We start from the raw sequence: 62476 nt of genomic DNA, 5'->3' as shown, positions 1-62476 counted from the left end.
ATTTATTTGTTACATTATTTCTACCTCTTAGAGTGCCTTTCTCCTTCATAGCTATACATCCAAACCTGCTGAAATGCAACCTCCTCCAGAAAAGAAGTTATCTCCAATTTTCTTTGTTGTAAGTCATGTCTACTTAATCTGAGCATCCCTAGTTATTTTTATTTGTGCCTTATATAATAATGTATATGTTTGTGATTTTTCAGTTTTCTTGGAAGGATTATGTCTAATTCTTCATTTCATCTACCAAGGAAATGATAATAGCCAGTGGCTAAGATGTATTGAGAACTCCTTTAATCCTCACAGTTAACTGAGGATGTTGATACTTCCATTTTCCTCATTTTGTAAATGAGAAAACAGGGAACAGAGAGGTCAAGAAAGCTTCCCAAGCACTCAGCTCTTAACTGGTCAAGTTGAAAAATGGGGACTTCAGGTGTAAATCCATTTTTCATATATATGCCTTCCATTATTGCATGTTATTAGCATAGGAAGTACCTAATAAATACTTATTAATGGAGTAAATGGACAAAGAAAGAAAGAGGGAAAGGAAGGAAGGAGAAGGAAGAAAGAAGAAGAAGAAGAAGAAGAAGAAGAAGAAGAAGAAGAAGAAGAAGAAGAAGAAGAAGAAGAAGAAAGAAAAGAAAGAAAGAAAAAAAGAAAGAAAGAAAGAAAGAAAGAAAGAAAGAAAGAAAGAAAGAAAGAAAGAAAGAATTAAAGCATAAGCATTCTCTTCCAAGCATAGGACTTCACCTTCTCTTTCAGGTGGTGCCACTCAGTGAGCATTTGTTGAATTAATGACTGAGTAATCCGCCCTAGAACAGATGTCTGGGGACTGCTGAGTCTAGAAAGCTCTCAAAGGGGAGTCATTCACTCATTCTTTCAGCACTTACTCATCATTCATTCATTCTTTCAAGGTTTATTAAAAGGCTACTATGTGCTAGGTAGATGGTGTAGGAATAAAAAATAAATCAGCCATGAGTCCTGGTCTTTGAGTGCTTACATTTTGATACCATGAGAATCTGCTAGTGTTTTTCTTTTTTTTTTTTTTCTTTTTTTTTTTTTATTTATGATAGGCACACAGTGAGAGAGAGAGAGAGGCAGAGACACAGGCAGAGGGAGAAGCAGGCTCCATGCACCGGGAGCCTGACGTGGGATTTGATCCTGGGTCTCCAGGATTACACCCTGGGCCAAAGGCAGGCGCTAAACCGCTGCGCCACCCAGGGATCCCTGCTAGTGTTTTTCAAGTCTAAGAACAGACATTGGCAGAGTAAAGAGGACTGAAGCTCAGGGGATGACCAACATAAACTTCAGAGGCGACTGCTAAGGACAAGTCTGGTGCCAACCATGAAGAAGCCTTCCCTTAAAGAGGAAATACAGCTGAAGATCATGAAGAATAACTGGATGACTCACCTATCAAAATAGGAAGCTCTGTCTGGTAAAGAAGATGGTGGCATTGAGGTGGGAGAAACCACAAAGATCCTGCTCAAACAATCACCACAGTAGGCTTCACCCTTGCTACTTGGGCTTTACCATGTGTAGAGTGGAGGACCTACTTGTTCAGTAGCCAGGGCTGGATCGAGGTGGTGCAGCACTGTGGTAGGGGATTCCAGGCTCTGGGAGGCACTGCCTCACCCTGAACAAAGGCTCCCTCATATAGAAGCTCTGCAAACTTAGGCATGTATAAAAATGGAGATAATAGATATCCCACTTTCATGAAGCTGTAAAATACATAGAGCAATGCCTGGCTCATAGAGAATACTCACAAAACATTTGCTACTTTTACTGTGCTTCTATCACTGACTCTAATTGTTTGTATATTTGAACTGAAAAATCCTCAGTGAATTTTAGAAAGAAGAGAAGATGCTCACATTTCACTTGGGTATGAAGTAAGAGTATAAATCATACATCTTACATCTTATGAAAGCTTTATTCATCAGATGACAGTTCTTCCATCAGTCCAGGGGCTGGCTTCTCTGAACTGCCATATTATGGTCCCCCACAGCAGAACTCCAAATGGAGCATGATGCTTCACATTTGTGTACTTTAACACAAGACTTTAAGAAGAGCACAGAGTGATTCTGCTAAAGCCAAGTAGTTACATTTTCTTTTACTTTACCAGACCAGGGCTCCTATCAGAATCTGATTTCCATCTTTGGTATATAAATGTTACTCTAACCTAGAAAGATCTTTCTTTATAAAGGCAAATATTGACTTAATCCACGTATTTCTTCCTATTTAAAAAAATAAAAAATATTTTTAAAATATATGCATTAAAAGTATTTATTTAAGCAAAGAATTTATAAACAAGTGCTGGATTTTGATTTACTACAAAAAAGTTCTGATTTTAAATTTTGCAGTTAGTTTTTTTTTTTCAGCGATTAGTCCCATCATACACACACACAAAAAACAATCTCTCATTTTACATAGGCTTTGATCCGTAAAACAATGGCTCTCCTACTGGCAACTCTTAAATAGTCAAGATTAATTTCAAAGACATAAATTCGAAAGTAGCAAAACAACACTTAACTTCTTGGAAGTGCTGTCAAAGAAAAGACAAGATTTTCATACTATATATTTTTTTACGTTGATAATAAAGTAGATTTCCTTTTTTGTTAATTCAATATTCCTGTTGCAAAGAATAAGAATCATACACTAGACAACTCAGAGGCTATCACTTAAAAGATTTTCAGACAGTCTCTTAATAGAAACATGTCTTAGTACAACAGTTTTAAAAATTATGACTAATGAATAAATATGTTCAAAATGTTATTTTTAATTAATTAATTAATTTATTTATTTATGCTTACATATCAAACATTGTAACTTACCAGGGAATGCCATGGTCTTCCTTTGCCATGTTTTCTAAGAGATGCATTTAATAGGAAGAACATACCAGGAAATGGGGGAGATACTTCCCAAACTGACTGATGAGATATGTAAGTTGAACAGTCAAGAAATTCCACACCAATATCTCAAGTTCATTCCACACCAGTGGCCGCCATCTGAGATATTTGAGGCTTGTCAGTGGATGGGGCACAGGAGTGGGTTTGAGATAAGCTATAGGAAGGTGGCAACTGTCGTGAACATGGCACTAGCTTTGGAACCAGGAAGACTGGGCCCCAAATCTTGACTCTGCCACACTTGGTCCTGTGCCTTCTGAGCCTCAGTTTATTCACCTGAGAAACCATCATATCAACATCAACCTCACAGAGTCGTTGGAAGCATTAGAATATTAGTAGATGCTCAGTAATGGGCAGTTCTTATGAGGGGGGATAATTTTGGTATATTTACATACAGATGTAATTAGGTGGAGTTTGCAGTGTATTTATGTGTAGTGTATGGATATTTTAAAAGGCATGTTAGCAATCCTTACTCCACGAGGTTGCCACATGGATTGCAGAAAGGCTGGCACATTCTCCTGTTCCACAGAACTTTCTGTGATTCCAAAGTACACTGGAGACACCATCACTCTCTGAGCATACTCAACATAGTATCATCAAAAATGAAGAGTTGAGCAGTTGATTAGTAGTAGAGAGACCTGTGATTTAGTCCTGGCTCCATCTCAAAAGAGCTCTGTGACCTTGGGTCAGTTGCCTTCTCTCTCTGGGCCTCAGTTTCCTAGTATGAAGAAATCACTTCTAGTTCTAAAACTGTATTAGGTACTGGAATCTCTGATTTTCTGACTGAGGCAGAGGTTCAAGAAGAAGAAAACTGTAGAAATGACTAAGGTAGTGGGAGAGATTGATTATTCATCTCATGTCTGAAAAAGTGATATTGACCAATTTTTACATGTTCCTTAAAAGCTAAAATTAAAGTAGATCAGATCATGTTCCTTTCTTTGTGACTAAGGATGACAGGGAAATGTTACAAAGGTTTCTCTAAACCTAGCAATAGATGCACACGACATGCAGCATACAATTTTGTCTGTGCACAGTCCTAACCAAGCCTTCAGTAGGTGTTGGGATTTGGGGTGCAGTCACCACTGGGGTCACCAGTCACACACAGCCCCAAATATCTTTGATAAGTGTTATTTTGCTGTGGTGAATCTTTTCTACAAGATTCAATTGAACCAATAAACAAATCCAAGTTTAAATGGTCCAGTTTCTAAGTCTAACCAACCATGGAACGGGCCACATTGGGAGGCAGAGAGCTCCTAGCCTGGAGCTCTCTAAGAAGGAGTCCAATGGACACTTTGTTAGGTGTGTTATGTCAGGGACTCAGTTATGGAGTGATCTATAAAGACCTTCTGAGCTCCAAAATTTTATGGTTTTTCTGGTTCTATCAACTCTTACCAGGCCAATTCTGGGAATGCATGTGATGGGTTTTACCTTCATGCTTATATTAAAAAAAAGAGAGAGAGAGGGAAAGGAGTTGTTCAAACCTATTGAGGAAGAGAAGGCTGTACATGAGTCAATTGAGTGTTTTAGTGCTAAAGACACCAATATTCCAGGATTCTGAGCCATCGGGTTCTGGGTAATGAATTTTTATTAAATTTGGATGGCAGCACTGTGCAAAAAAGTTCAGCGGAGGTGACAGACATGCCCAAACCTGGACCTGGCAAACAGGAGGCGGCAGGATCACCTTGCCCGCAGTTGTTACAGTACCTGACAACTACCTGCCTGCTGGCTTCTCCCTGGATCCGCTGAGAATTTCCAGACCCGCCTTGGTTTGTACCCAGCTCAGTGCCCATGGCTCAAGGATTATTCTATAATTTAATCTCATCCTTCTCCTTTTGGCAAGCTGCCTGCTCCAACTCAGAAGTTAAAAGGTTGCACTTCCTTAAAATGCAGTATTTCCCAACCGAACCTGCATCAATCAACCGATTAGTATAATTACACATGCACTGCTTAAGGCTAAACACTGGCTAATGATCGCTGGCTTTGTCTTATACCAGGCTGGTCTTTCTTGATCCAGCTGAGAACTGACCGCTTGAAAGGAGGTGCATGGGAAGATCGGAAAAGCAACTGAGAGAACACCGTGTCAAATTGTCATAGTCCTACGAGGGTCAGCCTTTGCAGCCACTGTCCAGATCTGGTAAGTTGGTGGAGTCTCAGGTTGAACTGTGGGGTGTGAATAGTGACTCAAGATTTTAAAAAATGGCATAGTAAAGGAGCTACCGAAGAGGTTTCCTGCCCTAACTCTCTTTTTAGGCTTTTTAGAAGGTCCTGTTACCCACCTACCCACCCCTCAATCTTACTGGTTCCCTCTGCTTGCTGTAGGTTTGTGTTGATTTGCTGGCCGGGGTAAGGAGTAGTGCGGTCCAACATTGGTAGGCATAGGAGCTGTGGATCTGAAGGGTTCAGAATCTTTTCGAGACTCACCCTAGCTCCAGGCAGAAGAACCCAAGGCCAGGGAGATAGACCCATCCCTAGAAGGATTGTACCTGAAAGGCCAGGTCCATGCTTGCTGTTGCAGGGCAGGGTGTTAAGGCCTGGCTCACTCCAGCATTCTCTCTAAAGAACCACAAATGGGTGGTAACACCCTTAGTTGGAAAGTAGGGCTCATGTTTCTGCTCCTGTCTGCTCCTGTCTGGGATTGCTTAGACCTTCTTTGTTTGAAGAGAACTATTTGGCTCTAAACTAAAATATAAGTCTCAGTAACCATGCTCCTTCCATAGAGTCCAGTCCTCTCTCTCTCTCTCTCTCTCTTTCTCTCTGCCCTCTTTCTTCTCCCTTCACCTCTGCCTTCCTTTTTGGTTGTTTAGATTATGGTACATTTCAAGCAAAGGACTTATATGTTTAATCAACATTTTGCCGGAGAAGCCCACACAGAAGGGTTTTGAATCTGTTAGTGAAAGAAGGGAAGTGATACCAGCCCTTGGTGAGTGGTGACATCACTGAAGACTGTGTTCTGTTCCTTATAGTGCGGCTGGGATTTTTCATTCCAAGAAGAGAATTAAATAATAGAGCTTTCCAGGAAAAGAGTGATATTTATTTATTTATTTATTTATTTATTTATTTATTTATTTATCTATCTATCTTTTCCAACTTCTTTATCCAATCCATTCAGAAATATAAGCATTTGATACCTGGAGACTGATTTCATTTTGTGGAGAAGACTATCGAAAACTAACATTAAAACTACAATCAATGAGAATAATAATATCCAAACATTTTTATATCCACTGTGTTGATTCTATGAATGAACAGCAGGGTTTGAAAGGACAAGTATGGACAATATCCTAGTTTTTCATGGAGAAAATCAGGACCAGAAAGAGAAATGCCTTGCCCAGGTTCATATACATGATAGATAGAAACCCCCAAACAGAGCCATTTTTCACTTGAGGCTGAGCATGTTTTTTCATACATCTTGCTGCCTCTTCTCACACAATAATCTTTCAAGATTAAGCCTTTAGGCTTGAGAGTTGGGTCTATGGAGTTACCAAAAGAACTAAGAAAGTGAAGCTTTGAAAAGATTATATTCTCATCCTTATTTCTCTGCATAGTGTCTGAGTATCAAGGCAAAGGATTATTTGTTAAGACAGCTTTGAAAATTCACTGGCCCATGATTACTTGACTAATGCCAGTAATAAAATCCTGTATATCAAAACCATACACTTTTTGGCTCATTACTTGTTTTAGCTGAGTGGCCAGCTATGGGTGAGTTTACTGGTAGGAAGGTTTTCTGGAAGCAATGATTGGTTATAAAGTTTCTGTTGAGATACAGGTAGCAACTTTAGTCAAGTACATATCTGTTACTAGTGAGAGGGTAAGAGATAGAACAGACATCAGCCAGGTGGCTCCGCCCCAAATATTTGTCTGGCAGAGTCTAAACTGATCACCACTTGGATCACTTCTGGAATACTGGGAGAAGAAATAATGATTGTTGATCAGAGCTGGGTCTTAGGAAGTCCAGGATCTTGAATAAAACTAGCCAATTTAGTGTTTTCCAGTTCCTACCAAATAAGAATGAGATTTAAAGGCCCTTTCTCCCCTCTCTCCTCCTCTCTCACTCATTATCAGCATCGCAAAATCAAACCCGGGTGAGATCTCAGAGAGATCAAGGTAGGTGGAAGGCATACTCAGCTGGGAATGCAAAGTCTCTGCTTCTCTCCAGGCTCTGTGTGGTCTCAGAAGTATGAACGATTTGACTTTATGGGTTTTAGTATCTCCATTTATCCAATGGAGAGTTGAACTGCATAGTCTTTGATACTTCCAGGCCTGGCATTCTTTGATTTTTCCCTAGAATCTCAGATTCTGGTCTAAACCTGCTTGACCAAGAATGCCAAAAGATGCCCAAGCTTCTTGTCTTTGATTTGCCTCTCTCTTACCAAGATTACCAGGATGAAATGAGCAGGGGAGTGGCCTCTCTTCCTCCATTGTAGTTAGAGGTCTCACTATGATCACTCAGCATCCCTGCCCAATCCCACCCCACCCCACCCTAGGCCTTCCCTCTGCCAATGACCTTAAGCTATGGCAAATGAAACACCCAGACACAACAGGAAACCCCTGATAGGGACGGCTTTTATTTTAGAGAGGAGAAATGGGAGATGGGGAGTGTAAGACCCAGTTAGTCACAGATGGGCCTGGACTCCAGCCCAGATGCCCCAACATCCCAGTTGAGTGCCTGTTCCACCATAGTGCTGCCATGCTGGATATATGTATGTATGTGTGTGTGTGTGTGTGTGTGTGTGTGTGTATACACACATACATTTTTTTTAAGCTCTCATTTGGATAATATCTTCTGTTCAGGACTCTCAGAGTCCAGAGGAGCAAGTTTACTAACTTAAACCCGGTGATTATCTACTCTCAGTTCCTATTCTATGTCCATTCTCTTTCTTCCACCTTGTCTCTTTCTCATAATTAGCTTTATGATTGTAAAGGGTTTTTTTAGAGAAAAAAGCTGTTAGGTATAGTAAGAAATTAGCATATTAACAAATAATTTCTGATTTGAATATCAGTGTAATGTACAAGATTAGAAAGCAAATAAATGAAAGTAAAAATAAAGCTTCTTGTGATCCCATCACTTAGAAATATCCACTGGGAACATTTTGGTGAGTTTCCTTCCAGTCCTTTTTTTAATATATATATACATATGCATATATATTTACTTTCAATATTTTGTCATTGGTATTTTAAATGGGTTTTAGGACTTGTCGTCACTACATACCTTTGGTCTTTTATCAGTTGTGTAAGTTCTAATTCGTATAATTCCATATCATTGTGGTGGCTCTCCTTCCTTAATTGAATGCTGATCGATACAGAATATATTGCTAAAACTCCTAAAACCCGTCAGATGTGGATTTTGGAACTTACTTCCCTACCTGGACATACTCCAACAAAGAACTTTGAGGCATTGGGCAGTATGTTTCCAAACAGCTCCAGGGTTTTTTTTTAAAGTCACCCATTGTCTATTACATTTAACATTTATTGAACATCTGCTATACATGTCCAACATTGTGGTAAGTGATTTACATGTATTACGTTACTTAATCCTAACTCCCTGGGGGTAAGTATATCCTGGTTTCCATTTTATAGATGAGGAAACTGGGGCTTAAGGGAGCTACAAAACCCAAAGTTGCAGAGCTAACAAGTGGTAGAGTCGTGCTTCAAACCTAGGCAGTTTGGTTCTAGAGTCCATGCTCTGGGCTCAAAGTTAAGTTACTCACTAACATACCAAGCTGGAGATGCCTCACCTGTTGGTAGGAGGGCAGGGTCTTGGGGGGCAGTCATTTGAACTGTGGGTATACATGACCTTGTGAAATGATCCCTGCTGATGAAGGCAGAAGATGTGCTGGAGTGAGTGCAAAACTAGGAGTCAAACAGACATGGGCTCTAAGCCTACTCTTCCAACATATCAGCCATGTGACCCTGGATATGTCATGGTCCTGTCTGAGCATCAGTGTTCTCTATAAAAGGGAGATAAGAGTAACAGTCTTAAAGGTTGTGGTGAGAATGAAGAATGACAACATGTAAAACCACCTGGCATGTTTCCAGGCATATAGCAAATGCTAATAGAATTTACTTGAATCTGAATCTGAGCAGAAGGTTTCAAGTTGAGACCTGGTTTTTAGTCTTGGATTAAATACCCTTGGTGTGTGTTTTTTAGCAATGATCCTGGGGCCTTTCTAGGCCCAAGTTCCTCATCTTTCTAAGAGGTGGTTGGACTAAAGATCTCCATGACCCTATCTAGAAGCTGGGCCTCTAGAAGTTGGTTTTTAGCAAAAGGAGTGTGGCAGATGGTATCTTCCCTTCTCCTATCAGTCTGAAACAAGGCCAAGGTTCCTTGAGTCCAATATGTTTCTCCTTGGCCCCTCTGCCCTGTGGTTGTTCTTGACTAGAGCCATGCACTTGGAGCTTTCTGAAATGTCTGAGGTCTGATGAAATTCACAAATATTTCTTAGAAAGAAGGGGTGAGGTTGTGACTGTGGGACACATTAGCCCTTCTAGGGATGGAGGGTCACAGCTTTATAGTTCTTTCAACGATGAAGGAAAATAGCTCCTTGACTTGCTCCTAAGAATGCTGTTGGGAAATCACAAAGCCAGATGATTCATTGGGTCTCTTGTACTAGATCATTTTATGATTCAGTTGGAAGACAACCCCTTGAATTTTAACTGAAGGGCTCCAAAAAGCTAAGCCCTGTGAGGAGTAGAGATACAGGGGTCTCACTCTAAAGATATCTCTCATATGCTTCCATCAAGGAAACATCAACCAAGACCTGAAGAGCATAGACATGTCTTGTTAGGATCCCACAGAAAGGATAATTAAGGTTTTTTTCCTATTTCCCTGACCATGTCTTATTCGCCTTGGCCAGCACCTCCTCCTCTCCCAAACCACTGAGGAGTGTCTCAAGGCTCAGCTATTGGACTTCTTGTTCTGTGTTCACTTCCCTGGGGACTTTATTCAGTTTCACAGTTTTAATAAAATCTCAACACTGACAACTCCTGGATTTCTATCTCTAGCTTAGATTTCTCTCTGGGACACCAGACTCAGAAATCTAGCTCCCACTCAGGCACCACTTTCTGACTGTCTATTTGGCTGCTCTAACTGAGCCATCCAAATTAGAGTTCCTGATGTGCCCCAAACTCCTTCAAATCTGCTCCACCTGCAGTCTTTCCTTTTTGGGTAAATAACAATTCCATCTGTTATAGTTGCTCAGACCAAAGAAAATGAAGCCGGGCTTGATTCCTGTTTCTCCACAACCCACATCCAGACTACCAGCAACATTATTGGCTCTGCCTTAAAAATTATATACAGAATACTCCTCACCATTTCCTAGTCCAAGCCACCATCATCTCCCTCCAGGATTATTATAACAAATCCTTAAATAGTCGCTATGCTCCTACCTTGCCTATCTGAGCAGAGTGGCTAGAGGGATTCTGTGAAAATAAACTTTGGATCTTGTCCAGGCTGTCAATGGTTTTCCATCTCATCCAGAGGAATAGAAAATGCTTTCAGCGCCCAATGGAGTTTATATAACATACTCTCCTTTCCTCGCTCTCTTACTGCTCTGCCCTCCTTCACTCTGCTCTAGTGCCATTTGCAGGAGTGCCAGCCTCCAGGTGTACAGCCCTCTTGCTAGTCCTCAAACAATGGGCATGCTCTAGCTCGAGGCCTTGATGCTTACAGTACCCTCGTCTGCTACCAAGAGGTAGCAGACATCCAAATGGTTCCCTTCTTCATTTCTTCTCAGTCTTCTGTGTCACCTGCCTAATGGTGCCTTCCCTAACACCCTATCTCATACTGCACCCTGCCCCAACACATGTCCTGCTGCTCTTCCTTACTTTTTCCCTTTTTAGCATTTATTATCATCAGAACGATTATATATTTGCTCTCGAGTGCATTGTCTGTTTCTCCCTGCTAAAAGGAAACTCCAAAGGGTGGGAGCACTGCACAGTGCCTGGCATTCAGTAAATAATAGTTAAAGAAATGGGTGGGGTGGTTGGCCAAAGGCTTTATGGAGGAACCTGAGTTTGAATGACCCTCTGAATCACAGGAAGATCGGAGGACCAGAGGCTGACAACAAGGTGCTCAGGAGAAAGAGACATTTGGTCAGAGGCCAAGTGGTGTCCCACAGGATAAATAGGGCCAGACTAACTGCCTTATTCTTTATCAGCCTATATCTACCTGGTTTTATTTCTTCCAGAGCACCTAGTGTCTGTCTTTAGGTATGTAGAAAAATCCCATGGCTGCCTGGTATAATAGAAAGTTCATGGATGGAATTCAGAGTCGTAGACCTAAATCTAGAAGTGTGACCTTAGACTAGCCACTTGACCTTTCTCAATCTCTGTTTGCTCATCTGTCAAAGAAGGAAAACAACACTGGCTTGTGTTCTTGTGGCAGGGAGGGGGTCTGTTGTAAAGATCAAATGAGATAACGGATGGAAAATGATTCACACTTTGAAAGCTGGACCATGTAGTAGGGATTAGTGAAATACATGAGCATGTCACTGAAATAGTCACTCAGACTCACATATAGATATCTACCTCAGTGACAAGGAAAGAAGTAAAGGGAGTTCCAAATTGGTGACTAATTCAAGAAATACTTCGTTTGGGTTTTTGAATACGGAAGAGACATGGGAGGAGGGATTGGAAGATGTACCTTCCTGAGGACATGGCTTGTGTCCAAATAAGATGCTATTTGTTCCCTATGCACCAGGCCCTGGAGATTATATCTCTTTTCATCCTTACATACATGTGTGAGTTGGGTATTATTGCCACCTTCTTTAGAGATAAGAAAGCTGAGGTTCAGAGAAGTTAAGTAACTTGCCCAGGGTCACACAGGTATTTGGTATCAGAGTCCAAATAAATCAGCTTTGTTTTAAGAGATTCTGTGTTCTTTCGATAAACTGCCTTTGCAGGGACTTAGATGCTATGAACTGAACAGCTGACAGTGTTGCCTCAGTGGCCTCAATTTGGGCAAGTAAATAACACACAAGTTTAAAACATCAGGGGCCCCCACAGAAAGCAGACTCTAAGCTATTAAACATAATTCAAAAAGTGAAAAGGAAAGTCCATGTGCCAAGTGTGAATCTAAACTCTTTTCTAGGCCACTGTCTTGTGCTGTGAATGGTTTCTCATGGCAGTGCATGGCAACCATTCAGAAGAAACCAAGATTTGGAGGTAAGCTTTCAGTAAAAGCATAAGAATGATACAGGGGAAACAATGCCCACTGGTCTTCCTAAGCATCAGAAATTTTTTTTTCCTACAAAAAGCAGCAGCATAAGAAATGACATGACTAGCATCCCAGTCCAGATTTTATTTATTTGTTTGCTTGTTTATTGGAGTATAGTTAACACACCATGTGACATTCCAAACATACAACGTTTCAGGTGTAAGACACAGTGATTGGACAAGTCTAGTTATTATTATGCTCACCAAGAGTGTAGCTACCGCTTGCCACCATACAAGACTATCACAGTACCTTTGACTGAATTCCCTATGCTGTACTCTTTCATCCCTGTGATTTATTCATTTTATAGTGGAAGCTTGTACCTCCCATTCCCCTGCACCCACTTTGCCCATCTCCCCATCCTCCTCCCTTCCAGCAACCATCAGTTTGTTCTCCATATTAATAGGTCTATTTCTGCTTTTTGTTTGTTTGCTTATTCATTTGTTTTGATTTTAGATTTCACATATAAGTGAAATCATATGGTATTTAATTTTCTCTGTCTGACTTATTTCACTTAACATAATACCCTCTAGGTCCTTTCATGTTGTCACAATAGCAAGATCTCATTCATTTTCATGGCTGAGTAATATTCATATATATATATATATGAAAAAAATATATATCTTCTTTATCCATTCATCTCTCAGTGAATACTTGAGTTCTTTCCATATCTTGACTATTGTACATAAAGCTGCAATAAATATAAAAGGGCTTATATCTTTTTGAATTAGTGTTTTTATTTTCTTTGGGCAAATACCCAGTAGTGGAATTACTGTATCATTTGGTAGTTCTATTTTTTTTTAATTTTTATAAGTTCAATATAATCAACATACAGTGTTATATTAGTTTCAAGTGTGCAATAGAATGATTCAACAGTTCTCTACATTACTCAGTAATCATCACAATAAGTGTACTCTTAATTCCCTTCCCCTATTTCCCCCATCCTCCCACCCAACTCCCCTCTGGTAACCATCAGTTTTTTCTCTGTATTTAAGTGTCTGTTTTTCTGTTTGTCTCTTTGTTGTTTATTTGTTTTGCTTCTTAAACTCCACATATGCATGAGATCATATGGTATTTGTCTTTCTCTGATTGACTTATTTCTCCTAGCATGATATCCTCTGGATCCATCCATGTTGTTGCAAATGGCAAGATTTCATTCTTTTTATGGCTGAGTAATCTATCTCTCTATCTATCTGTATAGATTACTAATTTGGGGGGGGATCTCCATACCATTTTCCACAGTGGCTGCACCAGTTTGCATTCTCACCGACAGGGCAAGAAGATTCCTTTATCTCCACATCCTTGCCAATACCTGTTATTTTTTTATCTTGTTGAATCTAGCCATTCTGACAGGTGTGATTTCACTGTAGTTTTAATTTGCATTTCCCTGATGATGTAGAGCATCTTTTCATGTGTCTGTGGCCATCTGTATGTCTTCTTTGGAAAGATGTCTATTCAGATCCTCTACCCATTATTTAATTGGATTGTTTGGTTTTTTGGTGTTGAGTTGTGTAAGTTCTTTACATATTTTGAATATTAATCCTGTATCAGATATATCATTTGCAAACATCTTCTCCCCTTCAGTAGGTTGGCTTTTTATTTTGTTGATGGTTTCCTTCACTATTCTAAAGCTTTTTATTTTGCTGTAGTCCCTGCAGTTTATTTTGCTTTTGTTCTCCCTGCCTGAGGAGACATCCAGAAAAATGAAGCTAAGGCTGATGTCAAAGAAATTGCTGCCAGTGTTTTTTTTTTTTTTTCCTAGGAGTTTTAGGGTTTCCTTTTCACACTTAAGTCTTCAATCCATTTTGAGTTTATTTTTGGTTATGGTGTGAGAAAGTGGTCTGGTTTCATTCTTTTGCATGGAGCTGTCCAGTTTTCCAAGCACCATTTGTTAAAGAGACTCTTCCCCACTGTGTATTCTTGCCTCCTGTATTGTAGATTAACTGACTGTATAAGCATGGGTTTATTTCTCCCAGTCTAGATTTTAACTGGTGACACTTGTGCAGCAACACATCTGTCATCTGCCACATAATGGGACTTAACCAATGTTCAGTGAATATACACAGGTATCTCTGTATGTATGCATAATACACATGGTAACAGGTATGGTTTTGGTAACTATGTATGTAAATTTGTTTGGATTAGTGGTGGCTATACAGATGGATGGATACTGGTTCCACAAGTTGGAGAAATGCCAAAAAAATAATAAAAATAAAACAGAAAAACCTATAACATGCTGACAGAATATTTGCTTTAAACATTTATGTACCTGGGACGCCTGGGTAGCTCAGTGGTTGAGCATCTGCCTTTGGCTCAGGGCATGATCCTGGATTCCCAGGATCGAGTCCCAGATCGGGCTTCTTGCATGGAGCCTGCTTCTCCTTCCCTCTGCCTCTCTTTCTGTGTCTCTCATGAATAAATAAATAAAATCTTTAAAAAATATAAAAAATAAAATAATAAAATAAACATTTATGTACCAGAAAATGTATTGATCACGTACTGGATGCTAGTGGGAGCAAATGAGAGGCGTATCTCTCCACTGGCCTCAGACAGTCATAAGAAAAGTAAACAGATGATTTTAAATACGTGATTTTTGTAAGAACTACTTGGATTTGGAGGCAAAGGAGAGCCATTTTCCCCTTGGTGTAACACACCAATATATTGTTAGGGGTGAAAGAGGCCTAGGTCATCCTGCGCACTTAGCCATTTTAGATTGCAAGACAGCTTCCTAAAGGAGGTTACACGGTGATTCTTAAACATATTTTTTTTTAAATAAAAATATAAACAAACCCTTTCTCTAGCCACACTGTTCTCGGTAGGTGCTACACAGAAAAATGGGTCTTTGCAAGGAAGCAGAGAGTTTGATGGGATGGTGTAAGGCCAACAGCATGGGCTTTAGATTTGACTTAATCAGGATTTGAATCCCTCTCATCTACGAATTAACTCTTTGATCTCAGAAGGCTATTTCCATTTGGAACCTAGGGCTCTTGTCTTAGGAGATGAAGACACCTGTCTGTGTCTCCCATCAGTATGAAATAAGGTTACCTTGTAGGGGGCTCAGCAGAGTAGCTGGTTCACAGAAGATCTCAGTATCTCCTTTCTCCCCACACTGGCAAACACTCCATCAGCCTCGAACTTCCTCAACACCCTTGAGCAAGGCACTTACTGCCTTCTTCCTTTCCCTCATCTACCATATTCGGTGTTGGGCCAGATGATCTCTAAGGTTTTGTTCAATGATACAGTCTAGTTCTCTTTTTTACCATAGGGCTGGGCTAGCTGGACAGTACATCAAACAGCCTACTTTCTACACATTTTATATTAATGAGCCATTGACTATGCTTCATGGCATTTAATCCTCAAAAGGATACCTTGCGGTAGCTTTTTACAAATGAGCAAACCAGGGCAAGAGGCATCGAGAGAAATCATACTAGGCCTCCGGTTTGGCATCCAGCTCGCAGCAAGACTCTTTTGAAAGGGTTGACAACAGTGTTAAAAAACAAAGCCCTTTATTATAACCCCATCCTTGAAAATCAAGTGGAAACTTCCCAATTTTCACTCCATCCATTCCTCCTCTTGCACCGAAAGCTTTAGTCATCTTATCTCTCCTTTTCACTGTCCCTTTTAAATTGTCCCTGTTGCCATTCTAGGCTAAGATCGTGACCCTCCAAGAGCCTTAAACAAATCCAGAAGGCAACAGGACTGAACACAGAGTCTTCCATATCTGGTTCTCGGACTGAACATGCACAAACAAAGCAGATGCCCTAGAATTCAGCCTTTGTGCCTGAGGCTGTGGCAAAGGCTGTGATTTTTAACCATCACTTGCTTGATTGTCTTTCTCTGGCATTTGACATACTTGTCACTAGATCCCTGGTAAAGCTGATCTCCTTCTCTAGCCACTGATTTATCCTCCCCCCAGAGGGGCTAGAATTATGCCCTACACAGCAAGTGTGCACTGAGCTGGTGATGCAGCCAGTGCAGTCCCGATTACATCGAGCCTTGCAGCAATTGCACCGAATTGCTGGCCAGACTGGAGTGTCTGGTCAGCCTTATTCCCCACCTTTCCCTCATAGATTCACAAAGTCCAGTTTCAACCAATTCCTAATAATGCAATTAAATTTTTGGAAACCATGCAGAGTTTCATATTTAAATGTTGAGTTTCAGCATACAGGAGAGGTTGGCCAAAAACAGGAGTGACTGAAGATTTTGGCAAAGAGATTAATTGGGATTTTCCATTCTCAGTAAAGCTGCATGTGTTAATGCACAGGTAATACTCTGTCCTCAGGGGTTCCCAGGGACCAAAGACTAGGCAAAGCATGAAACTGAAAACCAACATGCCTCATAGGAAATCAGTAGTGTTCTCAAAAAAAAAAAAAAAAAAGTCAAGTAGAGGCAGACTTGAACTATTTCCTCTTTTGAAATGTAACAACACCTTCCTCTCAGGGCTGTTGTGGGGCCAAAATTAGAACATACATGAACACGCTAACACAGGACCTCGCTCAGAGTAGGAGCAATGAATGTACTTACTTGCTAATACTTCAATCTGGGAAAAGACACTTGTCTGTAGTTAAATGACCAGGTTTTGAACCTCAAGCTATAGCTACCAGCCCAGCTGGTGCCTTCTCATTCTGGGTCCCAATTTACTCATCTTTCTAATTAGAATAACAATCATGGCTTCACAGGGTCATGACGAGAAGCACATTAAGGAATGGCTGAAAAAGTTCCTTGCAAACTAGACAGCTTTCTAGATAAAATAAAGTACTGTTAAGTGTACACCTAATCTCTGTGCCATTCTTTCAACTCTTCTCTGTCTGGAATATGCTCCTTCCCCACACACCCTCTAATACTAATTTGCTCCTCTCTTCCTTATTGAAAAAGAAGATGCAGTCATCCCAAATGGATGCTCTAAGGCTTAGATTTCCTCAATATAAAATTGCACAGGTAGGTCCATTTGGGATGGCTGCACCTTCTTTTTCAGTAAGTAGGGAACCAGGAGAAAAGGTTCTATGTTGACTAAAGGAAGAGAGGAGTAAATTAGTAATGAGAGTGAGGTGGATTATATGCAGCAGGTGAGACTATAACACCATGAGAGACATCTAGAGAGCTCTATAGATTTCTTAGTCTCCACCATTTTGATGTCAAATGCTGACAAAACATTGTAAAAGAAACAAATGAAAGTGCTGGTCCAGAAAGAAGACCTAATCTCTCACCAACTCTGCTTCCACCAATAGATTCACTACACTGGCTCCTGGTTTGCTCTCAGTTGAGAAATTAGTTTGGACTAGAGTATCTCTCAGGATAATTTCACAATTACTGTTTTTTTTATTCTATTTTTTGAATGCCTGGCCTGATATGAAAACCAATTCTTTCTCCTAGCTTCAAATACTTTGTCTATTTTGATGATTCCCAAATTTATATCTCCAAGCCAGACCTATCTTTTGGGTTCAGGTCTTGCATATCCAACTCCCTACTTTGACACCAGAGACATCTCAGACATACCATGTTCAAAACCAAGTTCTTGATTCCCGGAAACTGCTCCCCACAAACTTCTACTTTGCAGTGTTTCTAACTCAGTAAGTGGAAACACCTCCACTCAATTGCCTAAATCAGAAGCTTGAGATTCATTCTTAATACTCCTCTCTCCTTTACCCCCTACTCCTGATCAATCCAATCTTTCTTTCGATCTTGTCAATTCTACCTTGAAAGGATGCCTCAAATCTTTGCACACCATCCTACTTACACTGCCATATCCTTTCTTCCCTTACCAGCCTCTTAAAGAATCTACTCTTGCCCCTTTCTAATTCACCTTCCATATGATAGCTGGGGTGCTTTTCTTAAAATATATGAGATTATGTCATCACTCTGCCTAAAAATCTGAATGATTTCTTAATATATTTAGAATAAACTCTAAATTCCTGTCCATGGTATACAAAGGCCTCCATGATCTAGCTCCTGATTCTCCCTCCAAATTCATCTTATTCTTTTTTTAGAGATTATATTTACTTATTTGACAGAGAGAGAGAAAGAGAGAGCGCAAGCAAGCACAAACAGGGAGAGTGGCAGAGGGAGAGGGAGAGGCAGACTCCTCTCTGAGCAGGAAGCCCAATGCAGGGCTCAATCCCAATACCCTGGGATCATGACCTGAGCTGAAGGCAGAAGCTTAACCAACTGAGCCATCCAGGTGCCCCCCTCCAAATTCATCTTCTACCAGTCTCTCTGCTTGTGCCATGCTGGCCTCTTTCAGGTCTCTGATCACACCATGGGTTCACAGAGTTGTTTGACCTCAGTTCCCTCTGCCCAATACACTTTACCCCTCCCTCTTGGCCTGTCTAGCCCATCCTCCTTTTTTGTATTTCAGCTTAAAGCTTACTTTAATAGAGAAGCTTATACACTAAGTAAATGATGTCCTTCCCCCACCTTACAGTACTTTACTTATTTTCTGCATCTCAGTTCTCATAATTTATAATAAATGCTCCTGTGTGGATTTATTTGTGTAGTACTTGTCTCCTCAACTGGACTATGGGCTCCTCCAAAGACAAGTCTGAAATTGTTCTTTGTATATGCAAAGTCTACCCCAGTGCTTACCACACAGTAGGTGCTGAATTTATAATTTTTGTGGTTGCATATTGATCAGACCTGAAAATATCAACAATGCTTATCCCATTCCAAAAAAAATCTAACCAAATAAGTGATAAAATAATGAAAAACAGTCAACTATGTCCTATTTGTCCAAACTTTTTAGTTCCTAACCCCTAGAATCTTCCAGCACTCCTCCATTGTCTTACTAAAACTTCCCAGTTTTTAGAGTTGAGAAGGGAAGTATCTTGCTGTTTATCCCTTTGCTTAATCTCCCTCCCGCCACCCCAGACACATTTAGCTTTGTTCAGGAATGTGGCTTCCACAGGTATGGTTGGGTGAGAGGTGTTAAGAACAGGAGGGGTGGAAAGGGAAAAAAAAGGAACCATATGGGGGAGGTGGCTGCCCTTGCACAGCTTGGACATCGTCCCAGCTCACCCACGTTGGAGTTTTTTTTTAATGCCATATACATCCAGTATTCTCTTCTTCCCACCTCTAGGAATCCAAAAATAAATGAGCTGTTGATCAAGGGCTTGGTGCTGGCAAAACTGGCAAGTATGGGCAGACAGACTCCCAATTCTGAAAGTTTTCTCTTGCCACTACCACCTGCTGCCCTCAGCCCCTATTGAGGTTGTTGAGCACCTATTTCTACTAAGTCCACTGGGAATTTTGTACCGTATAGGTCCCTATTGTTATAGATTGCAGGAAGCAGGATCTGGGCTTTTGAGTAGTTTTTGACTTTAACAAAGGTATGCTGCTTCATCTGGTGAATTCCTGCTTCATTCTGTTATTAGAGCGAAGGCCTTACTTCTCTCCAGCACCCATGCTCATATTTTCTCTCCTCCTCCCTATCAAGAACAACTTGCTCTATATCCCTTTCTATTCACCTCAACACCCATAGATCCACTCCGCATTTGTTGCAGGGACAGGAGGGATAGATGTATGGATTCTCTTAGGAATCCAGGGCTGGTGTTGGGCCAGGGCTCTTCCTGTCACTCACATCGGACCTTAGGTAGAAAGTTACCCAACCTTCTTGTTGTAGTAACCTGTCCATAGACTCAATTGCTCGAAAAATTTATAGAAATCCATCCTGTTGATCCTAGAAAACAGCCCTGATAAATTTGGACTTTGTTTATACCTTTTGCTAAGACTGAAGTTAAAACAAATGATTTTTTTCCATTTGGGTGCAGGGGAGGGGCAGGGAGGGGCTAAGGTAGAAGGAGGAGGAAGAAAGAGGAAGAAGGTACCAAAAAGGAGGATCTAATACTGGATTTCAGTTCCCACTACTGGGAAAAGGTTCATTTCCAATTCTGCATTTCAAGAACAAAAAGACTTTCTGATTATCTTTTTTATTCTCTTTGGATCAGTATGAATCCTTAGCAGTTAATTTATGTCTTCCTGTACTTAAAAGGTTAAAATATTTTGGGAAGTGAAATTAATATATTTAAGGATGGTTACCAAGTCAAGACAGGGCACTTTAAATCACTGTTCCCCAGATATAATCTGAGTCACAGCATCTGTTAGGGAATAACCTGAAGGCTTTGCTTAACTCTGATAGTTCACTCATCAGTCTGTGTCTGTTCATTCAACATTCAACAACTACTTTGAACTGTGCCTTATAATATCCAAAGTACTTCCCCTCTCTGCCATTGTCCTGGATTCTCATGAGAACCCTGTGAGGTAGTCCTTTAACAGAAATTACCATTTTAGAGAACAAGAAACCGAGACCCACAGAAGTTACTCAGTTATGGAACTTTAACTGGAACCCAAATCATCAGATTTCACATTAAATTCTCTTTCAGTTCTACCTAACTTTAATTTAACCAATATTCCCTACATGAGCAATGTGTTGGACACAAGTCTCACAAAACAAAAATGAAATACTCTTAGCCTTGAGGAGCTTCTAGCCTACTGAAGAAAGATGGAGATCAAGGCAGGGGTGTGGGGTGGAGGTAGGTGCTTGGGTCCTTGGAGTCTGCTGTAGAAAACTGTTGTAGGAGACAAGACTAGAAAAGGTTTGAGGGACTTAAGCACTTGATTTCTTGATTTGCCATCACCATCAAGTCTTCTTAATACACCTTCCCAAAATATGGCTTTTATTAATGTCAGAATTAATCTTTTTTGGTCTCACTTTCTTTTGAACATTTTGCTGGCATTGTGGTGCCAGCATCTCCAAAGAGTAAGGTTGTTCTTGGCAACCTAATGTTTATACAGTGAAAGCTACTGGACTAATTGTAAGATTGCCATAATCTTGTCTGGTGGTGTCATGGTATTACTGCATGGTATCCAGTCCATCCTTGCCTGGCCACAGAGAGGAAATGGTTACAACTGTTGGCAGATAGGCCTAATCCTAGGTGTGCTGGATGTTGATGACTACAGTGCTATGGAAAACTGTTCTGGATGTGGGACTGGTACCTGGAGATGTCATCTGCCTGTTTATCACCCAAAGGTCTGGAGTGCCCAGAGTGTTGAGGTGAACTTGGGCTTATAGTTAAGTAGGCATCAATGCCTATTAAGTGTGCAATTCCTACTAGAAATGATGTTGAGTTCCAACATCCGGGCTGCAGATGTTACTTAAGACTGTGTGTTCTAGAAGAGCACGATGCTGGGTGATCTGATTGTTCATGGTGGAGCCTGTCTGGTACAAGAAGATACAAAAATCAGGTCCAGGCCAAGCTCTCGCCTGCAGACTGAGTTAAGTTGCTGTTTAGAGCAGTGAAGATAGCTGAGGCTCTGTGTGTGCCCAAGCTCATGTGGATCTTCCTGCATTGGGTATTGGGTATTACTCGATGGCACATTGAAATGGCTGGGTTATAACTTGTTCTAATCAATAGTGGGTGAAAAATTCAGAGACTGAACCTGTCCCAGGTCCCAGGGGGATGTCAATACCTCACACTGATGTCAGAGTGGGGAGGTTAGGACATGGCATTTGAGAAGAAGCCACAGAGTTTTGTTTGGCTCAGAATCAGGAAACTTGGGGCTCAGTCCTGGCTCCCAGACTATCTTTTGCATGACCTAAAGCAAGTTATAGCACTTTTCTGAGTCTCTGTTTCCTCAGTAGATTGTGTGCCCTTCTGGGGTCAGGGTCCCACACTGTATTTATATCTGTTTCCCCATCATCTAGCACAGTGTCTCCTTCACAAAGGACTGTCAGTGAACGTTCATGTTGTTTGAATGAACAAATGAGTGTGTGAAAAGGGTGAGCTGAGTGTGAGGAATGGCATTAGTGATTTCAGGGAAGAGGGGCTTATCAGAAGGATGGACCTTACCCTCACCCCCTAGATTCTGATGCCTACCCCCAGGCCCTTTCCAAAAACCAGTGATTCAAATAATAGTATACTCTCCCAAAGTCCCTGATAGCCTGTGATTCCCTGAGGGGGAAAAAAATGAATAGTTCATTTAAAAAGGTTTTTTTTTTTGCCTTATCATTCGCTAGCCAAACATGTTATCAGAATAAAAAATAAATGTCCGATAGCCCCCAAAGTATCCCAAAGGCAGTCTATCTACCAGAAAAGTTCTTGGGTGGCCTCACAGAGACAGCAAAGTAACAAGAAACCCTTTGACATTTGCAAATGCTGTGAAACACCAACAAACAAGATAAGCACACTAAGACCCAGGGGGCGGGAGATAGATCAAAGATTTACAGATCTACCTAATCTCATTTGGGTCAATGTGTTCAACAAGGGTGATGTTTGTTGTTGTGGAGACAAGCGTCTCCCAGAGTAAAAGGTCTTCTCTAGAGTGAGTGGGCTGCTCTCACTTTTGCTATAGGTCCTAAAGATGTGGGCAGCATTAACTTGAGACCAAACATTCAGAACTGTGAACTAGTCAACTAACTGTATTTTAAAAGACTTCATTTAGGACTTTTCAGTGTCTTAGGTGTGTACTTGTGAGATAGGTAGGTAGGTAGGTAGATAGACAGGTATCAAACTAATATATAAGCATTATATAATTTGGAATATAAGGGGGGAAAAAGGGAGGAAAAAAGTATCCATAATCCTATCACCCTAAGACAGCCACAAAAGTTTTCATTTATTGTGTACTCTTGTTTATATCCAGTCTATTTTCTATGAAGAATATTTTTAAACATGGTTATGTATAAGCCATACACACACACACACACACACACCCTACTTCTTTGCACTTTATCTGTTACCATAAGTATTTTCTAATTCCAATTTTTAAAAATTAGCCAGATTATACTTCATCATTCTCCATCCAGCCCCATTTCCCTCAAATCAGTTAGGACATGGAGGTTGTGCAATTTTTTTTGTTGTTAGATATAACACTTAGATACCTATATTCATTCAGAGATTTTCCTCCTGTATATTTGAACGTATGCACCTCAAAGATGGGTTCCTAGAAATAGAATTACTGACTCAAAGGGCTGACTATTTGTGATTTTTGAGATATGTGACCAAATGGATCGCTGAAAGAGTCATGCTAACAAAAATGTAACAAGACAGGATTTAATCTCACTGCATTTCACTAAGAATTATTTCAATGTCGGCCTCCATGGTGAACATAAGTATTGGTCCAAAGATTTTATAACCACTTGGCAGAGAGGTTGATCGATGTGGGAAAAGACAGAGAAAAAAAAGGAAGAGACACTTAAAACTCAAGTACAGCATAGAAACTAGACACCATTGGTAACTGAAAAACTGGTTAGAAATCAATGAGGCATTCCTGAAGTAATGTACGTCAATGTAGTAGCAGCCTTCAGCTTACTAAAGTGGGTACAGCAGCTAAATAAGTGATTCAGTGATTCAAGTGATTCATCCTGGACTAGTTGGCAGGAATCAACTCTACCACTAATTTTTGGGGTGGTCTTTGCAAAACATTTCCCTCTCTGGACTTAACTGTAGAACTAATAGATTGAAGGCTGAGGAGAGTTTATAGTGTCAGATCCAGATGATGGAAGGCAAATTCACAGAGGCATGGGGTCCAGTCAGCTGCTTTTATCTAGACACACAGAGTTAGAACTCTGATGATATCCCTAGTTCTATCAGAGCTGTATAACGAAATAGCAGACATTCAGGGAAGCTCTTGGGGCTCCCCCAACCTCAGTTATGAATCCTCAAGTTCTGCATGTCCCATATGGACTGATGGCAAAGATTTTTCAGGGCCTTGTATCCATAAAGAATCTCTGCAGAAAAATGTTGAATAAGTGGACCAATGAGGTGGCTTGAGTCATCTGCCACTATAATGCCATTTGGCCTTTGATGACTCTCTAGCGGTCTCCAGACAGTTCTCTAGCCAGATGAGGACTTACAGAAATTAGCTAAATTGCTTCCAATTTAGTAAACTAAAAGAATAAAGTTAGGTTCCCTCATTTTCCAGACTCTGTTTTGGGGGCAGGACCTCTCAGATATCAAGAGAAGCCTGGGTCACTTTTTGGAGGCTTCTAGTATGGAGGAAAGAAATGGAGAAGAGAGAAAGAGATTATGTGTGTGTGTGTGTGTGTGTGTGTGTGTGTGTGTGTGTGTAGGTCTTTAACCTTAAAAAATGAGAAGATAGTACAGAGAACAATCCTGTACGCAGTTTCCCCCATTAGTAACATTTCACCTTAGTATGGGACATTGTAACAACTGATGAAACAACACTGACACAACATTATTAACTAAAGTCCATCATATATTCATATTTGTTTAGATTTACTTTCTTTTTTGGCTAAATACTACTTTACATTAAGTTATCATGTCTTCTTGAGTTATTCTTGGCTGTGGCAGCTCATCAGACTTTCCTTGTTTTTGATAACCTTGACGGTTTTGAGTAATTCTGGTCAAGCATTTTGTAGGATGCCCCTCTACTAGGGTGTGTCTAATGTTTTTCTCAGAAACAGACTGAGGTATGGGAGGAAGACTACAGAGGTAAAGAATGATTTCACCACCTTATATCAAAGGTACATACAATCAACATGGTTTATCATCATTTGTTTGTTTGTTTCTTTGTTTTTGGTTTATCATTGTTGATGTTGACCTTGATATTGTGGCTGATGTAGTGTTAGTCTGGTTTCTCCATGTAAAATTACCTCCCCCACTCCCCTTCCCATACCATACTCTTTAGAAAGAAGTGACTATGCCCAGCTCACATTTAAGGAGAAGAGAATTATACTCTCCCTCCTTCAGGGGAGAGTGGCTACATAGATTATTTGGAATTCTTCTGCATGAGAAATTTGTCTCTTCTCTTCCATTTATTAATTTTTCCCATAATTTATTTTTATCTGTGTAAACTTGTTGCCGTTTATTTTATACTTTTGGTTATAATCTAATATTAGTCTATATTGTTGCTCAAATTTGTAGCTTTGACCATTGGGAGCTCTTCAGGTAGCCCTAGTATCTCTGAAATATCCCCCCCGGTCGATGTAGGGATCTTTTGTGTATTTGTTTGGTTTCTTTTCTTCTTCTTCTCCTCCTCCTCCTTCTTCTTTTTAGCAAATCCTTCTTTTACGGTATAATCTGGGCACTAGGTGTGTTCATTGCTACTATGGTATCGTTGCTTCTAGGCCAAATATATTTAAAACTTCACATTTTAAATACCAACATACACACAATTACAATAAAATTGCATGATTCATAAGATAATTCTAGATTCAGAAACTATGAAATCATAGCACTGTGGGAGAGTGTGAGGGCTTCTACATTAGGTCCTACGGTGGGTACTGCACACAAAGCTTGTGTGTGAAGGTCTTGTTTCCATCCTGTCCGTGTACCATTAAGACTGAAGCAGAACCTCAGTGGAGAGCAAATCAAAAGTCCAAATTTGAAGTCTTCTCTGAATATAAGGCCACAGCAAATGGCTCTTTTGCAGGGCTGCCCATCCTATCTCCTCTTTCCATGATAAGCTATGGAAAAAACAAACAGTGGATTTAGAACCAGGGTATCAGAATTCTAGATCTGACTCTGTTAGGGATTCAGAGGATGTGGAAAATGCCTTGTCTGGGCCTCAGTTCTCAATGCTATAACATCCGTAGCGTTGGATTGGATTGTTGCTAAGGACCCCTCGGTTCTAGCACATTATAGTCCAGTAGTTTTACACTGAGAGTGTAATTGACTCCACGTCTGCTGGTACGTGGGCAGCAATATCCCAGAGGGTCTAAGCCAAAGGAGAAATGGTGGTGGTAGGGAGGTCTCTGCTAATAAATAGGAGCTGTTTTATTACTTCCTGAGGATGCTGAGGTCTGTTAAAGACCTTATTTCATCTAGATAATCAGGTCTGAGAAACTTTAGACCTTTTGCTTTAAAAGAATGAAGATCAAAAAAAGTATAGGAAATACTGATTGAAAGTATCTCTTTTATTGCCTTTAAGTTTGTTCTGGAAGATCTAGGCTTTTCTTCTTTTGTTTTTAAGGGCAAACTCCTCATCTGTTATTTCCTCTAACTTCAAATAATTACCTTTAAGGCAGTGATGGCTGAACTACCTCTGAGTTTCTTACTAGGAATCTCTCTCTAGGTTTTTTTTTTTTTTTTTCCTTCCTTCGTGTGTGTGTGTGTGTGTGTGTGTGTGTGTGTGTGTGAATGTTATGACATATTTTTCACATCCACATGGGGCCCAGTGGCTTAAAGACTGCCTGCCCAGTTTACAAGTGTCATCTCCTTCCTATCATTGACTGGGACAGTTTCCAAAAACAAACAGAAGGAAGAAAAAAAAAAAAAAAAGAAGAACAATAGTGCTGAAAAGACACTTGGGAACTGTCACAACTGATTATGAATGCTAGAGATCCAAGGTACAAGGTCTTAGAACCTGTCTCCTCCAACTCAACGTTAAAAATCTTCAATTGGTTTTTGGACCTACTCAGCATAACCCCAGACTTTGGTCTACAATTGGTTAAAAATTGATAGAGGTGAGGATTCTGGGACTGCCTTCTTTATTTAGTTTAAATTTTAACCCCTTCCCCCATCCCAGGTACACATACAGATTCAGCTCCTGTCCATCCCTCCCATCTTAAAGTTATGTAAAATATGTATTTGGATATAAAAGTATAGAATTTAGGACAGATAAACATCATGTAAATCATCGGGGTTATTTCTTCACACGGCGGAGGAAACTGAGTCCTGACAAGTGGTTTTGCTCCAGGTTCCAAAAGGGAGTTCCAGGCAGAACTGTAATTAGAAGCCAAGGGTTTTTTGGCAACAAATCCAGGTTTGGGTTTTTTTTTTTTTTTCTTCCTACCTCACACCATGCCCCTGCAGAGTTACATGTTTGTGTGTGTGTTTGTGTGTGCGTGTGTACATGTTACATAGACACTGACATGTAGCAAACATGCGCGGAGCATCTGTAGTCTGACCTCAGGGAACAGTGTAATGACTCGAATTTCAGGCAGCTGAAAGGTTTCTGCGGGTGGAGGTTGAAATAAACAAGAAAAGCCACTGTGGAGATGTGAATGGAAAAGTACCAGGCCCCAAGCACTCCCTCCCTCCGCACATTCTTCCGCTCTCCGGCTCTGCCTGCCATCCAGCCGGCTTCAGATAGGCTTCTGCATGGTCAGGTGTACAGAGGGCGGTGTGGAGAAGAAGAGAGAAAAAAAAAAAAAAAATGCAGGCACAACAAGCAAATCAAGTTTTTCCACTTCTAGCCTTAGGTAGTAAAGACAGCTAAGTACCGGGAGGCAGCCGCAGGGAGGGTGGGCCAGCTACCCAGAGTTTACAAACACTCCAGTGCTTTCCTCTCTTCATCCCTTCCTGGTCCAGCTGCTACTTTCCTTCATGCTAGAGTTTCATAGGAAGTGAAAACCCTGCTGTTCAAAACAGTGATCCAATGCAATAAACAAATGATTAGGTGCCCCCCTCATCACTTCTCTATTTTAAGCTCCTGATATTTGTTTCCATTTAAAAAAAAAAAAAAGTGAGAAAAGTGTGGAAAATCAGTGTTTGGGGCGGGGAGGGGGTACTCTGAGCTAGGCTGAAAAGGTTTCTAAAGAAAAAAAAAAGTCTCAGAATAAAACAGGCTGAAAGCAGGCAGCATATGGATCAAAATTAAACGTTGACACTTCTTTTTCAGAAGGTAGTAGCTGGAAATCATCTTCTGGTTTTTCTTTTACGGTCTCAAAACTTTCTGCTCGATTCCTCTAAAATATACCAAGAAAACTCTTTTCTTTCTCCAAGGATGATACAGGGAGCTTGTTTACAAAAACTCTAAGTGAAGGATTTGAGAGAAAAGGAATAAGTAAAATTGTAGACAGCAGGTAGACAGCATCTCCCACACCCATCAGAAGCTGTGTCGAGGAACGCAGCACAGGTGACAAACCTAAGCAAACCCAAATGTCCATCAAAACTCAGTAGTGACATTATGACTTGGGAGTTCGTTCTGAGAACGAATTTACAGTTTCCGAGGAACCCAAAGCAGCCTTGCTTTCCCCAATTCTGCCGGGAAACAGGACACCCTCCTCCAAAGCCAGGTAGTCAGATGGCCTTCATTCTCTGAAATGACGCTGGACCATCAAATGCAGATCCATTTTGTTGTGTCCAGGGTCACACAGGCCTCTGGTGAGGGCCAGCCTGTCCTCTTGATGAGGGAAGCCTGGGGGTGTTGAGTGATTGATCTGCAAGGTTCCTTCCCAGTCTAAAATCCGTAATCCTGAGAAGTGATGACTTAAAAGATCTACCAACTTTCAGGGGTTCCTGACAGGTAAAACTGACTTCCCGTTTGGAGCCCCCTTAAAAAGAGGGCAAGACGGTATTTATTCCAAGGATAGCTTCCTTTTCAGCTATGATTGAATTTTGGGGAACTGGATGCAAAATCCGTTCCTTTCCTTAAATAGATGTAATATTAGGACCAGGCTATTTTATTCGTAACAAAGCTTATATTTACCCCACAGCTGCGATCAGGAACCTATTACTATGCCCAGTCCACTGGGCAAAGGGGCTGGCCTGGTCTTCCACTCTGAGTATTAATAGCCAGTGACAATTAAATCATAGGACTGGTTGACACACAGTCCCTCCAAGTCTACAGGAATCGCTCATAAGACCCCAGACATGGAATCTCTCTTTAGAGCTTCTTAAGGATGATTTAAAAGAATTTGAATATATTCAAGTCAATCCTTCCTTTAATCCTATAACATAGCACTGCTGGAGTGAGGGAGCCCACACAGTGATGCCAACTGGCTACTGATGGGGAGAGATCAAGAATGAGAGAAAGAAGGACAATCTGGAAGAAATGCAACTGGCATAAAATTTGACAGTTACGCTCCTAGGATTTGAAAAGAGATTGAGAGGTGGGTGCACAATTTTCCTCACTGTTCATTCAGTAGAGAGAAGGGGATCTACCTAAAGTAAGTCTCTATCTTCACAATATTTTCAATATTGTTTTTCTTTTAACGGTGTCCTTCTGATTAATTTCTTTCAATGTAAACACTGATTTGGCAAAACAAAAACAAAAACAAAACCAACGGGTCGGTCGTAGAAATGTGGGACTCTGGCACTTGGGCCCAGAAATAATGTGCTGAGAAGGTCTGAGGTCCCCGGTGGTGGGGTTAATTACCTATAAAGCAGGCCTGGTGGGTTTTCCCTCCAAGGGCTCCCAGAAAAGAATTTAAAAGGGCTGAGGTACAAGAAGGGCGAATTCCTTCCCATCCCCCCTTCTGGCTAGTTCTACTGCCAGTGGGAGCAGATTTCCCTCTGCTCTGCAGCGCCCCCATGGGGCTAATATTGGAGTGGCAAAGAGAACGCAGGAGGGACAAACTGTTCAATCAAGGTTGGGGTAGGGGGCTGACCCAAGGGGACCAAAGAGGCAGGATGCCAACTCTGATTAGAAAAGTGGCCAAAGACCATAAAAGTAATTTCCATTGTAAGATCAATAACAGGGCAGAGCCATACATTTCACGTTCCAAACCATATAGAGATACACCTGAGAAACCTTCAAGTTCTCTTACTGCTCTCAAAGATAGAAAAAACATCGCACCTATAAATGCACAGAGAAAATCGCTTCAGCAAAATCGGGGTATCATTTTGAATCCAGTGGAATTCATTTAAAACTCTAAAAAGGAAGGGGAAGGAGACAATAAAAAAGCAGATAGTCCGCCTTCTGGCAGAATGAATCTGCACTTGACAATATCATGTGTCTTTGGGGGTAAAATGTTCATTTCAACAACAGTGACAGGATTAGGCCTATGTATATTTTTCAAAAAATCCTTTACAAGACAGGCTTTTCTGCAGAGGCTGCAGTAATCCATCTGTCAATAAGTATTAAAATATTCAGATTTCATAGGAACAGACACTTACGCATATTTCCTAAGCTCCAGACCTTGTGGAAAATAATCAACCCCTTTGGACCTCTCCCCGTTCTAAAATTCCCAACACAGACTTTTAAAGGGGGGCAGGGAGGGAGTGCACTGACAACAACACTTTCAGCCACAGATCTGAACTTCTTCCGGACTTTTCCCCGGGAAAGAGATCCCGAATATCCCAGGAAACGGCCCGCAGCAATCTCTTGACAGCTCTGCTCACTTCCCATTAATAAACCCAAATTCGAGATTGGGAAAGGTAGACTGTTTTGGGACGTTATCTTTTTTTTTTTTTTTTTTTTTTTGGAAATTAACATGTGCAGAAATTTTGTGGAACCTTTAAGAACTCATCTGTAATTTAATGAGTCGCCTCAAGGACTCTCCTAGCCAAGGCTCAGAACAGCCTGACCTTTGAGAGCTGCTTCTGGTCCAAACATTTTGGGTTAATTCTTGAGGAATCTGAAATATTATTTTCCCCTCACACCCTTCTTTTAAGAGAGACACATAAAAGAAACAAGAGTCTCCCTCATTCGGGGATGAGTAGGAGGGGAAAAAACCCCAACCAACATTTAAATAGGGAAACTGGCAGTTCTGAATAAACAAACCGAGGCCCACAGTGAAATGATTCTGCACTGCATTTGCCTTTAAAAAGAAAGGGAAAAAAGAAAAGAAAGAAAGATCCCCCCCCCCTTTCTCCTCCTCCTCCCAAGTGAGCTCCGAGGCTCAGAAGCCTGTGCTGCGTGCGGAGCGCGGTAGTTGTAGCACAGGCTGTTCTAAATACACGCAGTATCTGTGATACTGGCACGGCAGGCCTTTAGAATTCCCTCCGGCTCATCTCTTAAACACAGACAGAAGAGATTTTTTACCACGACCTTGAAGCCAGCCGGGGTGGGGGGGGGGGGGGGCGGAGGATCAAGCCCTTTCAGAAAAAAGCAAAACACAAACATGCATCTGGCTCAGATAATTTTGTAGCACACACGCGTCCACACACCCAAAGACACACACGTTTCTTTCAACAAGAAATTTCCTAACAGTCAACAATAACAGAAAGAGTAAAACCCACCACTTGCTGTCCTGGAAAGAAACAAACCAAACCAAAACAGATCCTTTGAACACGTCCCTCAAGTGCAGGAGAGCCTCCTCTCAGTTCAAAGTCCAAGGGGAAGAAGACCATCGCACACTGTCCTGCCCCCCCACCTCCACCCCCACCCCAAAAAAGTGGGGGATGGGATTGTTCCATGCGATCAAAAACCGAAGCTGTTTTCAATCGTATCCATATGAAAATAACACCTCTTCTTTCAAAACGCTGGAGACATTAGAGAGGGATAGAACAAAACAAAAACAAAAACCCCCAAAAAACAAGAGAAAAACCACACACACAACAAAATCCAACCGATGCGGGATCCTACTATTTACGTAACACCACAAACTTGCAAAAGGCAAAAATCAGAAGCAAAAAAAAAAAAAAAAAGAGAGAGAGAGAAATCCGAAAATCATCAAAATACAACCAGAAAAAAAAAAAAAATCCCAAGCCACCACATCAACAAGGAAACAAAACAAAACAAAACCCCAAACCGTCCCAAATAAAATAAAGCAAATGAACGCACCGAAAACTGCTTGGCAAATATTTTTCTCGTGGTGCCTAATATTCTAGCTGGAAGGAGCTGTGGGGTTTATTGTTTTTTTTTTTTCTTTTTTTTTTTTCTCCCCCCTCTTACTCGCCTCTAAAGCTACTATATATAACAGACTTTTTCCAACGGGCCGAACCTCTTCGCTCCCTTTTGTGTGTTTAGCTCGAGGAGCGGAGTTTATGGGTGAGAGAGGAGGAAGGAGCCCCAGACCCCGGGAAAGCGCAGCGCACTCCCCCTCTTATGTCACCGAATAGCAAATTAGTTCTCAGAATTCCAGAGGCCGAGCTTTGCTACAGCGAAGACGCCGACGTCACAGAGGGGGCGCCCACGTGACGCTGGCGGAGCGGGCCGTACCACCGCGCGGGGCCCGGGGAGGGGGGGCAGCCGTCTGCGCCCTCGGGCCGCCGGCCGGAACCTCCAGACCCGGGGCGCCCCGCCGCCCGGGACCGCGACGTCTCCCGGGAACTGCGAAAACGGTGCGGCTCGGAGGGCTTTCCATGGGCCGGAGGGGCCGCAAGTCCCGGAGAGCTGACACCGAGTCCTCCCCTGCCACGTAGCAGTGGTAAAGTCCGCAGCTCAAATTCCGAGAATTGAGCTCTGTTGATTCTTAGAACTGGGGTTCTTAGAAGTGGTGATGCAAGAAGTTTCTAGGAAAGGCCGGACACCAGGTGATTATTGCTGTTGCTGCTGCCGCTGCTGCCGCTGCCGCCGCCGTCGCTGGTGCCGCTGGTGCCGCTGCCGCCGCCGCTGCTCATGATCATTATTTTACCTTTTAATTCTTTTTTTTTTTTTCCGCTCTTGCCAAATGCTTTGGCTCCAAGTTTCCTATGTGTATCTATTGATATAAATGTATATATTTATTTATTCTCGCTGTCAGGTGTTAAAATAAATGCCGAAGATTAGTCCCACGTCTCTCCCACTCTAGGATCTAGATTTTTATATATTTATTATTTTATTATTCTTGTTGTCTTTGAAGTGAATCGGCCGGTTTGGGGAGGCTTTTTGCCACCCTCCCTGGTGTTGTTTTGGTTTTGGAAGAGGAGGTGGAGGAGAGGAAGGAGGGGAGTTAGGGGGCGGCCGGAGCCGAGAGGACGAGACCGCGCTTGGGGTGCTGCGGGCCAGGCTGGGGGCCGTGTCTGGCCCCAGACGGCGGAGAGGACGCGCGCTCGCGCTCGCGCTCTTGCTGCTGCTGCTTGCGTACGGCTTGTGATCTCGCTGGATTCGGGCGGCTGTGTTTTTTTTTTTTTTTTTTTCTTTTTCTTTTTTTCTCTCCCCTCTTTTCTCGCTTGCAAACTGCCTTCCTCGCTCCCTCGCTCCTGCCTCCCCTAGCCTCCCTCCCTCCCTCCCTCCCTCCTCTCTCCCTCGCCTCTCCTTCCTTCTCCTCTCCCGTCCTCCTGGCGGACTCCGGGAGGCCGGGGAGGGAGGCTGCCCCGCTCGCTCGCTCGCTCGCCCGCCCCGCTGGCTCCCTTCCACCGGCCTCGCTCCTCTCGATTCCCTGCCTCCGAGCCGAGATTTGGGAGGAAAAATGCAAGCGAACTCCTCGGGTTTTGTTTTCCTCCACAACCCCCCCCTCCCCTTCTCCTCCCCAGAAGCCCAGTTGAAGTATCGTTTCTACTATTTCCTTTTAGAGCCGCGATCTTCCTAACGAGATCCGAGTGTTTTGGTGTCCCCTTACCCTGCGTTTTGGGGGAGGTTTAGCTTGCCTGGGGGGGGGGGGCGGGGATGTTGAATACTTTGAAAAATTATTCTTTCTTGGTTGCAGTCGAGGGAGTCGGGAACCCCCGCGCGCTGCCTCTCCCCATCCTGGGGAGAGAGACCGGTGGCGGGACAGGGATTTGGGGGTGGGGGTGGCCAAGGGGTGCGCGTTTGCACCTGCGGTGCCGTTGAGCGTGCGGGGACTCCGGGAACCTGCGCAGGACGGCCCAGCCGAGCGGGAAGGTGGCGGGATTTCTGGCGGCCGCGGTGTTTGTGTTTTGGGCGCTGCGTGACTCGGTGTTAGCTCCCAATGGCTGTTCCCCCGCCTCTCCTAAATTTTGCTTTATTTCTTCCCATGGTGCGAGCTTTGTAAAAAGGACGACCGCAAGCCGGGGGGAGAGTAGCCGACGTCAGGCTTCAGCTTCCCGAGGTCCTTGCACCGGGCGAGGGGAGAAACAAACAGCCCCAGCCCGCGTTCCTACGTGCAAGACCCGGGAGGAGAGGAGGGCACTCTGCGGCCCCGGGTGGGGGACCCGGCGCGGGCGGAGGGGGCGAGGGCGCGAGAGGGAGATCTTTGTGAGTGATTTTGCAAAAACGGATTGCGAGGTTGGTTGGATTTGCAACCTGTGGCTCTCCTCGAGGGAGTAAGGAAGGGGGAAGGCGGCGGCGGCGGCGGCCCGGGGCGGGAGCGGGTGGGGAGTTGGAGCCTCGGAAATGGGGCGCGCTCTTGGGCAGCGGGTGCTGGGGGCCACCCCGCTGCGGGATGTCGTGACCGTGGTCAGCGTCTTGGGAACTGTGGATTGCGTTGCCTTTATGATGCCGTGTTATTGGAACTCTGGCGGAAAAAAAAAATGGAGCTAGTGTTACAATGAGTTGTAAAGCTCCCCCATGGAAAACAAAAACACAACTCAGTCGATGAGAAAAAAAAAGAATTGAAAAAGACCCCTTTTATGGGGCACCCCTTTTTTGCAATGGGTAAGAGTCGGTGGTGGGGGTCCAGCAGATGAACAGGGAGAAAGACCCCAAGTAGGGTAACTGGAAGTCAGGCTCTGGTACTGGGTCCCTGACCCCCGCAGGGAGCTGGTCATCTCTCCCCCACCTCACCAGCACCACCAGCCACAGGAAACTGATTTTTAATGGATTTTTTTTTTCTTCCATTCAGTATATAGTTTCCAAGAGGAAAATCTTGTAACTCTACTTTTTTTTTTTTTTTGAGTAAAGTGAGTATCAATAGACGCTTTTTTTTCCCCTATCAAAAAAAAAAAAAAAAAAACAAAAAACAACTGGGGCAGGAGAGAGGGAACCAGGGAAAGGGCTGTTTAGAAATACAGTTTGTGGCTCTGAGCGATGCCACCGGCTTCCTCTACAGAGACAGCCAGTTTCCCTTTTTCTTTGCAAGGTGTGTGTGGTTTTAATAAATAACTTTAAAAAAAATAAGAAGGGGGCCGACAAGATCTGTCAGGAGACAGGTATCTATTTTGCTCACTATTTACTACCAAGAGCCTTTGGCACTGGAACAGAACCTCGTAAATCTGCAGCCCAAGTTGAAGTTCATCTGGCCCTAGTCCACACGCTATTCCTGGAGGTAGCAAACATGAGCTCAAAGGAATGAGGTGAAATCACATTCTTGCTTTAAAATATATACTTTTTTTTTTTTTTTTTTTTTGGTTAAGGAGAAAAGAATATTGTCTCTGGGGGAGGAGGAAATGGAAAGAGAGCACCAGGAGATGGGGCATTCCCTCGCTAAAATGATTGCAGTTGGGTTGTCAGGCTGAAATAGAAACCTGTAGATGGGAAATATCCCCCCCCCCCCCCCCCCACTTATAAATAGAAGTTTCCAAATATCCTAGTTGGAAGACTTTCCAATACTGCAGGCCCAAGCATTGGCTGATTTTAAGGGTCTGTTGATAATGACAGTAAGGGCCCAAGCTGTTGGTAAACCGGGCAGCTAGAAGGAGAAGGAAGCCAGAAGAGGGGAATTCTCCTATTGGCCTTTTCTTCTGTGCTCCATTAAGAAGGGTTTTGCCCCATGCTTTCTTGAAAAGACTTTTCAATTTATTCTGAGCGTGCTGGACAGGGATGGGACTCGGAACTCTTAAGCTGTCGTTTGCTGAGCCTTGAAGAGTTCCAGTTATTGGTTGAGTAAATGGTAGCCAGGACTAGATGTCAAAATCCTTCCTTCCCTCTCTCCCCTGCCGGGTAGCCACACTCACAACCCACTTTATTGTGAAAAACTTGAGGAGACGCAGAGGCGGTAGTGCGGCAGCGCCACCCCTTGGTGGGTGAAACTCTCCTTTTGCAAAAGTCAAATATTTGAAAAACATTGTGAAATGACCTGATGAGGATTTTTTTTTTTTTCTTTAGAAAGAGGAGATAAAACTAACTTCTAAAAAAGGCCTCTGTAGGTGATTTCTCAAGTGGGAGGGAAAGGGTTGCTTTCCTGCTAGGATAGTGTCATAAGAGACAAGTCCGAGCGTGTGTGTGCGCGCGCGCGCGTCCGCGCGTGGGGAGGGTTGCCTAGTTGGCCTTAAGTAGGTGACTTCTCCAGCCGGAGATGGCCACCTTCCCCCCTGGACGTGACTTCTCGGAGCACCCGAAATCTGTTGCCAGTCTGACACTGAGATGAGGAAGGAATGTGTTGGTGTAAACCAGTGATCGCCGGTCCTGGAGTTTTGCTGGCGGTGATGGTGGTGTGGATGGGGGCTGGGTTGGGGGCGGGGGGACGGAGGTTTGCGGACGGCGCGGGGCAACCGTAGGCTGGTGCGTAGCTGGGTCTGGAGCCTCCTGGGAGTCGCAGCGGTGTGCGCGCGCCGGTTGCCTGCACTGCGCAACAAGTGGGAATGCCGCCGCCGCGATCTGAGCGAGGCTGCTGCGTGGTGGCGAAGGCGGCCCCTTTCTCTTCGCCCCCCTGGAAGCCCGCAGTGGCTCTTCCCAGCGCCCCCCCGCCCCAGCCTTCCAGTCTGTAACCCGCAGCCCCACCGCAAGACCGCACTCGCCCCCCCCCCCGTCCACCCCCCACCCCTCCGCCTCGGCGAGCGCTGGAAGCCTGGGTGGGACCCTGCCTTGGCCTCCAGGCCCTCTCTCCGCGGGCATCAGAGTTTATTTCCGACTTTCTTTGCTGGTCGACCAGTGCTTGGCAAGAAGCTCTGCTAATACCTTCGAGTGCCATTCTGCTTTTTGAAGACGAGCGCACCCTTTCCTTTCCCTTCTGATACCCTCAGCCTTTCGGGCTGGGAGGGGAAAAAAAAAAAAATCAACGTATAATACAGGAATGCAGCTCCAGAGACCGCGTTGTGGTTGCTAGAGGAGTGAGCATCGGGAAGAACGGAATTGCATCCAGTAAATTAAATGTTTTGCAGCGTTGCCTATAGAGGCGACCTCCTCCCGCTAACAGATCAAAAAAAAAAAAAAAAAAAAAAAAAAAGCGGAGGGCAGTCGGTAGTGGAAAGCTGTGGCTGCGCGGTGCTTTTCGAACGGACTGAGTCTGCCACCTAGTGGTAAATCGTAGCCGAGTCCCCCCCCCCCCCTTGCCTGGGGCGGTGGACCGACCCTGTCACCTTCCAGGTCTCCAAGTATCCTGAATGCACGGGTGCTAGGGCTGACAAGAGAGGGCAGCATCCAGTGAGGATGACACGCGGCTTCCAAAACTTTGGTAAGATGGATGAAAATTTAGGAAGCCTCCAGGTGCTCGCCCTGTCCACCGAGGCTCAGAGAGGGCCATCCGCCTCCTTACGAGAACCTTTAATGAGATAACCCGTTTGAACACACCCAATCTGCCGTTTGGGCGTCTCCCAGGGTGAAGTGGGTAGTGGAGAGACACATGGGGGTGGGGGGGAACTATAGGACATAAACTCGTTACAGTTGAGGAAACAGGCGGCCTCATGAGAGGGGAGGGCCTGTTGCCCGTGCCTTAGTACCCTAACCTGGACCAGATTTTTGCCTTTCTGAGTTCCAGGTCAGTGACTTAGAGTCAAAGGCTAGTGTATCTCCGCTCCGTTGAAGTATCTAGGAGAAGGGAGCAGCAGTAGGAGAGGGCCAGGGTTTTAATGTCTCAGGTCAGCGTAGCTGGAAACAGTTCCCCAGATGCCCTGGAGAACTTTTAGAAAGTATGCCATAAGATTTTCAGTGACAGGCATGGATGGACAGCCTGCTGTAGTGCTGAGCGGTGGGGTCCCAGGCCTTTGAGGGGTGTGTGTGGGTGTTAGTGGGTAACTAAGTCCCAGTCCCTAGACTTGCAGAGATGTACCTCGCTTCACAGGAGGAGGCTCACATTTGGCCTTCTGAAATCACCTTCTTTCCCTTCCTTCCAAACTGCTTAGTGGCTTGGCCAGAACCCAGGGCTGTGTGCATGTGCGTGTGCGTGTGTGTGTGTATGGGGGGGTGTCATATGGACAGGCAGAGTGTAATCCTCATAGAATTTGGGCCACAGCAGCTTCTTATTAAGCGAAGTTTTATCTTCTCTGAGCTCAAAACTTAGGGTGGCAAAGGCACACAGGGGTGCCGGCGACCCCTAGCGACGGCCCCGGCGCGCGCCCGCGGGAGATGCTGCGGTCCGAGGGAATCCAGTTCAGCCTCTCCCACTGCGGGAGCTGTCGGAGGCCGCGTCGGAGAAACGCGCCTCTGTTCGGGTTGGAAACGAATCTGGGGATGTGTTTGAAGAGCGGTCAAGTTTGACTCATCGCTTTCCAAGGACAGTTAGTGCCTTCCATCTTCATTAACGTGAATAAAGACCTTGGCTGACTTTCGTCCAGATCGGATTTTTAAAGGCATTGTTTGCTTGGGGACATCATGCCGCTCCCCTCCCCTGGCAGCCTTTTTGCAAAGGCGGAGCCCAGTCCAGCCTGGATGGCCGAGATAGCTTTGCCCGGGGACGTGGTTTGCGGGCATTGTCTGCCGGCTTTTTCTGGAAGGCTGTCGCGAGCCGGGGGCATGGGGAGCGTCCCTTCTGCAGCTCCTCTTCAGATCGTGATGATAAAACACATCCCTCTATTTTATTGCATTTCCTAGAAGCTTGCAGGCTTGAACGAGCGCTGTTGGCAGGAAACGTGATAGAAATAAAGTCAGGACATAATGTCCCTGAACACCTCGGTCACCCAGAGCGACTGCCGAGGCTACCGCGTTATCAAGTTCGCTTTCATGTGTTGCCGTCTCCTCTGCCCTCCCGCCCCTCGGTCAAGAGAGCGAAGAGTGTTTCACCCTTAAACCCAAAACAGCCGCGCGCTTTGACCCCCCCCCCCCCGCCCCCCCCCCCCGCCCGGCTGGACCACCGCGGCGGAACTGGAGCAGCTCGTTGGCTGAGCTGCGGCGCAGAAAGGGAGCGCGCCGGCGGGAGCCCTGATGCTGGCTGGTTTCACCACGGCAGCTCCAGCCCCATAAAATTTCTCGTTCCTGCCCCTCAGCAGTGCTTTGCACTTCCAGGTTCTCCTCTGCATTTCTCGGCGAGTTATCGGAGTTATTAGATTACCACTATAATCCAACGGCCGGCCGGGATAGAGAAGGGGCGGGGGGAAGGTGGGGCGGGGGGAAGGTGGGGCGGGGGGGGGGGTGCAAAAGGCGTTCTCCAGATCTGGAGACTGTGTCTAAAGTAGGTCAATGGGAAGGAGAGGCGGGGCTACACGGGGCTTGTCGGCTTGGAGCCTTGGTGGAGGGCTCTCCCTAGTGTTTAGCCGCGGTAAGACATGAGTAGGTTTGAGCTCCCGGAACCACGGGAGCCCTAATTTCCAATAAGTGCATGTACTTAATTTTAACTTCCCTTCCTAGATACTCACCCCACTCCGCATTAAATCTCAACCTTCGCTTTCACCTTTATTACACCGGGCGAAGGGATGAGAAAGTCTCAAAGTGGGACTCTCTGAGGCCGCCGAGGCCCAGTCCTCACCGACCGGCCCGACCCGCCTCCGCGGCTGCCGGGATGCGCCGCGCGCTCTGACGCCCCCCGCCGGCTCGAGGACTGGACTGCGGCCTCCGGCGCTGCGTCCTTCCCGCCCCTCGCCCCGGGAGATTCCTCCCGGAGCCCACGGCCGGCGCCTGCAAGGAGAGGGTGTCCGGGGCTTAGAGCCCCAAGGCAGGCCCCGAGAGAGCGAGGCATCCTTGGAGCGCGCCCGCGCGCTGGGGTCAGCGCCCCGGCCGGCCCGCGGGAGCCTAACGGCGCCTCTACGGTTTCGGGGAAATCGGGTTCCGAAATCCCGAAACCTGGTCGGGTTCGGCCTCGCAGCTCCTTTTCTAAAGACTTGGGGGCGGAAACTGAGCCTAGCAGGGCTCCCCTACTTGCCAGCGTAGGCGGAAGGGGCTTTCGGTTTGGTTTTCCTGCGCGTCGGCCGGGCGCGCGGACGGAGACCCTCAGCGCGGGGACTCGCTGCTGCCTGACCTTGACGCCCGGCTTCACCGCCCTCTTAAAGGGGGCGGAGGCAAGCAAAAGGCAAAAATAAATACATGACTCACGAGGCGAGCAAAGGCCAGAATTGGGCAATTTTTGAAGTCATGAAATGAGCCTCAGGTTGGCCCCGAATTCCTGGGTTCTAGATGGGCTCGGCTGCTAACTTGCGCGAGTTTCCCCATTTATAAGACTGTTGCGGGGGGTGGGGGGTGGGGAGGGTCGGGTGAATGCAGAGAGCTGGACCCGCGCGGGCGAGGGATTTAGGGGAAAGTGCGCCTCCCCGCCCCCCCGTCCCCTCCCGTCCCCTCCCCTCCCCGGGTGAATCCCCGGCGGCCCTCGCGGCGCAGGCGGCGATCCTGGCGGCCGTCGGGGGCCGGCAGCTTCCTGGAAAGTTACTTCTCGTTGGAGCCGGCGATAGGCAGAGAGTGTTCTGTGAAATCCGCTGAGCGGAGATCGACTACGTTCCGGGAATGAGAGGGCTGTGCCATTCCCCTCACTAGCCCCTGCCTTGACAGCGTAACAGGAAAAAAAAAAAAAAAAAAAAGGGCACACACAATGTTAGCTACCGAAGTGCACGAAACGTTGTATTTGAATGTCACCAAATTAAGGGCTGCCACGGTCTCTCCTCGGGGCCTCCGCGGGGGCTGCGCCCGGGGGTGGGCGGTCCCTGGCGGGCAGGTACGGTAAGGTCGGGCTGCGCGAGGCCGCGGGCAGGGCTGGGGCCGTGCAGGTGTGCGGGAGGGGATGGATGGGGCCTTCGGACCCGCTCGCCCTCGCTCGTCCCCCTCTCACTTCCTCTCTTGTCTCCACCTTCTCCTGCTGCTGTCTTCTCTTCCCTCTCTGCCTTTTTCTTTTTCTTTATTTTTTTTTTTTAAGAGGGAACGGTCCCTCTTTTTTTTTTTTTTTTCTTCTCCGACTCCTTTGGAAGACCTGCCTTCTCCTCGAGGTGCCTAATTGAAAATCCAGAGCTCCTGAAAAGGCAGCGGGGAGAAAGTGTGTGGGCGGAAAGACGACGTTTAGGTGTCGCTTGGTGGTTCCTGCGGCTGGGGGCGGGGTTGGGGTCGGGCCAGTCCAGGTCTGGGCCCTTGCACTTGTCAATTCTCTTTTGACAGCTCCGTTATCTTGGCAGTTTGTTTCTGTGTTAGGAGTGTTGTGTGCGGCGTCGGTGGAGTGGCTGAAGCTAGGTAAAGGAGTTTGTCCAGGACTTTGCTGGAGACTAGCTTTTAGACTCGGGCAAGGCTTATCCAGTGGAGTCTCAGTGGCCTTCCCAGTAAATCAGGGCAGCTATAAGGATCCCATACAATAACGGATGGGAAAGGGCTGAGTGGTCTGTGAGAAACAAGGCAGCTGTTAGGTGCTTCCACACTTGCAGCATCTAGAGGGAGGCATGGCTTCCCACATCTACCATAACACACACTCGCTAGCTGTGGGGTTTCCTAAGATAGAGCTAGCTGAAGGAGGAGTGGACTTAATAGGGACGTGGGCCTCGGTGTATGTGCCTTTGCTTTTGACCATGCCGGACAGACACTGAGAATGAAAATCGCCCAGCCCCAGGGCCTGGCTGACAAGTAGACCCCTGGGAATAGGGAATGTTTTGTTTGTTTCAATCTGCAATATGGAGTGAGTCGTTGCCACTTGCCAAGGTGAAATGGCAAATCTGGGCTTCCTGTGGTTCCGAAAGTCTGTGACTGGGAATTCGCAAGCAAGCTGGTGGTTGAAGCTGGCTAAAGGACAGCTTTAGGTATTCCAGAAGTATTCAGGGGTATCTTTCATGAGGGAAGAGGAGACAGTTTATAAATGAAACTTTCATGTGTCTTCAGCATTCTTTCTCAACAGAGATAATCATTGAACTTTGGTTAGGACCCATCTGGTGTGTCTTTCTTTGCCCATCTTGAGTTAGGATGGGAGAGGAGGAAGTAGGTTCTTTCAGTCTCTTTCTGTCCTCTCCCTTCCCCCCATTCCCTTCCCTCATCCTCACTCACTCACATGCACACACTAACCTTGAAGCCGATGGGATTGAGTGACTGGCACTTGGGACCACAGAGAAATGTCAGAGTGTTTGGTTACAGACTCAAGGAAACCTCTCATTTTAGAGTGCTCATTTGGTAAGATTCAGCAGCCTGGAATGGGGGCAAAGTGTTTGTGTGGGGGAAGAAACTTAAAAATGAGATTCACCCACATTAGGGTGCTGTCTTGCATGTTCTACAGCACGTAGGCTGATTTGGAAAAGGCACAGGAATTTGAGCCAGAAGACCTAGGGCCGGGCCACTAACCATCTACGTGGCCCAACATGACCTCCCTGGCCTCGGGCCCCTTTACCCGGAAAATAGCTCTAAAGGGCTACGCTTTAAAAAAAAAAAAAAAAGGAAAGGGTTGGTGGTGGAAGAGGATTCAGATATTGTTTTGCTTTGCAGCCCACATGTGATCATAAATGAGAGTCTTACACCTGTGCTTTAAAATTATTTTGTTTTAGAGAAACCAATTTGGAGCGGGTACATATTTCAGGAGTGCTCCCTGGCCAGTTCTTAGCTAAAGCACGCAGTTAAATATTTCACCAGCAGGGGGAGCACAAGCTTGGAAGTTTGTAGCACTGTATCTGGTCTTAGACCCAGGAGGGAAAGAGGAAACTTTGAAAAAAGGCAAAAATACCCAAGGAAAGCAAAGACTCGCCATCTCTGGGTTTGTTCTGCAGATCCTGTATTTACTCTTAAATATTCAGACAGTCAGGAATTACTGCCTGGCTTTTTGTCCTAAGCAAGCCACTTGAACCCGTGAGCCTCAGTTTCGTCACCAGAGAAATAGGGATTAGGATATTGACCCAGTAGACCTCGAGAAATCATTCTAAGCCTTAAAAGATAATATTTTAGTAGATTTTGGAGATTGTTCAGAGTTTTAGGCCCCCGAAGGATCATTCTCATTAATATTGAAGGAATCACTTTTCTTATATTTTTCTTTCCTACAAACACAAGTGGCCTTCGGATGATATGCTTTTTTTTCTACTTTGAGAAAGGAACTATATGTATATATGTACCTGTAATTAATCTATGCAGTTGTGTTCCCAGTACTCAGGGCAAAAACATGATTATTGCATAGCTCGGGTGCCTGTTGTTTCCGTAAGAGCAGAGCTGGAAAAATGTTTGCTAGCTTGTGGCAAAACCGCTCCAGCTGGCAGACTGCAGCTATCAAAGTAAAACTAAATACGTGTGTCCTAAAATAAGACTATAGTGGACAATCTAACATTCATGGAATCAATTTCTGTTTGCTTTTTTCTCTTCCTTGCAGATTTTAAGCAAAATTTTGGACTGTGAATCAAGGCATTGGGTAAGTGAATCTAATTATATGCTTTAAAATTTTGTGGACAAACTGTTTCTTTTGAATTTGCCGATGCATGTGTTACTGTGAACTTGGCCGCTTTTCATTAGCCGAGATAAAGGATAGCCGATTCCCTCTCCCTCACCCCTTTACCCCTGTGTTAGACTATCTTAACTCTTGTGTGATCTTTCATTCCTTCACTCGTTTCTCGGTTCGGATCCAAGGTAGCCACCTACTGTGCACCAGCAGTGTGCTAGGTGCCCGAAGTACATTCAGACCATTCTAAAACCTAAAAGAGGAAAGAACAGATGGTGGCTGGGATAATGAAATGAGATCCTGCCGAGAATAGCTGCGATTTTTGAGAACCTACTATGGACCAGGCACAGATCTCTAAATTTTACAACCACATAGGTATTACTCCTCCCATTTGGAGAAACCGAAGCCCAGAAAGAGTAAACAATCTGCCCCGAGTCACACAGCTAGCAAAAGATAAAATAAAGCTGGCGTGCTAACCTTCAAAACGTGGTTTCTCTCCCTGTAACACACTCACTGCCTCTCGACGCTTGGCAGAGTATTCGATATGTGGGAAAAGGCACGCTACAGCTATTCATTCACTTCTGCTTTCCCCGAAAGGGCCTTCTATTCCAACTCGTTAGAGAAAGATTATTTCCCCGTCTTACAGATGTGAACAGTAATGCCCAGAGATGGGCCGAAGACCAAACACAAGGGACCTCGGTTTGCATGCCATAGGTTAGCAGGCTGTGCCACCTGGTTTCACACCCCGGCTAAGCAGGAACCGGGTTCTGGATGACTTACAAGGCTCCGACCCTTTTCTTTCCAGGTGAAGACAAAATGGCCTCCCCGGCTGACAGCTGTATCCAGTTCACCCGCCATGCCAGTGACGTGCTTCTCAACCTTAATCGCCTCCGCAGCCGTGACATCTTGACTGATGTTGTCATCGTGGTGAGCCGTGAGCAGTTCAGAGCCCATAAGACAGTCCTCATGGCCTGCAGGTGAGGGGTCTGGAGGGGAAAGGTGGTTGTGTAAAGGGGAGCGCTGCTGTGGGCAGGCCGGAAGGCAGGCCGCCTGGGCCTTTTGCTCTGTTGGGAATCACGTCTCGTTTGTCTCCAGACGGCCAGCACACGGGCGGCAGGGCAGAGTAGGTTCCCAGGAAGCGAATGGATGAGCACACTTTTGGAGAAAGAGTTCCTGTTCTGTGGGAAGGGAGGGAGTAGAAATCATATACCGTCTCGAGAAAGGATGTGTTTGGGACAAGCAGAATAACTTTGGTTAACCAGTGAAAAAAGGAGAAGGGAAAGAGGGTTTTACAAAATTGTAAGCCAGTGAATGTGAAACCTTTTGTCCTTTTAGCCTGTAACTGCATGTATTTGATCCCGTGACTGTCTTTCCAGGGGTGTTTCAGGCTATGTGTGTGTAAGTAAGGGAGAGGGAGCCAGCTGATTCTTCATATTTGTCAAGTATTTCGAGTTCTCGGAGCTGGTTCATATTACATCATCTCCCTGGATCTGGGCAGAGGCCTTCCGTGTTATGCAGGCATAATTACTTCCATTTTATAGACAATAAAATGAAGGCACACATCCGTGAACTGATATAAGACAGGGGAGCTCTATTGCTAGCGGAGAGCTTACTTGACATCTACATCTACGGCGAGCACCTGTGTTTTAAGAGTGGCGTGAACAGAGGTTTACAGAGATATAAAATGAGTAGAAAATGCTAACCGGGTGCTTCCTCTGTGGTAGGCATGCACCACCCTCTCAGGGAGACACTATTGCTCAGGAAACCAGGGTGCAGAGAAGTTAAGTATCTTGCCCCAAGTTGCACAGCTACTTGCTGGTTAGAGCTGGCTCACAGCTGGCAACCTGTTCAGAAAGAGCAGAATCGAGATGCCAGCCCCAAATCCTGACTTGTAATTGAGTACTTGTTCCTCGACCGGACAACACGGTCCCTGGAGGCAAGGCTTGAGGTTTGACTTGTGTCTCCCAGGAATAATGACCTTAGGAGAGTCTTCAGACTTTTAGAAAATCAGTAGACTGTAGACATAGGCACTATTTTATTTATTTATCATCAATACCCAACTTGTTTCCAAAAACAGACAATGGCATTTTAAAAATAAGGATCATGTGTTGGACTAGGAAGAGAAATGCTTATCTCAAAGTTATAGACTAAAAATGGTTCCTGCAAATGAGTGCTAAATTTCACTCTGGTAATCCAGGCAGTTAAAACTATAAGGAAAATAGCTTCTGTGACTTTGAGAAAATCATTTAACTTCTGATCTGTGTTCCCCCATTTGTAAAGGGGAGAATGATAATGTCTACCTTGCAAGGTTGTGAGGAACACAGGATAATGTATGTAAAGTGCTTAATGACTCTCCGGCATTTAGTAAGCTCTCCATAAATGGCAGTTATTATTAATGGCCATGGAAATTCTGGACCGAGGCCCAGGGGAGAGGAGCTGAGCCTTGACACTGACTGTAATTGATCACAAATCCTGTGTGTTTGTTTTACAGTGGCCTGTTCTACAGCATCTTCACAGACCAGTTGAAATGTAACCTTAGTGTGATCAACCTGGATCCTGAGATCAACCCTGAGGGGTTCTGCATCCTCCTGGACTTCATGTACACGTCTCGGCTCAATCTCCGGGAGGGTAACATCATGGCCGTGATGGCTACGGCGATGTACCTGCAGATGGAGCATGTGGTGGACACCTGCCGGAAGTTTATCAAGGCCAGGTGAGCTGCCACGGAGGTAGAAGCCTCTGGAAGTGGAAGGGATCCCAAATCCTTGATAACGCATGCATATCCACTGTCGTGCACCACCACCTACATTTCCGCTGGTTTTTGCACGCTTCTGCCTCAATTCTTGCACATCAGACAGACGCTGCTATCCAGATATGCCCCGTGCATTCCGCTCTTGCTTTCTTCCGTTCGCCTGATAATGCCCTTTCCTCCCACCCATCCTGCCAGGCCAAGCTTGGAAGCCGACTCCTCTGTGGATGTTTCTATGATTGCCACTCTTCCTCCCTCAGCTCTTATTCTGTATTCCTAAGACTTTTGCCAGTCCTTCAGACCTTCTTTCTCTTTTAGGCATTTGCATGTGTGTTTTAGTTCCCCTTTAGACTTTTATATAATGATTTACGTACGCGCCTTAGTTCCCTTCCCAGGCCTTGGGCTGCTTTACTCAGCATCCATGACATTCCAGGACGTTTGTTGAATCAAGTTGAGTTCACTGGGTCTAATCTCTTCCTCGAGGGCCAGTCAGACTTGACCATCGTTGAAAGGGGAAGAACCTGAGAGAGCTCATCGAGTGAAGGGCTGTGCTAAGTGGAGCAGAAACTCGGGGCTTGACTTTTTTAGAACCATTTGATTTAGCTCCCATAGGGTGATTGCCTCCCTTACCAAACAGAAGGGTTTCCAGCCTGTGTTTGAACCCCTCCAAGCCAGGAACCCAGTGTTCCCAGAGCCACACTGTCTACCTTGGACAGTTAGAAAGCTCCTCTTTATGGCAAGTTGAAATCTGGCTCCCTTAACCTTTCCCTGATTGGTTCTAGCTCTCTTAACTGTGATCATGTTGAGCTGGCCTATTTTTCGCCCACATAATGTCCCTTCAAATATGTGCAGCTAGAGCTCGTTGTCTCCTGTGGGTGATAACAGTAGCAAGATCACCATCGCTGTCATTTACGAGTACTTTCTCTGGGTCAGGCCTTGTGCTTGGAGCGGTTAAGTAACTTGCTCCAGGTCACATAGCTGCTAAGTGGCACAGCTGGGATTGGAAACCAGGTCTGGCTGCTTCAGAGCCCGGCCTTCCTGGACTGACAGACCTTGTCTGTCCTCCAAAGGAAACTCTCCCAAGACTCCAGTCAGCTTACGGGGTGAGTCCTTTCTTCAAGAGGCTACCAGCTTGCCTCTGACCCTCCGAGTCTGCTTTGTATAAATTCTTCCTTCTCGGAGTCTCAATTTCTATGTGTGTCAAACAGATACAGTAATGCCTTTCTTCCTTTGCAGGATTTTGCATGGATGAAATAAGGGCTCTGAAAGCTTTGCATTCTGTGATATCTGAAGAATTACAGATCCACACACATATATACATATGTGGCTTAAACATGTGATGTCATATATGAGCAGGCACAGATTGTGTGGCTGACTTGCGGCCCTTCTCTGGGTCTAGTCTTCCACACTGATCTAGGTTGCTCTATTTCTAGCATAAAAGCCTTATAAACTGAGCAGCCTGGGTGGCCCAGTGGTTGAGCACCTGCCTTCAGCCCAGGGCATGATCCCGGGAATCCAGGATTGAGTCCCATGTCGGGCTCCCTGCATGGAGCCTGCTTCTCCCTCTGCCTGTGTCTCTGCCTCTCTCTGTCTCTCATGAATAAATAAAATAAAACAAAATAAGCCTTATAAACTGTATTTCCCTACCTCAGAGCCACATCCGTCATGTCTAGCTGAGCCAGCCTAGGTGTGGCTACGTACACCAGTGTCACTTGGAAAGTCCTCTCTGTTCAACAGTTCTGATTTGGAGGCCTGTGTCTCCTCTGTTTTCTCCTGCAGTGAAGCAGAGATGGTTCCTGCCATCAAGCCTCCCCGTGAAGAGTTTCTGAATAGCCGGATGCTGATGCCCCAAGACATCATGGCCTATCGGGGTCGCGAGGTGGTGGAGAATAACCTGCCGCTGAGGAACGCCCCTGGGTGCGAGAGCAGAGCCTTTGCCCCCAGCCTGTACAGCGGCCTGTCCACCCCGCCGGCCTCTTATCCTGTGTACGGCCACCTCCCAGTCAGCAGCTTCCTCTTCTCCGACGAGGAGCTGCGGGATGCCCGGATGCCTGTGGCCAACCCCTTCCCTAAGGAGCGGGCCCTCCCCTGCGATAGTGCCAGGCCCATCCCTGGTGACTACAGCCGGCCGGCCATGGAGATATCCCCCAATGTGTGCCACAGCAGCATCTACTCACCCAAGGAGGCAGCCCCAGAGGAGACACACAGTGACATGCACTACGGTGTGGCCGAGGGCCCCAAGCCTGCCGTCCCCTCCGCCCGGAATGCCCCGTACTTCCCCTGTGACAAGGCCAGCAAGGAGGAAGAGAGGCCCTCCTCGGAGGATGAGATCGCCCTGCATTTCGAGCCCCCCAGTGCACCCCTGAACCGCAAGGGTCTGGTTAGTCCACAGAGCCCCCAGAAGTCTGACTGCCAGCCCAACTCGCCCACGGAATCCTGCAGCAGCAAGAATGCCTGCATCCTCCAGACCTCTGGGTCACCTCCAGCTAAGAGCCCCACCGACCCCAAAGCCTGCAACTGGAAGAAATATAAGTTCATTGTGCTGAACAGCCTCAACCAGAATGCCAAACCGGAGGGGCCCGAGCAGGCCGAGCTGGGCCGCCTTTCCCCTCGAGCCTACACTGCCCCGCCGGCCTGCCAGCCACCCATGGAGCCTGAGAGCCTCGACCTCCAGTCCCCAACCAAGCTCAGCGCCAGTGGGGAGGACTCCACCATCCCACAGGCCAGCCGGCTCAATAACATCGTCAACAGGTGCTTTCAGAGGCAGTCAGGGCCTGGGGTTCTGGGGTTCCCACGGGGTCACTGCTTCTGATGGATGTGTTCTTTTCTTGCCTGAATATTGGGTATATTAGAGGTGTGGAGTAAGTACCCATTGACTCGATTAGCCTCAGTAAGGAAGCATATTAGGCTTCTGTGTATTTTGTCATAGCAAAAAAAACTCTTATCTATGGTAAAAGAGCATCCCGGGAATCCCAAGGGCAGCTCCTTTGGTCTTGGTGTGGCACAGTGATCTCGTACTTGCTTTGGCCTGAGTGGGCCAAGAGACTGTAGTACTGAGGGGAAGAAATTGGCCTGGGCTGGGGTTTTGGTCCAGTTTGACTCCTTCAGTGATCTCAGGGCATATGCCATTTGGAGGTGGGCTGAAGGAGAACTCTGTGGCCCCAGATGCAAAGTGAGGCAGCCCAGCTGCAGCCTCTGGGCTCACCAGAGCACAGGACAACATCCAGGCTGGGTAGAGTGCTTTACCCTCTCCAGCTGCTGAAGCTCTCTTTCCTCCTGCCCACAGGTCCCTGACAGGCTCCCCCCGCAGCAGCAGCGAGAGCCACTCACCGCTCTACTTACACCCCCCCAAGTGTACATCCTGCGGCTCGCAGTCCCCACAGCACGCGGAGATGTGCCTCCACACCGCTGGGCCCACATTCCCCGAGGAGATGGGGGAGACCCAGTCTGAGTACTCGGATTCCAGCTGTGGTGAGTCCCTCTGTCTCCTTCCTTTCCCTTGCCAGGGAGAAGGAAGGCCCCTGCCTCTGCTCCGTGGGGTTTGCATTCCTGTTTCACTTATGCATTTGCCACTGACTGGGAGAAGTCCCCGATTGGAAGGTCATCGGCACTTAAAATCACCAGCCCGTTACTCCACTCTTGGCCTCTTGAACCAGGCTGACCTGAGCAAGGGATGAGATATTGGAGTTAATCTGGGGTAATAGCAAATGACCAAACAGCCTTTACAGTGGCATTCCAGCAAAGATAGCCTGTGGGACCGGCTCTAACTCCCAGAGCTTCCTCGGTCCCTCGGGACCCAGCTGCCAGTACTGACCCGTGTAGGTTCAGTACTGCTAGGCCATGTGTTCTCTAAGGACAAGCGGCTGACCTTACTTATTTCTGTGTCTCCCATACATCCTAAGGACTTTCTAACATGCAGTAGGTACTCAGTTAATGTTATCTGAATTTGATTAGTTGAACTGAATGATTAAATTGAAGTTTTGGATGCTCTGTGATTGGCATCCCCAGTTTTGTTTTTTGTTTTTTGTTTTGTTTTTGTTTTGTTTTGTTTTGTTTTTTTTTTTTTTTTTTTTTTTTTTTTTTTGATAGAAAGGTCTATCTTTTCCCTGAATCTCTGGCTGCAGTAGGATAGCCCAGTCATTCCTAATCAGGGGTGAGCCACCATGACATGTCTTTTTCCAAATGTTATAACAAAAGGGAAAAATCAGTTGCTTATCCTGTGAGATTTGGCACACAGTTGTGGACATATAGTTCGGAGAGCAGGGACTGTCCCCATCTGTCCCCCTGGCCATTTGCCTTGTCTCTGCCTCCAGTCCCTTCTTGTTGGGCTGCCGTTTCTACTTCTATCCTTGTTGGCTCTCCCAATCTCATAGAAGTGTTTGGGGGGGGGGGACACGAAACCCAGAGAGATATGAGGTGACCCTGTTCACCATCACTTCCTCCTTTAATGATCTCCTAGTATCATTGAATTTTATATCTTACATTCCTACAATACCTTGTGATACACAGTATGCTCCTGTGAGGTAGGCAGCACTGGGGTTGACTCTCCTGATCTTGGAGATGGAGACACAGATAGGCTCAGAGAGGTGAAGGGTCTTGCTTGAGGGCTTCTGTGAATGAATGTAAATAAAACAATGAACTGATAAGAAAAGTCAGTTTTCAGAGGTCTCTAGAGAAGGAAGAGCCCTGTTGAGCGTTCCTGAAGCTGGTGCAGGCCATACGGGTACCTGTTGGTTTGGGTTTCCCTTCTGTACCTTAGTATTCAACTCTGTCTCCTTCCTCCTCCATGACCCAGATTCTAAATGCTCAGAAACCTTTGCCCCCGGCTCTTAGGAATGTCAGGTGGGGTGGAGATTGGGGCGTTCAATCTTGCACTGAGGGCAGCGGCAGAGGGGAGTGGCCTTGGAGCCCTACCTCCCTTCCCTGTTCTGACTGTGGTACCCCACTCCCCCCACCCCCAACAGAGAACGGGGCCTTCTTTTGCAATGAGTGTGACTGCCGCTTCTCTGAGGAGGCCTCACTCAAGAGACACACGCTGCAGACCCACAGTGACAAACCCTACAAGTGTGACCGCTGCCAGGCCTCCTTCCGCTACAAGGGCAACCTCGCCAGCCACAAGACCGTCCATACGGGTATGGCCCTGCCCCCTGCCCCCCAGCTGGCCAGGGTTACTGGGGGTGGGATGGAGGGGAGGACCCTAGAGAAAGCAGTGTGGGGCCCTGGTCCCCATTGGGCTGAGGCAGCGAGCAGGCCCTGCTTTGAACCGGATGTGGGCCTAACCCTGTCCTGTCTTTGCTTAGCGACTTATCCACTCCCTGTGTGCTTGGTCTTTTCTCTGAGACGCTCTGTCCTGCTTCTCTTCTGGGGTCAGGAGTGTTCAGCCCAACACATGAGTGAAAGAAACTAAGGCTGAGAGAGGCAGAGTAGATCTTTTTTATAAAGCCAGAAAAGAAAAAAAAAAGAAAAAAAAAGAAAAGCCTCTTGATTTCCTCTAAGGGCTTGCACCTTATCAACTCACATTCCTTTCCTAGGTAGCTTCTAATAACCTGATTGTTGTCCAAAGTTGACTCTCTCTTGGTATTTTAAGTGTGTCCATTATCCCAGAAACTTTCCACGAAGGAAGGCTCGGCCCTTCTATTGGCTTCCCCAGCCCGAGCATCTCCTCTGACTCAGCCCTCAGCCCTCTTGCAAATGGAATCCAGCTGTAGTTGCCACAAGCGGAAAAGTATGTTTTTTCTAAGAGAGAAACTAGAGCAGCCTGATCGTATCTTCCTGGTGAAGGGCTTGATTACTGAAGCAGTCTTATCCACGGGAAGAGCTGGAACAGCCTTACTATGTCATCTAAATTCACCCCTCAACTTCCAGAGAGAGAAGGCGAGATCCAGAGAGGGGGGTGACTTGTCCAGGTCTGCAGTTAGGTGGTCCTAATGTCATAGCTGGTTCCAAGGCCTCTGGGAACCTCCCTCCCTCCCCGCCCCACCCCCACGTTGTGCTTCCCTCTTCTCTAGCCTGCTTCTTGACCCTGACCGCCGCAGCCTGTGCTGGTGTGTGTGTTGGTGGGGGATGGTGGCCGGCCCCGGGATCCTCTCTCGGACGCCTTCCAGCGGAGAGAAAGCTGAGGTGGTCCAGGAAAGACAGTCTGCTTTGAGATCCCGGGGCCTGGAACTGTGCAGACCTCTATCAAATATGGCTTTCTTTGTTCCCTTTCTTTTGGTAATAGGTGAGAAACCCTATCGCTGTAATATCTGTGGAGCCCAGTTCAACCGGCCAGCCAACCTGAAAACTCATACTCGAATTCACTCTGGAGAGAAGCCCTACAAATGCGAAACCTGTGGTGCCCGATTTGTGCAAGTGAGCAGGGCTGTGGGGAAAAGACCCATCAGCCTCCGTAGGCTGACAGGGGCTCCTGGGGTGAGGTGGGGGGGGGGGCACACGTCACCCCAACAGAGCCTCTCATGCTTTGCTCTTCCACTCAGGTGGCCCACCTCCGTGCCCACGTGCTCATCCACACTGGAGAGAAGCCCTATCCCTGTGAAATCTGTGGCACCCGTTTCCGGCACCTTCAGACTCTGAAGAGCCACCTGCGAATCCACACAGGAGAGAAACCTTACCATGTATGTGAGCCTCTTGTGGCCATCGGCTGGCCTGGGAGGGGTTGGTGGCAGGGAAGTGGCAGGTAGCAGAACTCTTTGCTCCAGTCTCAAGCACACAGTGGGATGACCACTGAACCCCACTTGACATTAGCTGTGTCTCAGTTTGTCCATCTGTAAAGTAGGGGTATTAGGTGGTCTGGACCATAGATATATCAATTTTGGAGTCATTCATTTATTCCATGCTAACTGGCTTCTTATAATATGCCTCTGTGCTGGGCCAGAATGTCTACTGAAGAGGACCAAAGGTGTTTGAGAAGGGGCAGCCATTGGAGTGGGAGAAAAATCAGAAAAATGTGGTGATATAAGAAAAAAAAGAAAGACAGAGAAAAGACCATTTGAAGAAGAAGCAGGTGGCCAGCTACACAACACGATACCATGAATAGGCCATTGGAATCATTGTGTTCTGGAGAAGGGTTTCAGCCAGCTATGGCTTGTGGGCTAATATATGAACATTTCATGAGCTAAGAATGGTTTTAATATTTTTTAATGGCTAAAAAAATTGAGAAATAATATTTTGTGACATGTGCAAATTACATAAAATTTAATTTTCAATGTCCATAGACAAAGTTTTTTTGGGATACAGCCATGCTCATTTGTTTACATTTTGTCTGTGGGTACTTTCCTACTACAGGGACGCAATTGTCATTGTGATATATTCACTCTCTGGCTCTTTCCCGGTAAAAAACATTTTGCCCATCTCTGCTACAGAGGGGAAAGATACTGGCCGGGCAGGTGGGATATCTGGTTCTTATTCTCATTCCAACACCAACCCTTTCTAGGGCCACAGGCTAGCCCTGACCCTCTCTCAGTGGACCACAATTTTCTTTTTTTGTAAAAGGATAAGAATGCTGTAGATGAGTAATTTTCAAACTGTGCCCTTTCAATCATTGAGGTTCTGCAACCCCGCAGCCTCTTTAACCTTTTGAGTTTCTGTTGAATTTGCAAAAAGGGACCCATGGCTTACAGGTGTGGGAACCACCACTGTGTTTGATGACACTGACTTTGGTGAGTTTGTGGCATCACCATAGGTAGTGATGACCATAAGAACGAACCAATGACTGGTTAACCCGTATCACAAATACAAACCTGCAAAATGTAGTTATTTTCATCCACTTGTTTATTAGTCCCTGAGTGAATATCTTCTTACTTGCTTTTTGTTCTTGGGCAAATTAGTTCTCCTCTCTGATACCCTTATTTCCTCATGTGTAAAACGAGCCTGATAATAGTACCTACCCCGTGGAGTTGTTGCATCCAGTTAACGAATTCACTCAAGTGTCAGAATAGTCCTTGACACACAGAAAGAATACAATTAATATTTGCTAGAAGTTTAGATGCACCACTGTCAAGTTAAGAGTGACCTTCAGAGCGTATTGACTCAGTTCTTTACAGAAGGGAAAGCCAAGGCCCATGGAGAGAAATGATATGCTTGGGTGGAGAAATGCAAGAGCAACACTTCACTGCTTTAGAAAACAGGAGAGGAACATTTGCCCCACGCTTACTTACCACTTAGCTGGAGCCAGAACTCTTTTTTTTTTTTTTTTTATAAATTTATTTTTTATTGGTGTTCAATTTGCCAACATATAGAATAACACCCAGTGCTCCAGTCTTAACCTGGACTTCAGGTTAAGTCCCAGGACTTCCCTGGGAGGGAAGAGCTGCCTGCTCTGGGTCTTTGAGCAGTGACAGTTTCCTGGCGTTGATGACAGCTAACAGTTTGCCTCTGGTTTTCCTTCAGTGCGAGAAGTGCAACCTGCATTTCCGTCACAAAAGCCAGCTGCGTCTTCACTTGCGCCAGAAGCACGGCGCCATCACCAACACCAAGGTACAATACCGTGTGTCCGCCACTGACCTGCCCCCGGAGCTCCCCAAAGCCTGCTGAAGCATGGAGTGTTGATGCTTTCCATTCGAGTCCCTTCTCAGAATCTACCCAAAGGATACTGTAACACTTTACAATGTTCATCCCATGATGTAGTGCCTCTTTCATCCACTAGTGCAAATCATAGCGGGGGTGGGGGTGGGGGGCGGGGCGTGGGGACTGGGGGCCAGAGCAGCTCCCCGTCCCCCACTGCCATAAAACATTAAGAAAATAATATTGCTTCTTCTCCTATGTGTAAGGCAAACCATGTCAGCAAAAAGCAAAATCATTTTATATATGAAAGTGGGGGAGTATGCAAAAGTTCTGACTTGACTTGGTCTGCAAAATGAGGAATGTATATGTTTGGTGGGGACAGATGTTTCTTTTGTATGTAAATGTGCATTCTTTTAAAAGAAGAGACTTCCGGTATGTTATCAAAGAGAGGGCTTTAATTTTTTTAACCAAAGGTGAAGGAATATATGGCAGAGTTGTAAATATATAAATATATATATATATAAAATAAATATATATAAACCTAAAAAAGATATATTAAAAATATAAAACTGCGTTAAAGGCTCGATTTTGTATCTGCAGGCAGACACGGATCTGAGAATCTTTATTGAGAAAGAGCACTTAAGAGAATATTTTAAGTATTGCATCTGTATAAGTAAGAAAATATTTTGTCTAAAATGCCTCAGTGTATTTGTATTTTTTTGCAAGTGAAGGTTTACAATTTACAAAGTGTGTATTAAAAAAAAACACAAAAAGAACAAAAAAAGCTGCCGAAGGAAAATGTGTAGTTTTGTTCTAGTTTTCGGTTTGTATATACCTGTACAACGTGTCCTACGGTGCCTTTTTTCATGGAAGTTTTCAGTGATGGACGAGCGCGCCATCCCTTCTGAAGTGTAGGCAGACACAGGGACTTGAAGTTGTCGCTAACTAAGCTCTCTTTGGGAATGTTTGTCTCATCACATTCTGCGTCATGCTTGTGTTAGAACTACTCCGGAGACAGGGTTTGGCTGTGTCTAAACTGCATTACCGCGTTGTAAAATATAGCTGTACAAATACAAGAATAAAATGTTGAAAAGTCAAGTCAGCTCGTTCCAGGGGTCTTTCCTTGTGTTGGGATCAGGACTTGAATGGGTCTGGTTTCCTCTGCTCATGGAGAGGAGTGGCTGCTGGCTGCGGGCCGCCGGGGTCTCGGGCAGGCCAAGGCTGGGACTGCCTCCAGGGAGCTGGGCAGGGTCCTGCTGGGGGCCCCCAGACCAGGAGGGGCTGCAGCCTCCAGACCCTGGTGCGTGAAGAGCTCCAGTGCGGGGATGTGGGATGGACCACCTCTAACCTCTCTCTCCGGCTGGTTCCCACGTCTTTCTGTTTTTGCTCAGCGTTCTAGGCTGAGCTTTCGTGACTTCGGTTCTCGCCCTTCAGGCACAAAGGTATAGGTGTCCTTTCCTTCTCTGGGTCTTAGAGAACTTGCCCATTCTGTGAAGGCTTATCTTGCCTCTTGGCTTCATAAACAATTTCCCTCTGCTGGGGTTCAAGGGACAGTATGAAGGCAGGTCTGGCCTCATTACACATTTTTCAGCCTTGGTGCCTTTGGAGTCTTTCTGGTACCTGTGGCGTGATTGACGGTTATCTATAGCCTCCAAAGCTTTACAAATGGTGACCAGTCACACAAATGTTTCTTCATCCTTGGAGAAATGTTCTTTGTCCAAAGAGCCCTGGTGGAAGACAGCCATTTCTGCCTGTGTGACCTGGGACAAACATTTCCCCTTTGAGTCTCTTTCCCAACCTGTCCATGAGAGGATTAGATTAACTAGATCATTTATGAGTCCATGATTCAGACGTAAGTTTACCCTAGCTTGCTCTGGCACCCAGTTTTGTTTCACCTCAAAAAACCCCAAGGATCAAGTTTGATTGATGAGACCTAAGAACAGTGAGGACACGTGCAGTCCTGGCCCCTGGCCAGAGGAGAAAGTCCACATTTGCACTCTTCTGGTTCCTGGGTGGCCGTGGAGTGGGGTTGGGGGGTGTAGCCCCTCCCTGGGCCCTCGGGCCAGTGGTTGGACAGAGGTGGCCTTGGCAGGGCCTTTGCAGCAGGCTCTGGGCACGTGCTGAGAGGCTGGTGGGGGCTGAGCACCCAAAGCCCCAGAGAGAGCCTCACAAAGTCACACCACCCTCTGCCAGCCACATGGCCTTTTGGTTCAGGTTTCCTTTGAAAATGACTTTAGAGGACTTGCCAGCTCGAGGCCTTAGCTCACCCTGCTCTTTGAAAAGGGAGAAGATGATCCCTCTGCTCCCATAGAAACTTGGCAAAAGAACTTACAAAACAGACAGCTTCAGAAATGACAATTCACAGGCCCGAGGGAGGCTGGCCCGCGGCCCCTCTGCTCCCAGAGAGCGTCCGAGTTCCTTTATGTGTCATTCCTGTTTAATAGAGACGAGGAGCCCAGGGCAGACAGTGTGGGTGGCGTTCAAGTTCAAACAAAATGGAAGATCAAAGAGTAACTGGAGCCAATTGACAATCAATAGTAAGTAAAAAAGCAAACATCTCTAAACAGATACACTAGGGCAAGGGAAGACAGAATTTTTATTACAAAAGCAAGCATGACACGAATGCCACGTTTTACAAACACGCTAACATATAGAACGGGGGCTCATGATGTTCTTCTCTATTATTGTTGGAATTTAGGAGGAAAAGCTTCTGCAGACCAGGTTGGTGGTTGGAGGCTGAATTCGGAGAGACAGGGAACTTAGAATCAAGCAGAACTACTAAAGGAGCTGGGAGGGATGAGATGCTAAGGATCATGCAGTTCAAATCTGTCATCGACCCACAAAGGGACGGAGGCGGAAGAGCTGAGGAAAGTTGCCTCCTGTCCCTTCTCTTTGTGTGGACAATTTTCAAAGTATCTTTGTATCAATGATCTCCTTCAATTCTCACAACCACCCCTCAGAGCAAAGGTGACAGGGGAATGGAAAACCACACGCCCACCTCAGAAACTCCCAGACAGTGCCCCCCCAGAGCTACACCTAGAGGTCTGTAGTAACACCTCAAGCTGTACCTGCCCACAGAGTTTTCCCAAAGACTCTCCTTTGTCCTCAGTCCCTGCAGAAAAGCCAGCACTTGGGCAGCCACAACCCTCATCATGCAACCCTACCTCCCTGACCACTGATTTGTCTAAGGGTGGACACTGGATCCAAGGGCAGCCAACACCCCCACCACCCTGAGGACTGACAGCCCTATTCCAGCACTTGAAGTGTGATGTAAATAGGAAGTGCTAATCAGTTGGGCCACCGCTAAGACTGTGTGTTCTGGGAATTTGCAGAGAAAGGTGGAGATAGGTAGCCAGTCCAGTGTTTCTCAGACTTCATTTTTGACTCAGACTTCATCATCTCTATGATTTTGCTATAAAATCACACCCTGATTATTTATGTATTATTTTCCTTTAAATCAATACACTTCTTAGATATGCATTTTTCCCAAATACAAACTAAAATAAATGAGGTGCTAAGTGCATTTAAAATAAAAATATTCACTCATGTGTCTTCACTTCTACTGCCTTGTGTTCTACTAGAAGCGTGCTTCAGAGAATGCTAAGATCATGGGAACAGGGAAGAGAAGCAGAGAAATGCTGATAGAAGTGGATCCCTGGATAGTAGTCAGGTTGTCTTAATGGCAGAGCACTGGAGTAAAGTCCCAAGAGAAAGCTTGGAAGTAGAATGACCTCCTAGTACCTGGTTATATGAAGCTTGTCATTGAGTGGGAGTTTCTGGTCTTAGATTTCTAAAAGATTCCATCCCTCCTTATAACCATTTTTCAATCAGGTCCCTGCCTCTACTGCTATACCACCCACCGTTACTTGGACTGGTCTGCATGGGTCCTTGTTTCCTGGAAACAAAAGAGCACAATTTACCCAGGTGCTCAGGCCTTCTGGTGTATCTGCCATTAGGAAGATCCTTAAAGACTCTTAGATTGTGTCCAGACTTCTCCCTAGTGGAGGCTGAGGCATGTTGTGATCCCTCAGAGGCAAAACAAGTGAGCTACTCAAAATACTATAATGACTTGGAAAGACAGTTTTGTTCCTCCAGGTCCCCCAAGCAGCCACAGGCAACTTCTAACAGGTACCGGGAGCCCAGCCCTGCCATGAGCATGGGATCCAGCACATCTAGTATTGCGTCACTGAAGGAGAAGGAAGCATCAGCAATCACTAAGGGAGAGGCCTTATAGACAGGTGGGGGGTGAAGAGAGAAGTCCTAGAGCCTAGGAAGGGGACCTAGTGGGGCTGGGAGCCCCTGCAGTACTATATTGGCCCTTGAGCCCTTGGGGTCTAGTCCTCTCATTAAATGGGTCTGACACATTTAATTCTAAATGGCTGGCTGGTTGGCATATCTCAAGGGAGTTTCCTCCCTATCTTTTGCATCCCAAGCAAGCAGGTTGGTTAAATAATGAGAATGCTAAGAGTCAGAATCACAGAATATTGTGACTAGATGGGGCCTTAGAGATTAAGTTCCTATCTGACAGGTGAAGGAGCAGAGGGGAGAAAGGACATCCCTAAAGTCACACTAGGAATTTTTTTTTTAAAAGATTTTATTTATGAGAGAGAGAGAGAGAACACAAGCAGCAGAGCAGCCGAGTGAGAAGCAGGCTCCCCAGTGAGTGGGGAGCCCTACTTGGGGCTCAATCCCAGGACCCCAGGATCACTAAAATGAAGGCAGATCCTTAACCAACTAAGCCACCCGGGTGCCCCACACCAAGAATTTTTATCAGTGAGGGCTCCTGAATCCCATTTTGGTTTATAACATCATCCCAGCCTTTAAGGAGTGTGTGAATAAGTGGGGAAAACAAAACATGGACACACATGGAGGTAACATTACAAGGAAACATAAAGAGATGCAGCATTATGGCTAATGAGTGACAGTCCTGAGGACGCAGGGGCTTGAGCAGGGTTGTCAGAATGTCAAGTTTCTCCTTCAGGGCAGTAAGAGGCAGACACCTGATGAGCTGGAGGCCAAGCAGCACCATTCTCAGGGCTTTCCCACATCTCCCTTCTTCCTGTGGGACTGCAGTGCCTCCTGTCTAGAAAGAGCTGTCCTCCTTGAAGTCACCAATCGGAGCCACCTCTGGAGGTGGCTTAGTTTCTTACAGCTGCTGTCACACAAACTAGTGGCCCAGACGACAGAAGGGTATTGTCTCACAGATATGGAGGACGGAAGTCTCAGATCAAGGTGTTGAGGTTAAGCCCTTCTGAGGGCTTATTCCAGTCTTTTCCCCTAGAGCCTGGCAGTTTGCTGGCAATCCTTGGCACGCTGGGAGAAGCATCACCTTGGTCTCTGTCTTCACCTTCACATGGCATTCTCCCTGATGTCCCACGGACATCAATCAGATTGGTGTAGGGCCCACCCTAAGGACTTCATCTGAACTAATTACCCCATTTCCAAATCAGGTCACATTCTGAGGTTCTGGGGTTTAGAATTGCAACATGTGAATTTTGAGGGGACACAGTTCAACCCATGACAGGGATTGTTGGTAGGAGAGGGGATGGTGAGATGCTCTTGGAAGTGACACCACCCCCATCTTCCCTTTGCACTTTCTCCCTGCTCCCAAAGGCAACAGGAATTGAGATTTGGAGGAGATTCTGAATGCCAGGCACGGGGCTTTGCACTCATGGCTTCAGTCACCTACATTACAGCCCACTGAGAGGGGCTCGAGTGATGTCTTAGGTGAGGAGGATGAGATGCAGAGAGACTGGGTCACTTGGCTGAGGCTGGGCAATGCTTCTTCTCTTTCTCCTCCACTCAACCATGTCCTGCATATCATTGGTGGGGCTCACCTCAGAAGAGCACTAGGGGACAAAGTAACTGTGCTCAGTAACCACTCTTTGGTTAAGCAGAAAGGAGAAAAATCTAGATCCACATAGATACTTTTGGAATAGGAATTACTGAGAATGTGTATATCAGACTGCTACAGGTTTGAAAAGGCTCCTTAACAGGGACTGGAGACTAATAGTCTAACGCAGCAGCTCTTGCCATAGGGAGCATTTAAGTGTACTGCCAACTGCTCCCCGAGTGACACTCATGCACAGCCAGCGGTGAGAATCTCCGATCTAATCCAATCCTTGTATCATATATAAAAGAAATCCAAGTGACATTAAGCAAAGACATTATATGAGGAGTAGGATCCAGCTCCCCAAATACCTAAGCAAGTGTTCTTAGTGCACTAAAATCAATGCCTTAGGTTGCCATGATTTTCTATTTCCAGAAACTTTAATGAAGCCCATATATGATTGCCTTCCTCAAATATCTTCATAGTTCTAATCATTTCCTTGATATGACCCTAAGGGAGCAAAACTTTGGCACATGGGTAGGAATTATAAAAAGGCAGAACTCAACTGGGGAAAAGAAAGGATTTCTGAACATATGTGTAGGGATGGAATGGGCTTGGGGTGGGCTCCTGAGCTCACTGCTAAGATGAATAAGCAGAAGATGCAGGACAAGGGGACAGTGATGTTGACCTAGGGAAAGGGTTGGGCTCTAAGGTCCCCTTTCAAGTTCAAGGTTCTCTCAGGCTCCTTTCCATTGAGAAACTGGTTTTGATCATGGGAAGACATCAGGAATATGGGTCTGCTGTGATTCTCAGGAAAGAAAGGCATGATCACACAGGTCTGGGGCCATTTTGTGTAGGGTTGGACAGCTCCCGTACCTCTGAACTGACCTGCATTCCAAGGGTGGCTTGTGTCTATGTCTTTTTTTTCCCAGCACACCCTGGATTGGGGTTTCACACACTTCATCTCCTGATGGTGGAACCATGCATCACCTGCCACTACTTCTACCTGGTTCTTCTTTTTCAGTCACGTGGAGAAATGTATCACTTCCCAGACACACCGGGCTTCAGTTTTTGTTTTTTTGTTTGTTTGTTTGTTTTTTCACATTAATAAATATTATCTATTATAGTATAAAGATTATAATTCCATCTTATGCAATTTGTAAGTTTATATTGTTATTCATGTATCATAATTACCTCTATTATATTCTATACATAATAAAGTATCTGAAGGAAAAATATTGATTTTTTTTTCAGAGTTCAGGATTGATTTATTTATTTTTTAAATTTTTTTAAATTGAAGTTCAATTTGCCGACATATAGCATAACACCCAGCTCATCCCGCCAAGTACCCCCCTCAGTGCCCATCACCCAGTCACCCCAACCCCCCACCTACTTCCCCTTCTACTACCCCTTGTTCATTTCCCAGAGTTAGGGGTCTCTCATGTGCTGTCTCCCTCACTGATATTTTCACTCATTTTCTCTCCTTTCCCTTTATTCCCTTTCACTAATTTTTGTATTCCCCAAATGAATGAAACCATATAATGTTTGTCCTTCTCCGATTGACTCATTTCACTCAGCACAATACCCTCCAGCTCCATCCACGTCGTAGCAAATGGTGGGTATCTGTCATTTCTAATGGCTGAGGAATATTCCACTGTATACATAGACCACAGCTTCTTTATCCACTCATCCTTCGGTGGACACCGAGGCTCCTTCCACAGTTTGGCTATTGTGGACATATCCGGGCTTCAGTTTTTATATACCCCACGCCCTCTATTTAGCATGTCTTTTCATCTCCTTCTACTCTCCCCCAGCACTCCACCCTGGGAACTCCTTCAGGACCAGCCATCCACGAATTTCCTCAGTCTAAACAGCCGTGTGCATCTGTACAGGTTTGTTGAATGATGGAGCCAGAGAGGTGTGGTGAAGGTTCCAGTTGGTTTTAGAGCTCTTCCGGGGCCTACATTTTTGAGGCAGTCTAGCAAACAGCCGCAAGGTGGCAGGGTACACCAAGCGCTGAACGCTCAGATGCCACTTTCCGGTGGAAAAGGCAGTAGGAAGGTGTAAATGGGATTAGCGCTATTTCTTCTAGTTGGCTTTCTGTGCCTTTGTGCCTGCTCCCTTCCTATAACCCTCTTCTTCATCTCAGCGAAGCCATCCCATGGAATCGGCTGGTGGTCTACAGGATGTGATTTGAGGTCCTCTGGCCCCCAGATCTCTCTCTCTGAGACCTGCTTGGGTGTGTGAATTTCCACTCTGAAAGCCATTCCTTTGTTTCAGGTTTGCAACTCTCCTGGGGAGAAAGGAGGTTAGAGGTCCTATCTCAATTCTCAGGCAAAAGCAGGACCTAATAGAGCTCTGGAGGGAGGCTGGGTCTCATGAGATGATGCCAACAATAAATAGAACCGAATGCACAGATCACCACTGGCCTCCCTTGCCAAGA

At 45.5% G+C, this 62476-nt stretch overlaps 1 protein-coding gene and 1 long non-coding RNA gene across 7 annotated transcripts; one reads left to right on the top strand and one right to left on the bottom strand.

Moving 5' to 3' along the window:
* The first annotated feature begins 4889 nt into the window (after positions 1–4889).
* On the top strand, positions 4890–55301 carry BCL6 (BCL6 transcription repressor). 6 transcript variants are annotated; one of them, XM_077880044.1, is made up of 11 exons: positions 4890–5031; positions 28744–28894; positions 42887–42925; positions 43758–43929; positions 45444–45665; positions 47481–48452; positions 48988–49172; positions 50666–50833; positions 51922–52052; positions 52178–52315; positions 54090–55301. In XM_077880044.1, the coding sequence occupies exons 4-11, from the start codon at positions 43769–43771 to the stop codon at positions 54231–54233; spliced, it is 2121 nt and encodes a 706-aa protein (XP_077736170.1). In that variant the 5' UTR covers positions 4890–5031; positions 28744–28894; positions 42887–42925; positions 43758–43768; the 3' UTR covers positions 54234–55301. The 6 variants fall into 6 exon arrangements, with proteins under 6 accessions (XP_077736170.1, XP_077736166.1, XP_077736172.1 ...); XM_077880040.1 differs by lacking the exons at positions 4890–5031; positions 28744–28894 and adding an exon at positions 31989–32201; XM_077880046.1 differs by lacking the exons at positions 4890–5031; positions 28744–28894 and adding an exon at positions 33940–35909.
* LOC144302570 (uncharacterized) lies at positions 24295–32846 on the bottom strand. Its single transcript, XR_013369483.1, has 2 exons — positions 31510–32846; positions 24295–25525 (listed from the first exon to the last, which is right to left on the bottom strand). It is a non-coding gene; the product is annotated as an uncharacterized LOC144302570 (long non-coding RNA).
* Positions 55302–62476: the final 7175 nt, after the last annotated feature.

The sequence above is a fragment of the Canis aureus genome, chromosome 31 (genome assembly GCF_053574225.1).
Source record: "Canis aureus isolate CA01 chromosome 31, VMU_Caureus_v.1.0, whole genome shotgun sequence".
NCBI classification, from domain to species: Eukaryota; Metazoa; Chordata; class Mammalia; order Carnivora; family Canidae; genus Canis; species Canis aureus.
This window is presented reverse-complemented; position numbering and strand designations above follow the sequence as displayed.

Coding starts and splice junctions, on each gene's coding strand:
- BCL6 (XM_077880044.1), top strand. CDS start 43,769: ATGGCCTCCCCGGCTGACAGCTGTATCCAGTTCACCCGCCATGCCAGT. Junction 45,666..47,480: donor CGGAAGTTTATCAAGGCCAG/GTGAGCTGCCAC, acceptor TTTCTCCTGCAG/TGAAGCAGAGATGGTTCCTG. Junction 50,834..51,921: donor CCACAAGACCGTCCATACGG/GTATGGCCCTGC, acceptor TTTTGGTAATAG/GTGAGAAACCCTATCGCTGT.